Here is a 72,089-nt window from a genome sequence, read left to right as displayed (position 1 = left end):
GAAGCCAGAGTTTTGAATCAATATTGATTCAGGTATCTTCAGTTATTAAGTGACTGTAAATTATTGGCGTCATTTGAAAGGACTCCAGAATATATAGATAGGCATTTCTCAGGACCTCATTTAACTCCAAGAATCCAGAAAAAGAAAATAGGTATCCCGTAGTTTACTTCAAATTTATTCTCTTTGTAGTCTTCTAAAGTTGACACTTGCCTTATTTTTTGTGTGTTATAAACAGGCAAGCTTGAGAGTGGTGTTCATATCATTGAAGCAGAACACAGTACTCTTTCTATTTCCGGACACAGGGGATTGACAATCTCCTTTAGTCTCTTTATCTCTTAGGAAAGGAAATGGATCTACAATGCCATTAAACTTGGGTAGAATACTCATATTATATTACAGGATATAATTGCAGATTATAATATATGTAACTGTAAGATTAGTTAATCTTGAAAATTAAACCAATATGCCTGAGTTCAGAAGACATTACTTGGTAAGATGCCTCTTTCCACTGTTACACTTAAAAGAACAAATTTATTTTGTCTTTCCTAATTGAACTCTTTAAACACATTCCTTTTAATGAGACATGGAAAAATATTTTCTCCCATTTAATTCCAAAGGCTTTCAAGCCTTTTTTAGAAATTTGGTACTCTAGACTGTATCATTTCAGCTTAAATAAGTTTGAAGGAGTATTTCATGAATGCTCTATAAATTAGTGTTTTACTTGCTCTAAAGGATGAGCCTTCTGTATAATGATGGTGCAAAATGATACAGTCATTAGAAAGACAGTTGCAGTGGAAGGCTGTGAAAGGAAAAGGAAAAGAGAATTCACTAAAAGGCAAGATAGCTTTAGAACGAGATGAATATTTGAAATTTTTACTAAAAAAATGAATATCTTGAATGACATGCTTCTGAATACTGGTAATGCAAAGTGGTCAGCTTCAATAAAAAACTATTCGTTGATATTCTGCTGTATTCCAGGAACATACAAAAAAAAACAAAACATTAAATTATTATAAAACTGAATAGCCCGCCAGTATTGCAAAACTGGGCAAGCTCCAAAGCTAATTGTCTTTCCATCATATCCCACAACAGTGAATAGTTTAGGCATAGACATGGGGTTTCTACATGTGCCTTTGGAGAAGGCAAGTAATTAAAAGAATCAGAGATCGTTTTTATTTTTCAGCTTTTAGAAAGTTCTAGTGCTTATAGCTTCAAAACCTTCTGCAGCTGGTCCTATTCCTGCAAATGTGTGTTTCTGCTGAGAATTTGGCTCTCCTCCAAGGACATGCATAGATAAAACCAAAGGCCTGCGTAAAGTCTTAGCTTTAAGTCAGTTCAAAGGCCTGAGGGGACATCCAATTTGTGCTGTATTTATGTTTAGTTAAAATGACCTGGTTTGAAGTACCCTGCAGCTTCCTAGCAGGATGAACTTTGCAAGGATTAACAAGTCAAAAAAATAAAAACAGAAAAGCTTTTCTTCCTTTTTCGGCTTTGTTTAATGTATTATCAGCAGACAAATAACAGAGGTCTGCTATAAAATCATTTGTGGGGTTTCTTTTTATCTAAGTGAAGGAGAAACACTTGTAACTAAAAGTGAAGATTTGCTGAATTTATGAGTCTCTTTACATCTGAAAGCCTAAAGAAATTTTTTGATAGGAAAGAAACTGGAGTTACTCGAAGTCTGGTGGCGCTCATGTAATCAAAGTATTAGTATTAGCGTATCAGTTGAGATGAAAAAACTAAATCAAGTTTCTATGAGAATAGGAGGTTGAATGCATATTTATTATGAGCTTGAACTCAAATACCAGACTGTCGGGATGTAATTCCAGTTACTACCCTACTATTTGTAAGACCTTAACCCAGTTATTAAACCATTCTAATCCTGAATGTTATATTCTGCACACAAGGATTCTAATAGGACCATTTTAATTAGATAACTTTCATTGATTTCATAGATGCGAAGTTCCTCTTGCATACAAAACACTCAGCAAAGGTTACCTATTACTGTTACAAATAAGAACTAATGCTTAGAGGACAGTAGAAGAGATATTAACCCCATTCTTAAGGATGAAGGAGCTAAGACTCCAACTTTGGGAAAAACGAGAGAGAAATTTAAAAAGATTTAGCTTACTCTAAACCTCTGCTCTTTCTAAGATCCCTTAATACCTCATTTAAGACATAAATGAGGGTAGGCTTACTACTTTTTCACGAACACGTTTCTATGGTCACGAATATGCTTCACAATACCATTTGTCACCAACAGGCTGGTGAGCAAAACTTAATCATCACTTATTTACAATTAAATTAAATTAAGTATTCAGTATTATTGCTATAGTTTGAATGTGTCCCCCAAAGCACACGTTTTGGAAGATTGATTCCCAATATGGCAGTGTTAGGAGGTGGGACTTAAATAGAAGTGTTTGAGTCATGGCGGCACTGCCCTTATGAGTGGATTAATGTAGTTATTGCAGGAGTGGATTCATTACCGCGGGAGTTGGTTCCTTATCAAAGGCTGAGTTTAGCTCACTGCTGCTCTCTCTCGCCCTCTTTTTGCCCTCTCAATACGGACTGATGAACAAGAAGCCCCTTCCCAATGCCGATCCCTCAGTTTTGGACGTCCAGCCTCCAGAATTGTAAGCCAATCATTTTCTTCCATTTTAAGCTACCCAGACTCAGATATTCTTTTATAGCAGCACAAAAATGGACTAAGACAACTATGCTATTTTACACAGGAGAGCTATTATCATTGAATGCCTTTTAATGCATTGAAAAGCAAAAGATTTGGGTTTTGTTAACAGATATTTCTTTGCATCCTTTGGTGCATTCTTTGCACCTACTAGCCTTGAAAGTATTTTTTCAGCATAGTTCATAAATCGACAATATCAATTTTTCTTGGATATTCAATAGAGATTAAGTTTAATGTGCACAAATCTTTTTAAAAATCTATTAATATTTTACTTTTTTCCATAAAATATATTTCTATTAAAAAGGCAATACATTTGGAAAATAGAGATTAAATGAGAACAAAAATGCACTAATTCCGTAAAATAAAATAAATTAATATTTTGGTGTATTTCCTTACACTTATTTCTAGAAATAAGTGATTGTTTCTTTATGTGATCATGTTCAATTGGGTATTTTATTTATACAAGGAGGGTGTTGCTGACATTATTCCAAACAATATTATTCACACATATCTTTTCCCTTGTGTTTCATAAATGTTTACACCTCAAGGAAGCAGCATGGTGCTCGTAAAGATTTAACTGAAAGGAACTACATAAGTAGTAATTTGGTTCACTCCTTTGACTATTTAGGAGGCTTACTGGAGTAGTTTTCATATTGAATGACAGCACTTCTTTTCATTCCATAATCATTTAGATTCCTTCTATTAGAAGAGCAGTCTTTGCTATGGAGGACATAAAAACAGTTTTAATGGTTTATGCCTTCAAATCTTTTTTTTTGGGGGGGGGGGGAAGAAAGATCTATTGCTCTATTAAGTGCATTAGATATTTAAATAATTTTTCTAATTATTATTGGTTGAACTAAATGAGGCAATGAGCTCACAAGGCTACATACACAGTTGAACCTTTATTCTAGTAGTAAATCCTAGTAGAACAATCTTTCATTAGTGAACAATATCATTCACGAATTGGTGTACATTAAATCAATTATTGGGTTCAAGGGGACCCAGTTTGTTAATTACAAGATGGGTTAGAATTCTGGCTCTGTCTCTCTGTGACAATGGGCAGTTTATGCCTGAGTTTATTTTATAAGGTAGAGAGATATTGTGGAAACATGAAAGCTACTAATGCAAAGAAATAAAATTATGTTATGTTTCAGTAATTTTCTAAAATAGTATAAGCTATAAACATGGACTCTGTGTATTTATTTGTTTTGTATTTGGGGAATATTCTTTAGGTAAAGATGGTTTGGAAGGGGATTGGCTATATCACATAGCACTTTCATACTGATTGGATTCAATTGTTCACACATGTGAGTCACTTTGGCATATCATCCTAAATATTACCCGTGCCTACAAGTTGTAGAAATGTAATAATTTATTTTTTGAACACATACATTAAGTAATGTGGCTACTTAGGAGTGATTACCTTTTTGGTGACAAATATCAATGAAGAGAGTAAGAAAGAAAATAAAAATAAAATTATCTCCATTTTCTAGGACAGGAGTCAATACACTTTTTATGTAAAGGAGCAGATAATATATGTTATCTGCTTTGCAGGCCATATAAGCTCTGTTGGAACTATTCAACTCCACCACTGTGCAAAGACATTAAAAGATGATGCACTGATGAATGGGTGTGACTGTGATTCAATAAACTATATTTCCAAAATTATTCAGCGGGGAAGATGGATTTGGCTGTAGCTTTCTGACCCCACTCTTGAGAATATAATTATTTTTTTCTGATGATAAATAAACTTAACATGTACAAAATCCAAGTAAGGTATTCATTTGTAGCCTCAAAAACTCCAGCCTTATTTGTCATACTGACTTAGAGACAAAAAATATTGTCCAACCCTAAAATCACTAATATTTCTCAAAAGCTTTTGTATAGAATATATGAACACTTTCTAATACATCTTTTGAAGAGCTTTCCAATTACTCTGGTTAAAGTTAATACTACATTTCACCTGCAAAACATGTGAAACTAACCTCCAATTGGCTTATTCATAACTGAACTGTCCTCTTTACCATCTACTCTGCAGTGTAGTCAGAGTGTTCTTTTCAAAACTCTATCAGTTGGCTGGCATAGTGGATCACGCCTGTGATCCCAGTAGTTTGGGAGGTGGATCATTTGAGGTCAGGAGTTCAAGACCAGCTTGACCCCATTCAAGACAGGGTGAAACTCAGTCTCTACTAAAAATACAAATAATTAGCCAGGTGTGGCGGTGTGCGCCTAAAATCTCAGCCACTCTGGAGGCTGATGCAGGAGAATCGCTTGAACCCCGGAGACAGAGGTTACAGGGAGCTGAGATTGCAGCACTGCACTCCAGCCTGGGCCACAAAGTGAGACTCTGTCTCAAAAAACAAAAACAAAAACAAAAACAAAAAATCCCCATCAATCAGGTGCTCATAATATTTCAATGCCCTGCAATGACTCTTGGCATGAAAACAATACTCTTAATCTAGCCTGAGAAGCTCTCCATGGTCTGCGTTTAACAACCTCTATAGCTTGATTTTGGTCCTCATTTTCTCCTTTACTCTATATAGAGTAAAATTATCTAGATTTCCTGTGCCCGCACCACTCCTTTGCAGACCCTACTCCATCTGCTGGATATGCTTTCCACTCCCCTCTCAGTAGACTCCATTCTTTCCTATAGTCAGTCACCTTAGTGTGGTTGAGTTAGCATTTCCTGACCCCTTTGGTAAGGTTATCACTCCACATGTACCTTTCCCCTACAGTGTTTGCAAAAGGACAATGTGGACTTTATTTCAGAGATAACTTGATTTGGTTCTTTCTTTACAACCTTACTGAAAGTGCCATGAACATATAAGGGATGTTTGTTTTTGTTCACTGCTGCATTCCCAGAGCCTAGTAGAGGATCTGACAAATTGAACGTGTTCAGGCAATAGTTGTTGAAAAAAATGAATAAATGAAATAACAGATCTTACCTCCTAAAATAAATTCTTAATTAAGAAATTCATAATTAAAGGATGTGGGGAAAAGAAGGAGGAGAAAGAGAAATTTGAGACGTTTATCTTAAATATTATTTTAACTACTGATACAGGTATTGCTCTCCTTTCATTATCTTTTTCTAAATAATAAAGTAGAATACTTTGTTCTTTGTTGCTTTTCTATTTGTACACATATGAATTTTTAATATTCTACTCACAATTTTACTATTTATTAATAATGGATAACTCAGTTGATGTTTGGATGTTCTATTTCTAATCATACAGGTTCTACACCTGTAATATATGGCACAAGTATTAGCTTACTTTTATATGAATAGATTTTAGCATGCCCTCGCTTATAGTTTTCAGTGCTTTATAAATTAATCTTTGGAAGAGCTCTGCTCAGTCCTCAGCAACCATAAACCAGAAACTAATCAGTAAGGATGTGTTAGTTTGAGTTTGATGTCTGCCACATAGCATGTGCCAGCAACTATTTTGGAACAACAACAATAGCACCAATTTTGGCAAGACTTGAAAAGCCAATGAGGAGAAATATCATAAGATCAAAAGGGAACAAAGAAAGAACAACACTTTTATAGATATCATTTGGTTCATGAAGATGAAACAGATTAGTTCCTCAAGGCACTAAAATGTCTAACTGATTAGGTTAATTCCCTTGGTTTTTCTTGTTTCCCTTCTATGTTAACAGTTTATTCTTTATCACATGACATGATATAGATTCTATAAGCTCCAGATAGTTCAAAGTAGGAACCCCTGGTTCTGCATGTCTTTATTTGCTCACAAATTCTAATACCTATTCCTTGTCCACAGCAAGACTACTAGCTATGAGAATATATTCAAAATGGAAGAAATAGAATGCAGATATTAACATGTTTTTGAAAGAATGGTTGAATTCAGTTATGATTTGGAGGATAATTTCCTTTGGAGCATTAAAACAGGAGAACACTCTGATTTTGTGAAGAAATTCTACCAACAAGGAAATTAATATTCAAACTCATAAAGAATGTCTAATTTAATTAAATATTGACTCATAAGGTAAAAGAATGAGTTATATTCACTATTGATAAGAGATTAGGGATTTCTTTCCAGAAAGTAAGACATTTAGAAACCAAACAATAGAACAAAGTGAAAGTGACATAAAACCTTTTATGGATTGAATTTCTCAGAAAAGAAAAAACATAAATATCAGTTTGATTTCAACTTTATCCTTTTCATCATAGTGTTACCAGAAAGGGGTCCTGATCCAGACCCCAAGAGCGGGTTCTTGAATCTCACACAAGAAAAAATTCAGGACGAGTCCTCAGTGCAAAGCAAAAGCAAGTTTATTAAGAAAGTAAAGTAGGGAAGGAACAGCTACTCCATAGACGGAGTAGGACATTACTGAAAGTAAGAGAAGCAAGGCATCCACCCTAGGTCCAATACTTGTTTATACATAGGATGAAAAAAGATCATGAGGTGATATGTTCTGCCACAGGGCTTGTGGTAAGGTATTAATTTTTATAGTTACTCTATTTTGCAAGGATCAATATTATTATCTTTAAAGCAAAATTAGGAATATTCTGTTCTCAAGATGTTGGGATATTAGAACACTCCTAAGTTGGGTCTGCTTAGCAAACATTATCAATCTGTTTCCTTAACCCTAAACATCTAGAGGCTAGGAATACCTACTTTCTGGGAATGCAACCCAGCTAGTCCCAGTCTCATTTTCCTAGCCTTCACTTAAGAATGGAGTTGCTCTGGTTCAAACACCTCTGACGTATTTCTCTCCTCCCTGTACAAGAGGGCCATTAATCCTAAGCATTGCAGAGGGAAGAAGATCTATCTTCTATAGCTTCTTAAGGCTGAATAGGGGCAATGATATTCCTAACAATTGGGTCTCTTACGTTCAAGGTAGAGAGGATCACAGTCAGAAAGTGTCGGTATGGTGAGGGTTGTTCATAACTTCTAGTTCCAACAAAAGGTGATATCTGGAAGATTAATGAGTGTCCAATTTAAGACAGCATTGAGTAAGCTTATCTTGCATTCCTATACAAAGAGTACAATCACAGTGAAAGTAAAGTGAGTAAAATCATTCCAAGTAAACTAAACAGGAAGGCTTTCTAAGAACTGGGCGGTCGTTGGAAACAAGCTGACATAGGGTTGCTAGCTGATTCCAATATGTGTTCAGAATTAGAATATTGATCTAGATTTTTACATTACTCATTTATCTTGTTTCTTCTGAGCTGCAGTCAGAGATCACTGGTTGGTTCACTGGAACAAACAAGGTTATTAAATTGCTTATTCTGGTGAACCAACCAGTGATTAGCCTAAATTTCAGAAACAAACATGAAAACAACCAACGAGACTAGAATCCAATAGTAAGTGTACCATAGATTTTGAAACATAATTTCTCTCTCCAGCCTCCCATTTTTACTAAAAACAAAGCATGGTAAGACCAATTTGCTTTATTATAATTGGCCTGATTATTTGTATAAAGTGCAGCAAGAATAATTATTTTTCACATAAACTTTTTTTTAAAAATTTGCTTTGATGAAACTCTGTTCCATAGAAGGAATCTCAAATAAGACTTTTTTAAAGCCACACTCTGCCATAGGTTTGTACCTTCAAATACATGTGAGTTGAGTAAACTCATCTCCTCTTGAGGTCCCAAGATAACTTGGTGCTCCTGGACCTGTCATAAAGTGACATTGTTTATTTACCACAGGTCAGGAACCCTGTACAGGAATTCAGTACAGGGACTGGGTAGACAAGATATGAGTCTAGTTTTCCCAAGAGGTTTTAATTGGCTTTGTTAAGTTTGATTCCTTAAAGGAAAGCATACCATTCCCCTCAAAGCTTTGGCAAAATAAGCAATTTCCCCAACCGTATCTTGTGCAAAAGAAAACAGACTTTTTATTGCTCTTATGCAAATAACTATGCCATAAATTGAGAATATTCACAAATAGTTGCCAAATTCTGGAGAAATCAGGTAGAGAGAAACAAATAGGCTACAAATTTTGTTCACAGGAGTATACTTTACTCAATTGTTACAAGCTGTAAATAACTAAAAAGTTTCCTCAATTCAGAAAAACAGAACAAAGGATCAGTAGTGTTTTAAGAAAAAAGTCAAAAAGATTACTTAAGTCTTCTATTAGTTCAGTCCATGTAATTAACTCCTGTTCTTCTTGATAGTCATGAACATTTCAGGTCTTTGTGAGAGTCCTGAAAGATTTTTTTCTGTATTCTAATGTCACAATCTCCAAAGTTATCAGAAATTTGCATTTAAGAACATCTGTCAAAGCCCTGCAGCTTATTGTAAACCACCTTTTGAAGAGGACCAACACAAGATAATTATTTGTGGATGGCAAGAAGTTGTAAGACAGCCACAATTAAAGCCACAATTGATTAAGGAAATTTGGTTGCTTCCATGTCATACAAAATTTCACCTAACACTTATAATTATTAATAACATATGCTAAGCCATATTAGAATTACAGAAGTCTTTATAATTTTGGAACAAATACCAATAACATATTTATACAAACACAGCCCAAATAAAGCCAATTTTATATTTGACAATGTTTTCTGTATTACTTTTATAGCAAATAAGCTGAATTTCACGTTTACATTAGTGTACTGTTGATGTTAAACCCAATTCTTAATACAACCCATAAGATAAATCTATTCAGCTTTAATCAGTATGACCATAAAGTAATATTCTAATAAACCTTTTATAACTCTTTACAAATTTTTGTTAAAGAGCAAATCAGTGCTCTAAGAAAAACCTGTTGTGCTTTTATTCCAATGCTCAATTTACAGAAAAACTGAATACCCCTTTAACATTAGCCAATATGTTCACACACAGAATTTCTTTTATGAGATTAATTTTTCACGAACCTTCCACAATTTTTTAAAATCTTCAGCTTTATTCTATCTAACTTAACACAATCTGTCAACCCTTTAATTTAGGCAAGAAATCTACATTCTCACGACATTTTATAATCTTTTATCAAAAACATATTTCACTTTCCTTACACACCTTGCATGTAAAACTGTTTCTTCAGTAGTCTCAAAAAAAGTTACACTATTAACGCTTAGTGACTTTTATGTTTGGTGAAAACCTTGGTAAGTAATCAATTTTAATTATGTACTAGGTGTGGAGCTTAGGACACCAGATAAGGTCTGACATTTTACAGCACACCTAGGGGGTATAGCTAACACCACATGTCCCCAGGCCTTATCTAGAATCTAATGCTCCAAAATAAGTTGAACAACTTTTTTTTTAATCAAAAAAACATTTTATGAGCTTAAGGTATTTAACAGTCTTAACATCTGACCTGCCTAATTTAGACCAAATGTCTTTATTTTCAATAATCTTTAAAGCTGTTTTTATTTCCCAAAGATTATAAAACTTATGTGAACTAAAAGACATTGCAATTTTTATTTTTCTTTTAAAATATTTGATTTAAGCTCTTAGTATTTTTAAACCAATTAATTAAAGCTCTTTCATATATAAACATCACACACATAACACATATACATCAAAAGACAGGTAGACGATAAAGGACTATTTCCTAAGCCAGGAATTGAACCCTGACCCCAGGCTACCATTGTGAAAAGAGAAAGCATGGCCACATGGTTACAAGGTCAAGCTCCCAAGGACATGACTGACCAGTTTGCGAGGTCATCTTGAACAGCAGGCTTATAGGAGTCCTTGGCCTGCATTCTATCCTAAGGTACCCTTTATTATGACAGAACAATACAGAAAGACAAAGTGCACCAGCTTCACCACAGCTTAAGATTAGCTTCATGAATCCTTTTTTCCCATGAATCAAAACTTTACAGATAAAAACAGTGATTTTTAGCATTCATTCAGAGAGAGAGAGAGAGGCCAGAAGTTTGACTGGTAAGAAATTCTTACCCTTTTGCCAGCATGACAAGGTTCTGGATTCCCTTTCCCTGAGCAGCCCTAGTGACCTGGCTCACTGCACCAGAGTCCTGGTGCCAAGGCTCCTTTGTGCTGCGGCCAAGCCACAACACAAAGGAAAATTATCTGTTTCCATTCTGTCCAGAGCAAACTACATATGACAAAACATAGACATTAACCACTCTGTTTAGCATCCAATATCAAATAGGCAAGGCTCAATCTTGCCCCCAGTTGGGCCCAATCATCGTTAATGCAACCTCTGACCATGAGTTTCAACATGTGGTCTCTGAGCAAGATGGTCACCCTCAGTAACAGAAAAGACAGAAAAGAGAAAGAGAGAGAAAAAAAAACATTGCGTGTGGCAGGGTCAGGAGGGCAAAGTGCTCAGGGAGGCCAGAGAAAGACTCTCCCATTGCAGCAAAACTAAAAATTCAGGCGGCCACTTGTCAGTAGCAAAGGGAACTTTTGCAGCAGTTCCATTAGCTCTTGAATTTTCATTTTTGGGAAGGAAAGAGCTCCCCATGTCTCCTGATCCTGTACATGCCTAATTCTGTCACCTATACCCATCAGCAAAGACTGCAAGGCAGAATAATCCAAAGAGAATAGCAGTTAGCATCCCATAGTGCCAAATCCATTCTTAGACAAGAGGGACTTTACTGAGAGGGGCCTCTAACCTCCTAAATCTTAGGAAGTACTCTAACCTTCCTAAGTTGGGTCAAAGTTTGAACTCAAGTTCGGTTAAACATCCTTGCCTTTTATTAAGAGAGGTCTTTAACCTTCTCTGTCTTAGGGGAGACTCTAACTCCCCTAAATTGGGCCTCTAACCTAATCCAACTTTTATTTGGGTATCTCAATATTTACCCAAAGTCCCCAAAGTCTGCCAATCTATTCAGTCTTTTTTTTTTTTTTTTTTTCAGTATCATCCTTTTGTGGTCACCAGAAAGATGTTACAGGAAAGGAGTCCTGATCCAGACTGCAAGAGTGGGTTCTTGGAACTCATGCAAGAAAGAATTCAGGGCAAGTTGACAGTGCCAAGCAAAAGCAAATTTATTAAGACAGTGAAGTGGTGAAAGAACAGCTACTCCATAGACAGAGTAGGTCATTCCCAAAAGTAAGAGCAGGAACATGTCCACCCTAAGTGCAATGCTTGTTTACATATAGGATAAAAATTTTAAAAAAAGATCATGGGGAAATACGCTCTGCTATAAGGGTTTGTGGTAAAGGATTAAATTTCTTAATTACTGTATTTTGCAGGGATCAATATTATCTTTATTTTTTATTTATTTTTACTTATTTAATTATTTATTTATTGTGAGATGGAGTCTCGCTATGTCACCCAGGCTGGAGTGCAGTGGCATGATCTCGGCTCAGTGCAAGCTCTGCCTCCTGGGTTCACACCATTCTCCTGCCTTAGCCTCCCAAGTCACTGGGACTACAGGTGCCTACCACTATGCCCGGCTAATTTTTTTGTATTTCTTAGTAGAGACAGGGTTTCACCATGTTAGCCAGAATGGTCTCCATCTCCTGACCTTGTGATTCACCCATCTCGTCCTCCCAAAGTTCTGGGATTACAGGCGTGAGCCACCGTGCCCAGCCTCAATATTATTATCTTTAAAGCAAAATTAGGAATGCTTTTGTTCTGAAGATATAGGGATATCAGGACACTCCTAAGTCTGAGTATATTTAGTAAATGTTATCAATCTGTTCCCTTAATTGTAAACATCTAGAGGACAGTGAAGCAGTCTAGAGTCACTGGAGGAGTTTCGTTGTTTGAGGTATTACCTGGAGTTCTTTGTCTCACGACTAAGAAAATTGAGGAGCATAGACACCAAGAGTGAGGTTGGAGCCAAGTTCAATAAGCTAAAGAGGAAAGCTCTCCACAGTGGAGAAGGGGCCTGAAAGAGTTGCCATTTCACAGTTGAAGGCAAAGGCTTTTATAAACAAACTATAGGGGCAGAGGGTTTCATTTAGATGAGGCACGAAAAGCCAGTTAGTGGTGAATGTCTTATTTACATAAGGATGAATTCTTGTTAGCTCCATTCCATCCCTCTAGGGCGCATGTAGGTCCTTAGCCTGAGTTATTCCATGTTGTTTTATTTCCCTTACTGTGTATGTGTCAGGAGATGGAATTTTCCACTGCAGGTGTGTCTAGTTCTGTGTAATTTTTCTTATCTATATGGCTGCAGGTCCATCTTAGGCAAGCCCCTCTGTACAAGTTCCCTTATCTGAGTATGCCCAAAAAGGAAAGGAACATGCTCACTGAAGCCCACCATGTATAGGTGGATTTCACTGGTTGCACAAGAGACAAAGGCATTGGACCTTGCTTCCTTATCTGCGCTTGCAGCTTGATTGCTTCCAGGCTGCTCTTTTGTTGGAAAGACTTCTACCACGGACTTGTCCTAACTATCTGCCTAACTGGTTCCTTCTTCTCTCTTCTCTCACTAGGAACACCTATCTTTCTGAGAATCCAGCCCAGCAAGTCCCTGACTCATTTTTCCTAGCCCTCAGTCAAGATGAAGTCATGCTGGTTTGAGTGCATCTGAAAATAGGACTGCATTTTTTATTCATAAGCTATACAATTATCTGGGAGGCAATTTAAAAAATGAGTGAGCTAATTCAACTTTGTTCAGTTTACTAAACTTCACCTAAAACTCCAGAGGTACCCGTCAATTTTCTTATTTTACATACTGAGTTTTAAAGTCACATTTAAAAGAAGTAATCATCTGATCATCCTTTAAAATAATAACCTTAGAGTTTTTCTAACTGTCAAAACACAGGAAAAATCCAGACTCAGTAGAAATGGATTTGATTTTGTTTTCCATTTTTGTACTAAATATCTTCTGTTTTCATCATTTCTAGTAAGGGTTGTACATTATAAAAAAGGAAGCCAGATGTGGTGGCTCATGCTTATAATCCAAGTGCTTTGGGGGGCTGAGGGAAAAGGATTGTTTGAGGCCAGGAGTTCAAGACAAGCCTGGCCAACATAGCAATACTTCATCTTCACTAAAAATAAAATAATTAACCAAGTGTGGTGGCACATCCCTGTAGTCCCAGCTATTCAGGAGGCTGAGGCAGAAGGATCACTTGATCCCAGGAATTCAAGGCTCCAGTGAGCTATGATTGCTCCACTGCACTCCAGCCTGGGTGATCAAGTGAGATCCTGTCTGAAAAAAAAATTAATTAATTAATTAAAATTATAAAAAGTATGTCCTTGGAAATTACTCCAAAGTTTAATGGTGATAATGTTATTTGAAAAGGAAAACATAAAAGTGGAACAGACAAAATCAGATCAGAAGCAGAACCAGAACGTAAATCCCTGGGAACAATAAAAACAAAGTTATTTTCCAATATAATTCATTACACCTTCACTGAAGCCTTGGTTTCTCTTACACTGTCCAGCCTTGGTTTTCCCTTGTCTCTCTAGCTGCTCTTTGTTGTAACTGCCCAAGAGGTCTTTCCTGCCCACTGCATAAAGAAAGACCATGGCATTGTAGTAGAGAAAGAGTTTAATAGACAGGAGGCCAGCCATGCCATGTGGGAGATGGAGTTTGTACTCAAATCATCTCCTTCAAAGCTCTTCGGTTAGAGGCTTTTCAAAGGCAGTTTTTTGGCAGTAGAGGTGGCCAGTTAACAGGTGCCTGCTGCCGATTGTTTGGGGTGGAGATGAAATCACAGGGGGGTTGAAACTATCCTCTTGCTGGCTGAATTGCTTCTGGGTGGGGCCACAGGAGTGGGGTTGTCGGTTCAAGTGGAATCATCAGGTCCAGGTGGAGCCATGTATGTCAGACATGCAAAGAAACCTGAAAAGCTATCTTAAGAGGCCAGTCTCCAATACTGGTGTTATTTTGTAGGAGGAATTGGGGAAGTTGCACATCTTATAACCTCCGGAATAATGTCCGAATCTTAGCAGGACTCACACTCCTCTCCTCTCAGCCCGGAAGCTTCCTGTTAGCTTTACAAAAGCTGCTGAGATTTGGGAAAAGCTGTTATCATTTAAACTGTAGCCTAAATATCTTTTAAAGTTAGCTTGGTCCAATAGCCCAGGAGTAATTTAGGGAAAGGCAAGTTGGGGGTTGGGTTAGGTTAGCTGATTGTTAAAATTTTCTCACAGATATAACTTTTGCAAAGGTAGTTTCATTGTGAAGTTGCTCAGCTGGTTTCAATGATTCAATGTTGGAAATCCTCAGAGTCTGGCTTTAGTCTAGTCTACCTGTATCCACCGCCCCACCCCCACACGGCATTTGCTAATTTATCTCCCCACTTCTATCATCCCCCACTGTTTCTCCATTCTTTTTAAACTCAAATCTGATTAGGTTCTTGCTTTAGTCAAAAGCCTTAAATGACTTACATTCCTCTTAGGAAAAAAAAAAAAAAAAAATTAACATCATTTAAATGGTTGAAAGGGCTCTTCATTATGTGGTCCATGCTCCGCTGTCTAGCATCATTTTTATGCCATTCTTTTGCTTTAGGAACAAAAGGTAATCTACTTGCCTTATTTTGATTTGACAAACACACATCCTCCTGCTTCAGGGACTTTACGCATGCCTCGCTATGCCAGAGAAGCTCCCACACTAAGAATTTTCAGCTGGGCGTGGTGGCTCACGCCTGTACTCCCAGCACTTTGGGAGGCTGAGGCAGGCGGATCACAAGGTCAGGAGTTTGAGACCAGCCTGACCAACATGGTAAAACCGCCTCTATTTAAAAAAATGCAAAAATTACTTGGGGATGGTGGCGAGCACCTCTAATCCCAGCTACTCTGGTGGCTGAGGCAGGAGAATCACTTGAACCCAGGAGGCGGGGGTTGCAGTGAGCTGAGATTGCACCACTGCACTCCAGTCTGGGCAATAAAGCAAAACTCCGTCTCAAAACAAAAAACAAAAAAGAATTCTACTTATCTGCCTGTCACAGTGTCTCATGCCTGTAATCCCAGCTTTGGGAGGCCGAGGCAGGTGGATCACTTGAGGTCCGGAGTTCGAGACCAGCCTGACCAATATGGTGAAACCCCATCTCTACTAAAAATACAAAAATTAGTTGGGCATGGTGGCACACACCTGTAATTTCAGCTACTTGGGAGGCTGATGCAGGAGAATCACTTGAACCCAGGAGGCAGAGGTTGTGGTGAGCCAAGATCACGCCGTTGTACTCCTGTCTGGGCAATAAGAGCAAAACTCTGTCTCAAAAAAATATAAAGAAAGAAAGAATTTTCTACTTATCTTTCAGATCTCAGATGATGTTGCACTTCCTCAGGGAAGACTTACCCAACCCCTGAAGTATTAAAGACATCCCCCCCACTTATTTTTCTTTCATAATACTTCACACACTTGGCAATTATGCTCTAATTTGCATAAGTATTTTGATTAAGTCTTTATCTCTTCTTTGAGTCATCATAGTATCTCCTAGCTACAGTTGAAGGCTTGTACAAAGTTGCTGTTTGATGAATATTGACTGAATGAATGGATGAAATGACAAGTTTTATATTACTAAGCCTCAGAACACTTGTTTGGAAAAAGATATTCCAATTATATCATTTTACCAAAAGAAATCTGAAGCTGGCAGAAATGAAAAAGCATGCTTATGCTCACCAAGATGAACTTGAACCTGAAATCAAAGCTCATGCTATAACCACTACTGTATAGTGGCTAAAGTCAAAGGGTCTGGTGCTAAACAGAACTGGCTTTCATATGGTTAGGACATTTACTTGCTCTGCAATGCAGGCAAGTCAATTTCTTTACAAATCGGTTTCCTCATCGATAATATAGAGTTCATAATAATAGCAATAACATAACATAATTGTGGCAATTAAGTGACATAACAAATATAAGGCACAGTGAAGGACAGATGCAGGCTCAATAATAGCAGTCCATATTACCTTACCCAAGCACTTCTGACTCAGTTTTGAATAGAGTGTCATCATTCATGTATCTTAATTTCTTTTGTATACATCATTTATCCAGGCATGGTGGCACATGCCTGTAATCCAGGCTACTTGGGAGGCTGAGGCAGGAGAATCACTGGAACTCAGGAGGCGGAGGTTGCGGTAAGTCGAGATTGCACCACTGCACTCCAGCCTGGGTGACAAGAGCGAAACCCTGTCTCAAAAAATAAATAAATAACAATAGCAAAAGTCATATTGCACTCCTTTTGAAATTACCAAATTCAGTGTCATCAAACTCGGTCAGCTAGATTGATAGTATATGGCCAACAACTAGTAAAGATGATCAGTTCAATACCAAATTCAGTGTAAGTTTTAAAATACTCATTTATTTGTTGAGTCATTTGTGCCTTCCTAGAGTAAGAATAAGAGCTTTAGACTCTAATTCTAAGCTGTGCAGTTAAATTATGTATCCCTTTCTAAGTGCTCAGACATTAACTGGAATCAGTTTCTCTCCCAGGTCTCATGAAAGTGTCAGATCTGTTTGAACCAGAGTAACTCCATCTTGAGTAGGGGCTGGGTAAAATGAGGCTGAGACCTGGTGGGCTGCATTCCCAGGAGGTTAAGACATTCTAAGTTACAGGATGAGATAGGAGGTCACCACAAGGTACAGGTCATAAAGACCTTGCTGATAAAACAGGTTGCAGAAGAAGAAGCTGGCCAAAAGCCATCAAAACAAAGATGGTGACAAGAATGACCTCTGGTCATCCTCACTGCTACACTCCCACCAGCACCATGACAGTTTACAAATGCCATGGAAATGTTAGGAAGTTACCCTATATGATCTACAATGGGAGGCATGAATAATCTACCCCTTGTTTAGTGTGTAATCAAGAAATAACCATAAAAATGGGCAACCAGAAGCCCATGGGGCTGCTCTGCCGATGGGGTAGCCATTCTTTTATTACTTTACTTTTCTAATAAACTTGCCTTCACTTTATTCTATGGACCTGCCTTGAATTCTTTCTTGGGAAATATCCAAGAACCTTCTTTTAGGGTCTGGATGAGGACACCTTTCCAGTAACGAAAGTCCCAGACTAAATCTTGGGATTATCTTCAAGTTGTACGTGACAGTTATCTCAAGTACATACCTGATAATCCTCAAGTTAGTAAAATTAGAGTTTGCCTAATTCACTTGGAACTGCCAGCACGTGATGTTACAATCCTTCCTAGGTCTTTGGTTTGGTTTAACTAAAGATCTTCTTTACCAGCATTGCCTAAATTGTCGCAGATTTATTGCTAAGGTGCATCACATAAATGTAAGCAAGTACATAGAATAAAACTCAGCATTTCTGGCCAAAGTGTTATATAAAAAGCAAAGGTATCTTATTAATGCAAGATTTCAGTAAAATACACATTTTCCTCTTTAAAAGTAAATTTAAAAGTGGAATTGAAGATTATTTTCTGATGCAAGTCAGGGTTTAGTTAGGAATTTTAAATCACTTTTCCATGGTATATAATAAAACTGGGAAATAAAACACAACTGGTTTGAATAAAATGTTTGCCTTTCCTTGCATTCTTTAATACATTACTTAATTTATGGGAGAATTTTCATAAATGTATAAAACATGTTCTTCAAGATGCAAAATTACTAGAGTGCCTATTTCTCTTCCCATAATTTATTATTCACTTATATTAACTTTATTCAAACAGAGCAGGCCCTGTTTCCCCACCTCCCTACCGGCTCTATTGCTAACAGCAATTTCGTTATAGATGTTTGGAATTTCATTTAATATTTGTAAAAACAAACTTGACTAGAGCATGAGTTATTTTAAATTCCACGAAAGTATGTTTCCATTTTTCTTTTATTCTTATTTATCATCATTCTTCAACTTCCACCTCCAACCCCCACATATAGATGAAAATTCTACCATGCTGCCCCAGCTGTAAAGGAGTCACCTGCAATCCTGAGTGAGGCATTCTTTGTGACAACTTCTTCCAAATATCTATTCCTGTAGCTATACAATCTACAGGTGGGATTTCTCTAGGAATGAATAAAAGCACCAGGTATGTGCCTATTCATTCAGAGGTAAACTGTGGAGACCAGCTTTGTTTCCAATTATCTTTGAGAATATATATGTTTGATTTCTCACAAATTGGAAGAGAGAACTTTATTTCATGTTTCAAACTCATTGGTGAGTTTGGAAATATGTTTAAACAGGTTGATTTTTTATCTCCTAATTTTACAATTAAGGCATAACACTTTCTCAGCTCTTTATAGAATAGATTTACTCCATAATAGAAACCCAAAAAATTAATTTTGGCAACAAATAAAAATAGATAGGTAGCTAACTGGACATTAAAATCAGTAATATAATGCTTGATGATAAAATGGAAAGCAAAGGGTGATAGTAGGCATTTAAATTTAATTGACCTGAATCAGGTCATTCTAATTTTTGGAGTAAATGTATGTTTTTGTGGCTACTATGTTCTAAGATATTTTTTGAAGAAGCAGAATAAAAGTTATTATATAAAAGGAAAGAAAAATGCAGTCTTCTGATTTTCAACTACGTGCTTCATCAAATTTACATTTGTGTATTTTATGTTAGAAAGGAAACAAGAAAAGACTGTGAAATTGCCTGAGATTTTCAGAGGAAAACTGGCAAAGAAGAATGATTAGGGAAGAACAATTGGGACAATTAAAAGCTACGAATTACATCATAAGGAATATCTCAAGATAGTGCACTTATTTCTTACAAAATAGAGGGTAGAGGCAGGACTTCTCAAGGGAAATGACATGGAGGGTACTTGTGACTCAATTTGAGTGTTTCAGAAATGCAAAGGAATGGGATGCCTCGTTAAGTAACAAGCTTCCCGCCCCAGGTACTTGTTAGTCAAAGATTAATGATGATTAGAAAAACTGATGTTTCATAGACATTTGATTCTTTAGGTAAAAACTTAACTATTTGACATCTCAGCTCTTCTCTAAATTTAAGATCATACTTTTTCTAAACAATTTCTCTTTGAAGAGGTGTTTTCTGAAACTGCTATTTTGGTTAGGTTATTTCTTCTTTACAGGAAGCGTATCATAGCTGTTACAAGCTAAGAAATATGTGTTTTTATTTTTAGCTTTTGTTTATACTCCAGGCTATGTAATATTACATGAGGAATGAATTGAAATGAGAAAAAAATCTCTGATGCATCTATTCACACAGAATTTCATTATAAAGAAACAACAAATTTTGACATTTTTTTCTTCCTAGAAATGATTGTAAATAGTGATTCAAGGTAAAAAAAAAAAAATGCATATATCAATAATAATGTCAGAAAAAAATAATATGGGAAAACCCATTAACATCAATGGGTTGCATTTTAAAATGAAATCACATTATAAAATATACAGGTGATAAAAATTTTAATGTATTATTCTATGGCATCTAGGAGGTTGTCTTATAATAATATGTAATGTAAAAATAAAGCAGCCTTAAATACTCTTCATTTTAAATATTTTAAGAACAGCTTTGCTTCAGTTTGAAATTCTTATTTTTAGTGTTATTAACTGGCAATTCTTTCCTTAAAAGTAAAAATAAAAACTACAAAAAGTTTGCAATTTTGTAAAATTGTTCATTGAATTAGTAGAAAATAAAAGATTAACATCTGTCTTTCTCTCACTAATACCGTAACTGGGTATACCATCTAGAAATGCATTTTAGAGCTTTTTTTCCCTTCTTAATCTGAGAACGTAGCCTTGAAAAGTACCTGAAAACCCTTTATTTCCTCCTTTTTCCATCATACAACCCACTTACACCATGCACATTTATGTAACTGTATGCTTGTTAAACTTACACCATGCACACTTAACTATGTGCTTACTTAGAAGTTCCAGGGGCTAATCGTGAGACAGACCAGGCGGGGAGACCCAGCTGCAAAATTCCAGAGATTACCTCAAAGTGGTTAGTCAACAATCTGGTCATGGTTGAGATAATGCCAGCCTGCACTCCAGGTGGAGCACAACTCAAGAAAGCCACCAGAACAGAACACACAGACCTTATATTCAGGACTATTTCCGCATGCCCCCCATTCCAAGTTCCCTTTGTAAGCCCCTTGTCCCAGTCTAAAGTTTGAAATGGTTTCTTTAAGGTACTAGCCTTGACCATTTCCTCACTGCTAGCTCTGGAATAAAGTCAATTTCCTTTCACTAAATCTCATCCCTGTTATTGACTTTGCAAGCAGCAAGCAGTTGAGCCTATGTTTATTTACAATACTAGTAATAATAGTAATAATAATAATAATAACATTGATAGTTAACAATTGATACGATGCTTATTACTGATTTATCGAGATGGGGGAATTGCAATTGAGAAAGAGTAATTCATGTAGAACAGGCTGTGTGGGAGACCGGAGTTTTATTACTACTCAAATCAGTATCTCCAAGCATTTGAGGATCAGAGTTTTTAAGGATAATTTGGTTGGTAGGGGGAAGGCCAGTGAATTGGGAGTTTTGATTGGTCAGGTCAGAGATGAAATTACAGGGAGTCAAAGTTGTCCTCTTGCACTAAAAACTTGGTGGGGTCCACAAAGTCAGATGAGCCAGTTTATCAATCTGGGTGGCACCAGCTTATGCATCAAGGGCAGGGTCTGCAAAACATTTCAGGAACTCATCTTATGTTTTAAAACAGTGATGGTATCCCCAGGAGCAATTTGGGGAGGTATAGAATTTTGCAGCCTCCAGTTGCATGACTCCTAAACCATAATTTCTAATCTTGTGACTAATTTGTTAGTCCTGCAAAGGCAATCTAGACCCTAGGCAGGAATGGGCTTTGTTTTGGGAAAGGGGTGTTAACGTCTTTGTTTTAAAAGTTAAACCACAAACTAAGTTCCTTCCAAAATTACTTCAGCCTACTCCCAGGAATGAACAAGAGCAGCTTGGAGGTTAGAAACAAGATGGAGTCAGGTCAGATCTCTTTCACTGTAATAATTGCCTCAGTTACAATATTCGCAAAGGCAATTTTAAAGGCAACATTTTTCTGAGCACTTTACATAATTAGCACATTTATTATTTCTGAAAAGCTCAAGATAAATATTGTCCCATTTACAGGTGAAAAAACGGAGGCACAGAGAGAGAAAATGAAACACTGAAGGTCCTTTTGGTAGGGAGGCAGTGGCCTTAAGACTAGAATCTCGGGCAGTCTGGTCACAGAATCTGAATTTTGAACTACTGCACTGAGCAGAAAAGCTGCTCAGTGATCTTGAAACTGCCTTTGCAAAATTAAGACTGAGACAGTGAAAGAGATCTAACCTACTGACTCCATCTTCTTTCTAACCTTTAAGCTGTCCTTGTTCCTTCCTGGGCATAGGCTAAACTAACTTTGGGAGGAACTTACTTTATAGTTTAAAACAAAGCTGATAACAGCCCTTTCCCAAAACAAACCTCCTTCTTGCCTGGAGGGCAGACTGCCTTTGTAGGACTAACAAATTAGCCACAAGGTTAGAAATGATGGTTTAGGAGTCATGCATCTGGAGGCTACAGGAATCTGGCCCTCTCTAAACTGCTGCTAAGATCAGTGCTTGAGATATTTTGCAGATCCTGCACTTGATGGATCAGCTGACACTACCCAGATGGATAAACTAGCTCATCTGATCTTGTGGTCCCACTCAGGATCTGACTCAACACAAGAGGACAGCTTCAACTTCCCATGATTTCATCTCCTATCTAACCAATCAGCACTGTTGGCTTACTGGCATCCTCCTACCCACCAAGTTGTCCCTAAAAACTCTGATCCCCGAATGCTCAGGGAGACTGATTTGAGTAATAATAAAACTCTAGTGTCCTGCACAGCCGGCTCTGAGTGATTTACTCTTTCTCTATTGCAATTCCCGTGTCTTGATAAATCAGCTTTGCTAGGCAGTGGGCAAGGTGAACCCATTGGGAGGTCACAGTCTCACTTAGCTCAGGGTTTTTAAGGTGTACTCTGATGTCTCCTTCAGGTCTGGAAGTCCTGAGGCATAGCACAATATATGGACAGAGAAGCAAATTGAGAAAAGCAGAGAGCAATTTAATGGAAGGTTATGTAGAGGGCAAAGAAGACTTTGCAAAGTCAGCAAGAGCAGGAGCGGGAGCTGTAGCTTTTACAGACAATGTTCCAATTCCTCTTTACGGTAGATAAAATAATAAAACAGAAAGAGGGGGGACCCCTTTGGTTAGTTATCCTGAACAAACAGGGAATCCAAGAAAATGATACATCTCTTATAATAGAGAAAGATAACAAAAACGAAAGACATAGAAATAGTAATGTTGGGCATGGCTCCAGGAGAATCAGTAAACTAGATAAACACTGTAAACCAAAAATAAAATTGTAATCCCCCAACTGACTGAAGGGACTCTTTTCTCTTGCCAAAGGGGATCCCCCAAAAAACTGAAAAACTAGTTCAGGCTGTAGCGGGAAATGGGAGTTGGACAAGCCTCATTAAACTCCCTCCCTTTGGGGTTTTGGCACAACTGACCCGGATTAACATTAAAATAGAGAACATAAAACTGACAAAACAGACTCTATAGCAATAAAATACCAAATTCCAACCTGACTCTGGTATGTTATCACATGACCCTGAAGGAAATCAAGGCATTTTACCCCAAAATGTATTTAATTGAGAGATTTTAAAATGGGCCTGACAAGATGTCTCTTATTGGGGAAATCTGCATTCTGTGGAGAATCTCCTTCCCTGTTTAAGTCTTTTCTGGATTCAGACCTTAAAAATCTGACACCTTTTAAGGTCTGAAAAGAGACATTTCCTGTCTACTCTCTCTGAAGCCTGCTACTTAGAGGCTTCATCTACATAACAAGAACCTTGGCTTCCACAACTCCCCTTAACTCAAGCATTTCTTTCTGGTGTCTTCAACTTTAGGCAAAGCTTAACTCTTTCAAGACAATCAGAACATCTTTGAATCCACCTAACACCTGTAAGTACTCCCTCTACCATCTCTCTTCTTCAAGATGTCCCACCTTTCCAAGTCAAACCAATGAATACCTTATATGTTTTATGCCTTTACCTACAGCTTCTGTCTCCCTAAAATATATAAAACCAAGTTTTAACCTGGCCACCTTGGGCACATGTCCTCAGGACCTCTTGGGCCATGAGTACTAATATTTGGCTCAGAATACACCTCTTTAAATATTTTACAGAGTTGGCTTTTTTATTTCAACACCTTTGCTTTTGTGTTTTAATTTGGTTTTAGCTATTTGGATTTTGTACATGTGTGCCTAAACTGTTTTAGTTAATTTAAACACTGCTTACCAACAGATATATTTTTAATAACTTCAAGTAAACACATTGAACCTGGAATAGCCACTGAGGATTTTAGGTAAGCATTTAGCATATGCTCTCTTAGCACACGACTAGGGAGAGACTCACATAAAATGAGAAACATGCACATAAATTCAAACTGTGCTTCAGTAGAGAGTATTTGTAAACTCGGCTTTTAATACCATTGCCAGAATGATTAATTCTATAAAGACTGCAATACACTAGGGTATTTCTAATCTATACCTTTTCTCTCTCCCTCTTCCTCTATTACATTTGCAGAAATGTGGTTTTATGTAGAGATTGCAAGAGTTTTTGTTTGTTCTATTTATTTGATATTTTTTCCTATTTTAACTGAAGACTTACATTTATAGTATTTGCTCAGAGGGTATTCATTTGAATTATCACTGAAAATGTTGCCAGCAGAGACAGGAAAACATTGGAGAATGATTCAGTACCTCATGACCTTTTGTCTAACAAGAATTTGCTTCTGCGTGACTCTTAGGTTTGTTGCTCAAAGAGATCAGCATCATGTTCAATTATTCATGTTTTCTAATTAAGCCCTGCTGATGGTGCCTAAATGGAAACTTTATTTTGGAGAGAATGTGTTCTTAATGTTTTTCAATATAACAATAATTTGTCAGACTGTGACATAAGTCTCTTTAGGATCCTTAGGAACCTGTTTGTTTGGTGTAGAACTCAGATATAGCTATTAGCCACCATGTTGAAGGTCCTTAACTTGTTTATTTCATGTCTTCTTTAAAGGTGATGACATCTGATATTTTGCTAATGTCTGTATTGGAAATACTGAAAAATTCCAAAGACTATTCTGTTGCTCTGCAGTTATTTAGTACTTGTAGCATGGAACACTAAAATGACCTTAATTTCAAATCTGAATAAAGTAATTTTGAATATCTCATATATATATATATATATATACTTGCCTATTCTTTTTGGTTTCTGTGTGGGTGAAAAGTGTTTCATACATAAAAACTGGTCAGCTTTCATTACTTTTGGCAATATTCACCCTCTAATCAAAGGAATGTTTGATTTTAAATTTGACTATTTCCCCATTATGTCTTTCCATTAAACTCCCCTAAGGTAAATCTTCCAAAAGCTTAATCAATGTATGATTCCTCAAAACCCTGAAATTTAGATTATTTTAGCCACATGCTCTCAAATCAAAATGACTATATGCATTTTTTAATAATTCCATTCTTATCTTTGCTTAATTTTATGATCTTAGTACATTTCCTTTTTCACATGTTTAATAGGTAAAAAATATAAAGTGAATATATTAAATTATACAGATCTCTTTACGGTACTTTCACTTTTTTGCAAATGATCTACTGGTAAGATAGAAATGAATATTCTAGTTAGTCTGAACAATAAAACAGTGACAATAGAATAAAGTTCTGACTCATCTATTTTGACTAATAATATTAATCAGATTACATAGAGAAATTGTCACTCTATTATTTCATGAGAAGACACCCCAGGTTTGCTACCTTCAAAAAGTAAATTCTCTTTTATAGACTATTTCTGATATTGGTGAAGAATATTTTCTCTTATTTTCTCCTATAGAATTTACAGAGATTAAAGATATAATTTGAATAAAAAGATATCTCAAGTAAAATAAAACTTGTATCTTTATTTGATATATAAATACTTATTAAAATTACTATAAACTCAAATTTATATTGTTATTAGTAGGTATAACATTGGGCCTTGAATTATAATAGCAAAAAGGTATTTAGGAACTACTTGAATTTTATCAAAGCTTGGAACTAAAATTTAAGACAGTTTAAATATTTTTGATACACCCTTTTTCTAGACAATTTAATATTTTATTAAAAAACCTTTATCATTTCACTTATTGTGATAGAAATACAGTGTGAAAAGAACAATTTCAAGCTTTTGACAAATTTTTATACCTGACCTTAACCAGTTTAACATGTGTTTGTAAATAATTATTATATACCATATATTAAGAAAGGATTTCAGATAATGTTATGTATGCAATCAAATAAGTAAATACTAGAATAAAATAAAATATGGGAGCATATAGCATTCTAATGGAAAATTTAGTTTTAAAGAAAAGACAAGATAGATCTTCTGACAGCATATTTATCTCATACTCCATAGCATAGCGACAATGATCATTTAATTAAGTTCTTTAAATTAGTCCTTGGATAGCACATCATACCAATTAAGTAAGAACTGACTCCCTAAATGCTGTGTTGATAAAAAAAAACTTATTTGGAGCAGAACTATTTTTATTTTTATCTTTACTTTTATTTTTTGCAGATGAAAATTTATTACTATGGTGTTTTCACCATTAAAATTTATGATCTTGGTCTTTCCTTCTTGTCTTTGTGTAGGGCCAAAACAGAGACATTGGCTACTTTGACAACCTTAAAGCAGACTCCAGGAATATCACCAAGAGCATGACTTTTTAGACCAAATCCAGAACCAGAACTTCACCGTTTTTCTCAATAAAGTTCAAGCAACCATCATTGGGTACAAAGGCTCTGATTTTCTTGCCATTCTTGATGCGCTGGACCCTGACACACTTCCTAATGGCAGAATTTGGCTGTTTGGCTTCAACTCCCACTGTTTCCAGCCCAATTCCTTCTGCGGGAGAAGCACCTCCAAAAGAGTTGGCCTTCAGGGCTGTGCCTAAATGGACTTTCTTGGTATTTATCATGCCACTTCTGGTCTCTTCGGTGACTACAGAGCTTCCTAGCAGTATGAAGTACATGGCACTTGCCCGCCCTGCCAGTGCCAGGGGCCTCAGCAAAAGAGAGACTTTTAAACTTTTTAGGAATTATTTATTCATTAAGAGCACATTGTGTTTTGGATGATTCTGAAGTGGATAAAACACTTTACCATAGAAATACTTTAATGCTAATAGAATTCTCATCCACCCTTGAATTTGAGTTTTATTTTACTTTATATTGCCAACCTATTTATGAACAATATTAACAGTTATTTACATAGGGCTACATGATGACAATTGTTCACCCATTTTAGGATGTCTATGGGTAATTAAATATCCAGAATTTAATTTGAACATGGATTCTGTTTATAATATTTGTTTACATTGTTGCAGGTGGAGAGATTTATAAAACAATTTTCTGAGTTCTCTTACCTTGTCACATAGATTTTGCTAAGACTTTGCAATTTTTGTGGAATGCATTGCTATTGCATTTTCTGTAAAAAAGTACTTTGAATAGTTTTTGGGATGTTATTGTAAGGAAAAAGGCCAGAATTTTTACCTTTCGTAATCTTCAAACTAGCATTAAAATAGACTGTTTCTACAAAAATATAATATAGAGAAAAAATGAAATCTCTTTATTTATATTTTCCTTAAACCAAGTAACTCTGGAAAATATGTACTATTATCTCCACTGTTCAGTTGAAGAACCAGAAGAAATAGAAATAGTCTGAGTCACACAGGTAGAAGGTAAAAAGCTTGGATCTTCCTAGTCCAAATTCATTGTATCCTAGCCAACTCTCAAATCTATATGACATTCCCATTCCTACACTGAAAGAACTTTCCCAGGAGGAAAAGTTCTAGAGTCTTAAAGACATGGAAGAAATATGTACTACTCATGAATGCAACCTTGTTTTTCTCCATCTATATGTTCTTTGAAATATGTAACTCATTGGTGAGTTTGGTTAGATTTGAAGCACTCCAGTGTCCATCAGTAAAGTTTCCTCCTTTTCAAAACTTGTTCCCCTACTGGTTTTTAAATACTATTTATTGATTTTATTTCTACTACTCTGTGCCATCAAGTCTGTCTTATAGGCTGGGTGTGGTAGCTTACGCCTGTAATCCCAGCACTTTGGGAGGCCAAGGCAGGTGGATCACTTGAGGTCAGGAGTTCAAGACCAGCCTGGCCAACATGGTGAAACCCCACCTTTATTAAAAATACAAAAATCAGCCAGGCACGGTGGCATGTGCCTGTAGTCCCAGCTACTTGGAAGGCTGAAGCAGTTCAGTCTCTTGAACCTGGGAGGCGGAGGTTGTAGTGAACCAAGATTATACCACTGCACTCCAGCCTGGGTGACAAAGCGAGACTCTGCCAAAAAACAAAAAACAAAACAAACAAACAAAAAATACATAGACCTTGCTTACTAAAGTGCCTTTCCATTACACAGTTATTTCTCAGGGTGCCCTTCTTGAAATTCCTATTTAATTAGATATATTCTGCTTGGGTTATCTCGCTAACTACAATGAAAGATTCAAAATACCTATTGGGCCGGGCGCGGTGGCTCAAGCCTGTAATCCCAGCACTTTGGGAGGCCGAGACGGGCGGATCACGAGGTCAGGAGATCGAGATCATCCTGGCTAACATGGTGAAACCCCGTCTCTACTAAAAATACAAAAAACTAGCCGGGCGACCTGGCGGGTGCCTGTAGTCCCAGCTACTCGGGAGGCTGAGGCAGGAGAATGGCGGGAACCCGGGAGGCGGAGCTTGCAGTGAGCTGAGATCCGGCCACTACACTCCAGCCTGGGCGGCAGAGCGAGACTCCGTCTCAAAAAAAAAAAAAAAAAAAAAAAAAAATACCTATTGCTAACTCAGACTTTTTCTTCTGACCTCCAGACTAACATTCTAATTCATCTTTCATGTAAAAAATACCATGTCAAAAATCAAAAGTAATCATATCCCTCATATTTCCCTAGGCTGTTGTGTTTGCTACATAATAAACATTCAACCATGTGCTCAGCGCCAAGTCATAAATCTTAAAATATTTTTCACTTCGTCCTCCTCTATTTATTAATTACAGGTAATTAATTATTCTATTAAGTAATCATTATACAGTTTTCTTAATGTGTTCTAAGACATTCAGAGAACAATTGTTTTCTGCACTGAGGATACAGCGGTAACACTTCATGCATTCCTGGATATTTTGCTCTAGGTTATGAGAGAGATATTAAACAAATAATCAAAAAACAAACAAAATAAAACAAAAACCAAAACCATGAAAGTCCAGCTATGTTGAGAGCTTACAAAGAGAGGTATTTAATTCCAGGAACACATTTAATGGAACGTTTAGCTTAATCAGGGAAATCAGGAAAGGCTTTTCAGAGGAAGGAAAACTTGAGGAGATCTGAAGTATGAGCAATGAGTTAACTGGTTTATAAGGTAGAAAAGGGAGAGTTCCAGGTGGGGAACTGCAAGTGGAAAGCCTGTCAGGCCAGATAAAGCAAGTGAGAGCAGTTCAGAAGACAGAGTTGCTGGAAGAAAATTAGACTGGGGAAGCATGATGACAGATGAGATGCAGAATGAAGTGGAACACACGTAGCCTCATAGAACTTCTAATGATTCTATGAGAAATGGTGAACTATTTGAGTCTTTTTTTTTAATAATCTACCTACATATTTGTAAAAATTCTCATAATGATTCCTTATATTTAGTTAACAAATCCTATCTCCATTACCTTTTTTTTTTTTTTTTGAGACCGAGTCTCACTCTGTCTCTCAGGCTGGGGTGCAGTAACTCAAATGCTCACTGCAACCTCTGACTCCCAGGTTCAAGTGATTCTCACGCCTCAGTATCCCAAGTAGCTGGGACTACAGGCACCTCCCAGCATGCCCAGCTAATTTTTGTATTTTTAGCAGAGACAGGGTTTCAACTTTTTGGACAGGCTGGCCTTGAACATCTGACCTAAGGTGATCCGCCCCACTTGGCCTCCTAAATAAAGTTCTGGGATTACAGGCATGAGCCACTGCACCTGACTGATATCTTTTTCTTTGCTTAAAATGTTCCTCAATCATGTTGCACTGGGGCTAACTCCTACCCAATACCACTGAGTTGCCAACTGCACTGAGGCTCCTTCCCTTATCTTCCAGTCTGGCTTAAGTAGAAGTCTTAGCTTCCTTTTGGGTATACATTTACATTAATGTCATTATACTATACTATTTACTTTTAAAAGTCTTAAGTCAACTCCTTGAGGGCAGCAACTATATTTTCCTTGCATCCTTCTTTATCAGCACAGTGCTGAGGATGTATAGGTTATAAAACAGATGTCTGTTAAATAAACAAATGCAACGAACCAAATCAGAACTAACAGCAGATGAAGTAGGGCAAAGTTTTATTCTTCAATAAGCTTGCAGTGTAGTGAGAGTGGATGACAAATGGCTATAGCAAATGGAAAATCTTCTGAGGAAAGTATGCAAGTTTGCATATGGCTGGATGTATTGGCAAAAGATTCCAGGAGTAGGTATTATTTTAGATGGGCTTCTAATTACCATCATCAGTATTTCTACAGCACAAAGATGGATTTTCCAAGTTGAACTGGGAAGTTCAAGGCCATATATACCCAGGAAACAAAGTCCTTATCAGTTCATATGGGCACAGGTAGGACTTTTACTAGGCTCAGAATTATGTGTGTTAGTGTATGAGTAAGCATGAGGCTTTGAGGGATTTGAGCATGAGACTTTCATGAATATTAATGTTTCAAAAAGATCCATTAGACAGATTGATGTGAGGATTAACTTTAGATGAATTTGGAGATAATGAGACCATTAAGAATTCTTACAACAATATTTTAGGTCAGAGGATGACAAATGTTTTCTGTGAGAGGCCAGATAGTAAACATTTTGGGCTTTGTGGGCCATATTGTCTTTATTACAACTACTCAACTGTATTGTTGAAGAGTAAAAGCACCATAGATGATATGCAAATGGACAAGCACGGCTGTGTACCAATAAAAAATTATTTATGAGACAGGTGGCAGGCCTGATTTTACTTGGCCATAATTTGTTAGGTGAAAGTTAATAAAAGTCTAAACTGGACTGATAGCAGTGAAAATGGAAAATAAGGGATATCTGTAAGAAAATCATAGAAGTGGAATATATAGCACTGATTTCTTATTATGTGAGTGGCAAAAAAAAAAAAAAGAAAGCAAAAGCAGTTAAAAATGACACCAAGATTTGAGACCCAGTGACTGGGAGGCTGATGGTGCCATCAAGAGTAATAGGCATGTTAAGAAAGATGCTGTTTTGAGAGTGAAGATGATTATGTATGTAATAGAGAAGCCAGTTAACAGAATAAAGTGTGAAGTACTAGGAGCAGTTCATTAAGCTATACATAATATCGAAAACACCACAGCCTGTACCACATGGCGATGAGTTTTTATACATTTTTTCCAACTTTTCGATGTTTACATTGTAAATAATGAAGAGGTATATGGGTTTTTGTTAATATTTTAGCATGCTCAATATGGTTTTATTAGCATTCTATAAAGAATGCATTGCTCTTTCACCCATCCATCTGTGATATAAAATAAACTGGGCTATTATAAAAAGCATTTATTTCAGAAAATAGTAACCTATTTCTTGCTATAAATAAATCTTCAATATATGGTGCTTGAAAAATGGGACTGTATTCTTTTTGCTTTATTCTGAATTCAAGAGGATTTAATTTTGATTTTAAGCAGTCAAACTGAAATAAGATTAACTATAAACAATTTTTCTCCATTTCTTTTTCTGGACAGGCAAACTTTACTATGCATTTCAATTAGAAACATACTTGTCAGGTGGTAAGGAGAAAGGAATAGGTGAGTCAGCAATGGAATAGGACAGGATTCCTTACCAAGTCTGCTTCCTGAAAAAAAGCAATGATTTGGACATGAATTATTGAAAGCGACACTGAAACTAGTCAGCAACATTGAAATAGTGTTCAGTACACCTGAAACCCGTGTAGGGGAATTATTTTAACTTCTACTTCTTAAATATCTGTAAAATTTCCTTGTTAAAACAGGAGCTAGAAATAATTTCTTTAAAATTCTACTTCATTAGGAGGCGCTTGTAAACATTGCTATTATTATTCTCCAATGCATGGAAAGTTTTGACCATAGCTAAAAATTGTTCTTCCAGCTATAACATCAAATACCTAGGACTCAGCTGCTTATGCCTTTTTATAAGTTTTCTATCTCTCATTTTTTTTCATTACCATTCAATCTCATTATGTGTAACCTTTCCCAAAGATCTATTCAGACTTCGGAAACAATTCACAAATCCTATTTCAAGTAGATCGTTGATCTGAAATGTTTTATTCCTATTGTGAGTCAAACTGAATGACTTCTTCGGGAAGACCTTTTATATCTTAAACACTCTAAGGGAAATATTTTCTCTACGGAATTTTAAGAGAAGAAGTACGAAACAGTTGTTTGCTGTGCATTTGAAAAATATACTGCTGGCCATGTGTAGTGATATTTAAAACACATTTAAATTATGCCTACTTCTTCTCTGCCTTATTATATGGAATAAAATTAATCATTTATCAAAGTTGGAGTGATGGCAGATAATACCTTGTTCTATTATTCCATAAACAGATCTGAATATATTTGATATATCATAGAAACTATACCAAAGACATATTTGAAATTGAAGAAGACAATGGAAATTAAGGCCTGTGTGTGTTGAGGAAGAGGGAGCTCACGTAAATACTTTTAAGTGTCTTCCCTGTTGTACTAAATTTTAATGACATCTTTGGGTAATTGAACTTTAAGTGAAAAAGAAATCAGATGATACGATGTGGTATTTAATATTTTCTTCCAAACAATTAATTACATAAACCACTCAAAAAGAGTTTAAGTATAAACAAATCATACAAATATTTTTATAGCAATGATCATCAAATTGGGGTATGAGTACTCTTGGTGGGGAGGGTCAGGAAGACTTCTCACATGGTAAATGGGCACAGATAACTGTAAGGATAACAATTGTTAGATTTTGAACCTCATTATGTATCCTTTTGTATGGGTGAGGCCGTCATGCAGGGTCTCTTTTCCTGTGTTCCTTTCATAATTACCCTCTGACTTTTACAGCAATAATTTTCATTTGATGACCTTTATTTGTTCATCGTTCTGTCTAATAATGCACTGTTTCTAAGGATGAAAGCAGCAAAGTATTAGTCATAAAACTCCCGACAAAGCCCTATATCATATCTATCCAAGCCTGTATATATCATCTATCCAGCCATTATCTAACTATTTATGTATCTTAGAATTAGAATTCAGAATTGAAATTATCCTCATTGGACGAATATTGACATATATTTACTTGAATTGGAAATTAATTCAGGCTTTTTCATTTTGTGTTTGTTTTTTGAGACAGGTTCATGTTCTGTCACCCAGGTTGGAGTTCAGTGGAGCAATCATGGCTCACTAAAACCTTGACCTCCAGGACTCAAACAATCTTCCCGCCTCAGATTCCCAAGAAATTGGGACCACAGGTGCGCAGTCACACTTTTTCTGACAGGAAGAATGCTACTATGGTTTTCTATGACAGCAAGTCTAGCTTTGAGTATTGGTTATATGTCAGACATTTTCTTTTTATAATGATTGAATTATCCAAAACATCAGTCCCAAGGCTACAAAGCATATGATACTAAAGAATAATTTTATCAGAAATTACATTAATGATATTTTAATTTTCTCAAACCTTTCTGAAAGCATCTGAATAAAAATAGTACTTCTACATGAAAGAGAAATAGGCATGAATAACAGTTATTTCATATATCTGAGTAAAGCTTCATTTGGAATAGTTAACAGAAGTTGAGAAAATAATAGATTCTAAGGAAATACATTTCAAGCCAGGTGATTTCCAATCATTGTAGTCACTGAAAATGAATTAGAAGCTAATGATACGCCAGCTAATATTTTTCATAAAGAAGTATTATTTAATTGGTGTTCTTAACCAGCATTTAGTAGCAATCAACCTATATGGTCTTACACCAATGTATATTTTGGAGAGGATGAGGGCTTTGAAAAAACATATTAAGGGAAAATCTGAAAAATGACTTAATTCAATTACTATAATCATCCTAGATAATTCAACTATAATAGATATAAAACAATATTTTATTAATAGATTTCACTTAGTTTTAGGTTCACGGAAAAATGGAGAGGAAGACACAGAGATTTCTCACATTTCTCTTATCCCCATGCTTTACACAAGCATAGCCTCCCCATTATCAACACCCCTATGTTTATATTATCACTTTATCATTTTCCCTCTGTTTGGTACTAATACGACTTAAGGAATAGTCATATTCACTGTCCCTATAGTATTTCCCCAATTCCCCTTCTCCTGTTGTACAAACGACTACATTATTACACCAGCAAGGTATTTGCCTCCAATAGACATTTCTCCAAGTTACTACCAGTGAAATATTTAGCAAATGGGTCACCATTTTTGCACAAAACTACTCGTGTCCCACAGTTTACTCATGATTGGATTCTTCTTGCCAGCCAGGATGCAAGTGAACCAGTTCTAAAATCTATCTTTTTTACTTATTTTCTTGAACCACTCTCAATACCAACTTTGTTCATGGCATCTTAGAAGAAGATCTCAAGATATGATTAGACATAAATGAGAATTACTGTGGTAAATTCCTGTAAAGGTTAAGGAGAAAGGACTCATGAGTGATGAAAAAAGCCTTTAAAACATAATGCACACATGTCACCTATGAAAGAAGAGAAGGGAAAAAGGAGGATGAGCTCAGAAGAGTTTGTGTTGTGGAACTGCTTTGACAGAGTTGATTGGGAGAGCTTAGGAATGGTCTGTCATTAAAGGAGTGCCATATTGGGCTGAAATGTTCTATCTGTAGTACTCCCTGATACACTCAGTCATTGTCTTGCAGCAGCCTTGAGGAAATGAAGCCTCAGATTGAGCCCCATGGAGAATCTGAAGGTGTGCCAGTAGGGCGTTGTGAGTTTTCCTGAAATGGTAGGCATTCTTGAAGGGAGATCTGTGTGATACACACCCATGGACAGACAATGGAATTTAAAAAATTCCCACACAACCCAATCACTTCAGTATATATTATGTTCTTTTTATAAGCTATAAATAGGGAATTAGTTCAAAAAGACAAAGCAAGAAGGAAGTGTGGCATTAAAAATTGGCTGGAAAATTTGACAGGAGAGAAGAAAATAAAAAGGAGAGAAACAAAAAGATAAACTTACAGAAATTTAAACTGGAAGAAATAATACGCATAGTCTAAAATATTTAATATTTGAAAAAGAAACCTGAAAAATGGAAAAATTAAGATTGCAGTGCTGACATTTACCTATTTATTTATTATACTATTCATATACAAAAGGAAATGATATGAAATACAACATTATTTTACAGAGTTTGAAATAGATGATATAAAACACTCTAGGTTTGTAGTTCTAAGTAGTCATTTCAAATCCTTGTTTGTATGTCTTTTTTATGCTCTATGTATCAAGAATTATGTCAGAAAAACAAACACTTGGACAGTTCTTAATAGCAGAAGAATACAACTAGCTTTGAAGATTAATGACATGTAAAGAACGTATTGAATAGAAATAAATAAAAGGTTGAAGCTCCTTTATATAAATTTTTTTGGAAACAAGTCTCCTATCTGTATAAAAGTATTAAGTCTAAAGAAATTTTTCCACAATAAACTAGAATATGGCACAACCATTGGCTGGCTGTGCATGACCTTCTCTCATAAATGACAGCGTATGTTCCATTGACCTATCCTCCCATGAATAAAAATTGTAAACACTGGAAAAAATTAACAAACAACACTTTGAATGCACTGGGGAGCAATGAAGGACAGGCAGAAACTGGAGTGGGCTCCTTATTGCAAACTCCTGGCATACGTTATATCCTCAATTGTAATTTTAGAGGATTTCCTATTTTATCTGAATTGGTAGCAGTAATAATGGCAGTGAGATCTCTGATAATTATGACTAGATAGATGGTAATTATGACAAAATCTCTATGACAGATTTTATCTCTGAGAGAGAGTTTGTTGAAACCCAGTCTATGAATATCATCTTGGTTCACCATAGCTGAGAGGGCAAAACCTTCAGCACTCACTGTAAATTTCTGAAGCTTGAACAGCTTTTTAATGAGATCTTTTCCCATCTCCCATCACAGATAATGACACTTTCCTCTCAGTTCAGCACAGTGATGAGATGAAATTCCAACAGCAATAGTAACTGCAGTGGTGACATAAAGAGTTAAAGACAGGAAATGCTATTGCAAGGCAGCATCTTGGAGGGCTGGATAGGCCTGAACTATGTAATCCTGATGGAGGACCAGCAAACATGATCCACAAACTGGCTAGTTCTGTGGACAATGGAATTGCATCCTGGCTTCTTAAAATAGTTAGGGAAAATTTATTGTAATGTGTTAGACTTCCCAAAATTCTGCAGTGGAACATTCAGAATATTACAAGTTGGAGACAAAGGTTAACATGGCCTGCTTACTCACAAGCTTGTAATGCCTATAATATAAGGCTCAATTACAGTATATTATTTGCTGAGGCTCTTAAAATTTCTGATTAATTTTTTGTAAACTCTAAGTGGAATTCCCAAATGTCAAAATCGTGAACATTAACATTCACATACAGCCTCTAAATTGAGTTATATTGGTCAACAATAGAAGAAAAATATTTTAAAAGCAATGTTATTATATTTCATGCTGGATAGTTCTTAAGAATGTTGAGGAAGTATTTTTGAAAATCTACATTGCAAATTTAATCTGGAGATAAGAGATTAGCTAATGATATCATTGGAGTGAAACTTGAAAGTCTCATTTTTGAATGTCAGAACAAGGATGGCATAAGAAAACCCTAAAGGCAGGACCTGGAGAACACTGGTAGGTATAGCAAGGTTATTAGGTTGGTGGTCATGGTCAGGAATATATTCAAATGCCAGTTGATAAAGAAGTATTAAATCTCACTTTGGGAGGCCTAGGAAGGTGGATCACTTGAGGCCAAAAGTTTAAGACGTGGCAAAACCCAGTGTTTACTAAAAATACAAAAATTAGCTGGGCATGGTGGCACATGCCTGTAATCCCAGCTGCTTGAGAGGCTGAGGCACAAGAATTGCTTGACCCTGAGAGGTGGGGGTTGCAGTGAGCCAAGATCGCACCACTGAACTCCACCCTGGGTGACAACGAGACTCTGTGTCCAAAAAAAAAAAAAAAAAAAAAAAAAAAAAAATCCAGACAGTGTGAATTATGAGGACAAAGTCTACAGAGCAGAGGGCTGATTCTAAAATGAAGCTCAACTTCCTAAATGGTAATTTAATAAAAAAAGAAATTTAAAAAATTCAGAGCTGGAAGTAAATGAGGACATAAAGAGAAAACACTAAAATACACCAAAAAAGGTCATGCAAAAAAAAAAAAAAGAGTATTATCAACATTGGAGAGAATTGAAGATATGAATACAATGGGATCCAGGTAAAATTCTAAAGATGAAATAGAATTTCAGGTCTCTTGGAAACCACATACAGCAGCTAAGGGAAGATTTTTCTATGTTTGTTTCATAGAGTTTCTATATCTTGGAGAAAATGTAACTTTCTGTTTCTTGATGATGTGATGTGTGATTTCTGAGAGTATGATACTATCAATTGCATAAATGCTTGATTATGCTAGCTTTATTAGCTGTGATTCTTTGAATTCTAAACACCAAATACAGACATTAAAATAAAATCATAAACATAGATTCAAGATCAAAACTCTGTCATTTCTAAAATTATATGCCTCTTGTTTTCTTCCTTCTCAATGCAATCTTCTATTATTTAATAGAATAGATCTAGTTTCCATATCTGATAATTATTTTAAGAACTATTAATTATATTTCTAGTAACTAGTATATTTAAAATTTAAAATATTAATGTAGAAAAAATAGAAATGATGAATACAAATTGAATACAACTGTGGGAAAATAAGAATGACTTAAAAATTACCAAAAGTATCATTGCAATTAACGTATTTTTTTTTTTAAACATAAAAATGAACTGATCATATGAGCAGGATATTATCTTAAAACACTGTTCCACTTTCAGTTTTGGTAGATGATGGAAAAATCTGAAGATTATGTTTTCATGAGAATAATGTTTCAGTTCATTTGAAAGTACTTGCATTTTTTTTAATGGAGAAACCAGATTGTTATGAAAGAAGAAAGAAGACTAGCACACTCATTCAAAGAGATGATACATTTCCAGCCACAGTTGTTCACTGATACTTTATTATTTTGTTGAGGGATTTGTCCCCTCTTCTACCCCACTCCCATTCTCAGAATGCCATTCCATTCCTCAGTCAGCAAGAGCACTGCAATATACTTAAATTTAAACCCAAATGGTTTTTATTGTTTGTTTGTGTGTCAAAAGCAAACATGTTTTCCTAAGTTATCTAGCAATTCAATTGTTTTTCTTTAAATTTCTGGATACTATCAAACTTTGAATGCATACAAATCTATACTTATACTATAGAATTAAAAAAAATAATCCATCTAGTGTCATGTAATGGCTGAAGTTTTAACCAAGAGTTGTAAAATTTTTAAAAATAAAACGCTGCCTGCCAGACAGTTTCACATTTGGGAACTTGGCTTTGCTTCACATACCCTGGCACGTAAAATAGTTTCCACATTCTCAGAAACCTAATGGTAATTCCACATTGCTGTTTCCCTCTGGGGGTTCACAGCATTTGTATCAGATTACAACCTCTCTAGAAGCTCATGTTCATTTAAAAATCTTTCCCCACCTTGAGCTTTGTTTGTATTTCTCATTCCATATTATTTTTCATGAGTTCAGTAGTTTTCAGGGAAAATAATTTTTTATACTAGTACTTAATTTTAACAATCAATGATATGAAATTCTGCAGGTGAAGTTGGTGGCTGAGGATTACAAAGACTCTCAAAATGAAGGAACTAATGTAGAACATTAGATCTTAGTTGAGAAACTCTCCATCCCACAACATCATAATCTAATATTAGTCTTGTTTTTATAAGAATATTTCTATGTATGAAAATACATAAATGAAAGGAAAAGAATTCTGACACTCAAATTATTTATAGAATAAAGACTGAATTATTTTTCTTATATGTGAAGTAAGGATATTGCATTAGGCCGTTCTTGTGTTGCTATAAAGAAATATCTGAGACCAGGTAATTTATAAGAAAAGTGGTTTAATTGGTTCACAGTTCTGCAGGCTGTACAGGAAGCATGGTGCCAACATCTGCTTTTGGGCAGGCCTCAGGGAGATTTTACTCATGGCAGAAGGCAAAGCAGGAGCAGACACCTCACACAGCAAAAACATGAGCGAGAGAGAGAGTGTGGGGAGGAGATGCCACACACTTTTAAATGACCAGATCTCATGTGAATTCAGAGTGGGAGCTCGCTTATCACAAAGGGGATGGTTCAAGCCATTTATGAGGGATTCATCCCATAATCTAAACACCTCTCACCAGGTCCTACCTCTAACAATGGGGATTTCATTTTAACATGGGATGGGGACAAAAATCCAAACTATGCAATTCCACTCCTGGTCCCACCAGATCTCATGTTCTTGCCACATTGAAAAATACAATCATGCCTTCCCAATAATCCTCCAAAATCTTTACTTATTCCAACATAAATTCAAAAGTCTAAAGTTCAAAGTCTCATCAGAGACAAGGCAAGTCCCTCACACCTATGAGCCTGTAAAATAAAATAAAATAAACAAACAAACAAAAAAAACCAAGTTAGTTACTTCTAATATACAACAGGGATATATTCATTGGGTAAACATTCCCATTCCAAAAGGGAGATATCATCCAAAAGAAAGGAACTACAGACCCCATGCAAGGTTGAAACCCAGTAGGGAAGTCATTAAATCTTAAAGTTCCAAAGCAATCTCTTTTAACTACATGTTCCACATCCAGGACACACTGGTATGAGGGGTAGAGTCCTAGTGCCTTGGGCAACTCTGCCCCTGTGTCTTTGCAGGGTAAAGCTCCCATGTCTGCTCTGAGATTGTTGAATGCCTGCAGCTTTTCCAGGCACAGGGTGCAACCTGCTAATGGCTCTACCATTCTTGGGTCCGTAGGGATGGTGGCCTGCTTCCCACAGATCCACTAGGCAGTTCCTCACTGGGAATTCTGTGTGGGGCCACCAACCCCATACTTTCCCTCCAAACCTAGAAGAGGTTCTCTATGGGGGCCACCCCTGGGATAGACTTCTGCCTGCATACCCAGACTTTCTCATAGATTCTCTGAAATCTAGATGGAGGTTGCCAAGTCTTCACTCTTGCATTCTATTTGCCTGTAGGCTTAACACAATTTGGAAGCTGCCAAAGCTTATGGCTTGTCCTCTTTGGAGTGGCAGCCTGTGTTGCACGTGGGGGCCCTTTGAGCCATGGCTGGAGCTGGAATGGAGGGGTTGCAGGGAGCAGTGCCTCAAGACAGCACAGAGCAGTGAAGCTGTGGGCCTGGCTTACAAAACCATTCTGTCCTCCTAGGCCCCAGAGCCTGTGATAGGAAGGATTGCCTCTTAGGTCTCTAAAATGCCTCTGAGGTTTTTTCCCCAGTGTCTTGGATGTTAGCACTTGGTTCCCTTAGACATTTAAGTGGCTCATGGTTCTACAGGCTGTATAGGAAGCATAGTGCTGGCATCTGCTTCTGGGGAGGCCTCAGGAAGATTTTACTCACAACAGAATGCAAAGCAGGAGCAGACACTTCACATGACAAAAACAGGAGCAAGCGAGAATTGGGTCTGTCTGGCTCAAGTTGGGTATCACCAGAGGCATGGCTCAAGCCATTCATGAAGGATCTGCCAGCATGATCCATACACCTCCCACCAGGCCTCACCTCCAACATTGGGGATTACATTTCAACATGAGATATGGATGGAGACAAATATCCAAACTATATCAGATTTTAAGATTTAAAAAGAATGGCCATGTGCAATGGCTCACACCTGTAATCCCAGTGTTTCAGGGGGCTGAGGCAGGAGGATCACTTGAGCCCAGGAGTTTCAGACCAGTCTGGGCAACATAGCGAGATCTTGTCTCTGCCAAAAACAAAAACACTGCTCTAGCCTGGTGGTGAGTGTATGTGTTCCTGTCTACATGGAAGGCTAAGGTGGAAGGATTGCTTTGGCCCAGGAGTTCAAGGTTACTATGACCTGTGATCATTCCATTGCATTCCAGTCTGGGTGACAGAGTGGGACCCTGTCTCTGAAAATCATAATAACAATAATTGTTATGATTTAAATTTGGCTGAAATATGTGAGGATGAGTAATTTGGCCTAAATTATCTGCTTATATTGCTAAGTCATTGGAAAACTGCAGTACAAAACTTCTGATTTTCTGTACAGTCTAATCATAGCCAGTAATTGTATCTAATCAAATTTTATGTATAGCAACCACAACTCGGTTAAGTGGAAATATATTTTTAATACATGCTTTTTGATAATGGTTAAGTGGTGAAAAAGTAACTGAATTAAATTTATTTATATTTCAACAAATACAGCTTTGTCTAGGTAAAATCGGTGAGCATAATTACAGTATTTCTCAATAAAGTCTTTTAGATTTGAAAATATATTTTCACATAGGATAAATACATTGAATCCTTTTATTTTCTTCTGGAAATTTACTATATGTAAAACAGAAGGGGGGAAGGGAATTAAAGGAAAATGTCCATTCTTCTGATGGCCTTTAAGTATCAAAGTAAACAGAAAATAACCTATTCCAACTACTGTTACCATTGCTAAAATAGTCCTTTATAAATTTAAGAAAAAATATTAGTAGCAAAAATATGATGCAAATGATCATAGAAATTGGACAAAACTTTTTTTTCCTCTAAGCTTAACTCTTGCAGACAATTTATATGACAGTAGACTGCACTGGCTTATCTATGCAGTCTTTTATTTATTTGTTTATATATACCTTGTCACTCTACTCCTCTATCAGGAAAGGTTGTTGCCAATGTGTATAATATTTTTATAGCCTGTCTAAAAGTATCAAAATGGTTAATAAAACTGCACAGTACTATTGGTGGCAGTGACTTCAAAAAAATAAAAAGAGAGGCCTGGTATGGTGGCTCACACCTGTAATCCCAGGACTTTGGAAAGCTGAGGTGGGAGGATCACTTGAGGTCGAGTTCGAGACCAGCCTAGACAACATGATGAAATCCTGTCCCTTCTAAAAATACAAACATTAGCCGGGTGTCCTGGCAGATGCCTGTAGTCCCAGCTACTCGGTAGGCTAAGGCAGGAAAATTGCTTGAACCTTGGAGATGGAGGTTACAATGAAACGAGATCATACCACTGTACTCCAGCCTAAGTGATACAGCAATATTTCATCTCAAAAAAAAAAAAATTAAAAAAGCATTACATGAATGTTTTTAAACTAGACTTGTGATTCTCTTGATCCTCTGAATTTTACAGACAAATGTAATCCTCATATAGATGACAGAAGAATCTTCTTGAGGCTTTGACCAGCCCATAGATCCATAAGTTGAACCCATGCCCAGAGAATTTCCCATCTTCTTTTAAGTACCCTAAACATATAAATTAATGAAAAAGTAGGGATTGTTAGTTTGAGAGAAGCCCTAATAAGAGAGATGGAGACCAAAATACACAACAGAAAAATGCAAAAAGGAAATTGGAGAAAAGAGACACCTTAGTAATTAAAAATTCAAGTAATTTATTATTAATTTACTAATAATTGTATGTATGTATTCAGAAATTTTTAGAAAATATGCATTTGAAATATTAGAAGATAAAATCTAGAAAGTGTCTTGAAATGTTAGAAAACAGAATTGATGAGAAATAGTGAGACAGGTAAAGAAAATTAGAGGATCAATATGACATCACCTAAAAATATTTCCAAAAATAAAAAAAATAGAGAAAAGGAGAGGTATAAAATATCAAAGAAATCATTCAAGGGATTTTCCCAGCACAGTAGAGCATATTTCCTAGGTGAAAAGAAACTAATTGGTTTCTGGAACCCTTGTACTAAAGCACATCACATTGAAATTCTAGAAAACTGAAGTTTGGCAAAAAGAGGATCCTAAAGGTTTTGAGAGAGGGAGAAGATATAGATATAGGTTACATAAAAAGGATCAGGACTCATAATTGCATCGGAGATTTCAGTAGTGGTACAGGCAACCGTTGAAAAAACAAAAACAAAAACAAAACAAAAGCACTTTCAAAGTCCTGGGTGGGGCTTGCTCCCAAAATAAAGCTGTATATTTTATCACCCATCAGTCAAATACGAAGGTAGAAAAACATTTTCTTCACACATGCATAATCTCAAAAATTATCTCCACTCCTCTTTTTTCAGTAAGTTGCTAGCTGATGTAATCCACCAGTGATGTATAAGTTTTGCATCAACTGAACTGGATCAGAGATGCCCAGATAAATGGTTGAACATTATTTCTGAGGAAGTCCGTAAGGATGTTTTCAGATAAAATTAGCATTTGGATCATTAGACTCAGTAACGCAGATAGTCTTTTTCAATGTGAGTAGGCATCATTCAATCCATTGAGACATGAAGAGAGTAAAACATGGAAGAAAGGAGGATTTACCCCTTTGTCTGTACCACTCCTTTAGCTGGCATGTAATTATTCACTTGCCCTGGGACCAGGATATACATCATTTTGTTTCCTTGATTTTCAAGCCTTTAGACCCAGACTGACTTACACGACTGGCCTTTCTGGGTCATCAGTGTCTATGTGGTGGATCATGGGACTTCTCAGCTTCCATAACCATATGAATCATTTCTTTAGAATAAATCTCTTTATCATACAAAAATTTAGCTGGGTGTGGTGGCGGGCACCTGTAGTCCCAGCTACGAGGGAGGTTGAGGCAGGAGAATGGGGGGAACCTGGGAGGCAGAGCTTGCAGTGGGCCCAGATCGTGCCACTGCACTCCAGCCTGGGTGACAGAGCGAGATTCCATCTCAAAAAAAAAAAAAAAAAAAAAAAAAAAAAGGAATAATTCTCTTTATTTATATCTTATAGATTGTTTCTCTGCAGAATCCTGAGTAATATACCAGTAAAATGAAGTAAACCAAGAAAAAGGAAAAGAAACCTATGTGACCTAGAAGGAAGATTCAATGTGCAAAGAGAAGTGAATCTCCAGAAGGAGAGGGGAAAGGTCCTCCCAGTAGGACAGCTGAATCACAAGCCTCAAGAGCACTGAGCCCAAGCTGGTGACTTTTCTTGCTCACGAGGAAATATGTCTCTGAGATATTAAGTCAGTAAAGCATTTGATGCGCTTGAATGTGCTGAGGATATTGATATTAACAGCAGGAATTTTGGAGTAAATTAATGGTATGTTCCCAAATAGTTAAGTAAATAAGAGAAGAAAATTGGTTTAAATACAAAAGTTCTGGCTAGGTGTGGTGGCTCAGGCCTGTAATCCAGGCACTTTGGGAGGCCAAGGCTGAGGTCAGGAGTTTGAGACTAGCCTGACCAACACGATCAAATCCTGCCTCTACTAAAAATACAGAATTAGCTGGATGTGGTGATGCACACTTGTAATCCCTACTTGGGAGGTTGAGGCAGGAGAATCACTTGAACCAAGGAAGCGGAGGTTGCAGTAAGCCAGGATTGTGCCATTGCACTCCAGCCTGGGCAACAAGAGTGAAAAGAAAAAAGAAAAGGAAAAAAAAAAAAAAAAAAAAGGAAAGAAAACTAAACTTCTGCCAGAAGTTAAATTCTATGTAGACTCAAACCAAGACTAAACTGTGACTAGCCTTCACCACTGTACAGTCATAATGAAAACCTGAATACTAATAAAACAATAAAATGATATTTTGAGAATGAGGTGACAAGAGTGAAATATGGGAAAATATGGTTTAAAACATGGGAAACAAAAGAGAACTTAGTCTTCAATTTTCATGGTAGGAAGCCAATAGATACTGTCTTTAAAAATTCAAGAAGCAGCAACGTAAGCATATATTTTATAGATGTGAAGAAAAATGCCTAACAAAAGAGCTAAGAGAATGGGACAAGGGCATGTGACTGCTGTTTCTCTTACTAGGCTTTATACATCCTTTTGATTGTTGAAACTGTGTGAAAGTAAAATTAAAGAAAATGAATGGCTATGCTTCAACACTTCAATATTGATATCGCTAAACAATATTATGTTATCGATAAGGTGTTGCCCTTACAGAAACATTCTGATTTTTTAAAGAATAGTTGAACTTCGCAGGAAGTTTTCTGTCAGCTACCTTTTTTTTTTTTTTTTTTTTTTTTTTTTTTGAGAGGGCATCTCGCTCTGCCGCCCAGGCTGGAGTGCAGTGGCACAATCTTGGCTCACTGCAACCTCCGCCTCCCGAGTTCAAGCGATTCTTCTGCCTCAGCCTCCTGAGTAGCTGGGACCACAGGTGTGCGTGACCACGCCCGGCTAATTTTTGAATGTTCAGTAGAGACAAGCTTTCACTATGTTGTCCAAGCTGGTCTCGAACTCCTGAACTCAGGTGATCCACCCGCCTTGGCCTCCCAAAGGGCTGGGATTACAGACGTGAGCCACCGCACCCGGTCTCCTAGACACATTTTTGGGAAGCTGTTGGAAATGGTATTTAGTTCTTGATTTGGTTTTCAGCTTGGTCATTAGTAGTGTATAGAAATGCAACCGATTTTTGTTCATTGATTTTGTATCCTGGAAGAACTAGTACCAGTAATACTGAAGCTGTTCAAAAACAAACAAACAAACAAACAAACAAACAAACAAAAAACCCAAGGAAAAGGGAATCCTCACTTATTACTTCTAAAAAGAAAATTTCATTTCTTGCAATGGAAGAACAAACAAAACAGAGCAGCTAACTGAAGTCTGCAGAGCTTTGCAGACCTTTAAATGCTCAGCCCTTAAAGAAGATCTGCTATGCGAGATGAGGGTATTAGAAGGAATTTGGGATCCTGAAATATGAGATGAAAATATCTCTATTTTATCTCAAGGATGCCGTCCCTGCATGACTCTCCTGAGCCCTCATAGCTTACATGTGTGCTAAAGATGTTGAAAAAGATTTTTCCTCTCAGAAAGGCAGATAGAGGAGCACCTCTTCTGATAATTGGCCAGTAACTAAGTGACAGAGATGGGAGAAGATTTTATACCCAAAGAGCTCCCATGTACACGAGTCAGCAAACTACCCCCAAGATTGAAATTTTATCAATAGAATCCAATATAAGTAGGATAAGAAATAATTCATTCACTTTGGGGCACTTTCTTGGAACACAGAATATAAACTCTGGCAAGACACTGGGAGGTGGAATATACTCACTATTAAGGCTGTCAGAAGCCTAAAAACAGCAACAGCCAGAGCTGAGTGATATGAAAATGATTGAGTTTCCCTGGCTTAGTGGAACCACGAATAAAGTGGCTGTGCAAGGTGGACATTTTGTAATGGATAGATTATATGAAGATCAGCTGGGCATTAGGGCCCGGAGGATATATGAGAAATGAGCTGTTAAAAGGAGCACTGACGCCACTGTGAATTTTATTTCTTCTCCAGACAGAGACTAAGACTTGGAGGGGTAACTGCTAATAGAACCGAGTTCCTTAGTGTCCATTGAGATGATTGGACTCTGAAATAATAGAAGCCAGATGGCATCACTTAACCAGAAAATAGGGCATGAAACTACATTTACCTAAAGCAATACTTAAGGGGTGAACAAAAGCACTGCCTCACAAGGAACTGTGGAAATGAATCACAGAATATGGTGTTCTGAAGAACAAAATAGAATGGCAGCCAAAGAGTGTGTCATTTAACATCTACAGTCAGTAAAAGACAACCATGGGAGGAATTAGATACTAAAAGTGTCCTATGAAAATTCTGTGATTTTTTTTTCTCAAGTCCCAGTCCTAAGTTAAGTTTTAAACTTGAAATCTATTTGACTGAACTGGTCACTAGGCTCCTAATATGAATAAACCTGTGACCTTGCAAGGAATATATATGGTAATGGTTTATCCAAACCATTACCCAGAGGAACTATGGTCATTTATGCAGGCATTTTGAGGAATTATTGAACACCAGGATTGAGTTGGCACTTGTAACTGAAGAGTCAAAGTGTCACCACGGTCCCACTTTTAGAAAGGAGGTCTATGGGAGCCAGGTAGTAAATGAAGTCCTGGTTGAAGTTCAGCTCCCACTTGGTTTCTTTGGTCCATTACTCTCTTAGTGGTCATTTCCTCAGTCCCTGAGTGTAATATTGGAATGGACATAACTGGCAGTTGGGATAAATTTCACACTGAGTACTTGGTCTTTGGGAGAGGCCTTTCTGGAAAGCCAAGTAGAAAACTTACAAAATGACTTCAAAGTAGAACAGCAAAGGTAGTATTACATACTGGGGAGGCAGGGACATGGCAGATATTCTCCCTGTAAAAACCTAAAAGAAGGAAGGATGTGGTTTCTTATTTTGTAATTAATTTAATTCACTAGTTTGATTCCTAAAAAAAGGTGAAAGGATTGTAGAAAAATGCTTAAGACCACTGCAAACTCAACCAGTGGTAGCTCTAACCACATTGCTATAAGAGATGTGAAATTGTTGCTAGAGTAATTAACAAGGCCTTAGGTATGTGGAATGCAGCTATTTTGATTAGGCAAGAAGACGATGAACAGTTTCCATTTACCTCAGATGGATTACAATACTCATTGATACTCATTGACAGTTCTGCATTAGTACCATACTAATTTTCCTACCCTCTTCCTTAATATATTATGAAGATATTTGTACTACCTGAATATTCCACAGGATATCACACTGATCCATTAAAACAATAACATCACCCTGATTGGACAGTACGAGCAAGAAGTAGCTAAATCTACACTATTAGAGCTTTGGCGTCTCATGCATATGCTCCAGAAGATGAAAAAGAAACACTCTGAAGATTCAGTGACCTGACACTTCAGTCAACTTTTTAAGGTTCATGACCTGTCAGTTCCCACCCATAATAAATAAAGTACAGCTCTTGGTAGACCTCATTGAGTTCTTGAGGCAACATATCCCAGATTTAGCAATACTGCTCCAGGCCAATATACTGGGTGACAAAGAAGGCTGCAGATTTGTTGAGATCTCTGAAGCGGGTCTAGGCTGAGGGGCAAACTATTCTGCCACAGTGATTCATCAAGCCCTATAGTGTCAGCGATTGCAAACTATATGGTATGATATATGTGTGTCGCCTCTGTGAGAAAATTACAACAAAGTCCCCTGGAATTCTGGAAAAAAGCCAACCCATCCTCAGAAGAGATTTGTGTATCATTTTAGAGGTAGCTCTTGGCATGTTCCAGGGCTTCCATAGACATGAAACATTTGATGATAGGCCACCAAGTGAGTAGGCATCAAAGAACTGTCCCTATGATCTGAATTATGTCAGCTGTTCCAAGTCACAAAGTTAAATGGGATGAAAAAGCAGTTCATCCAAAAATGGAAATTGTACATCTGAGATTCAGCAGAGAACAGTAAGCATGGATAAGCTGAGGGGCAGGCAGCCCAGACTCCCAGGTTACCCACTACAGTAGCACCAGAACCTCTTCCACGGTTGTCACCTATGGGGGGTGATACTAGTAGCTAGCAGAGAAGGAAAATGCCCAACTTCTACTTTATGATTAGGACATACTGACATGAAAGAAGCAGCTAAGAATGTACTGTAGCTACATTACAGTCACATTCAGGGGTGGTTTTAAAAGGTAGTGAGAAAAATAATTTCTTATTGAGTAGAATTATGAGGAGTATGCCTAACTATTAGTTAGTTCTCATGCCGCTAGTAAAGACTTACGTGAGACTAGGTAATTAAAAAAAAAGAAAAAAAAAAAAAAAAAGAAAAAAACAGAGGTTTAATGGACTCACAGTTCCACATGGCTGGGAAGGCCTTACCATCATGGTGGAAGACAAAATAGTAGAAAGTCATGTCTTATGTCTTACGTGGCAGGGCGGCAGGCAAGAGAGCGTGCACAGGGGAGCTCCCCTTTATAAAACCATCATATACTATTCACTATTATTTATCAGATATTTATTCACTATCATGAGAAAGACCTGCCTTCATGAATCAATTACCTACCACTGGGTCCCTCCCACAACATGTGGGAATTATGGGAATTACAGGGAATTATCATTCAAGATGAGATTTGGGTGGGGACACAGTCAAATTATATCACTAACCATTCATTTTGTTTAAGTGGTCAATGTGGGAATATATACAGACTTCTGTCAGTGACTAATGGCTTGATTATCTGGTCGTGGGCCTGGAAAGAAAATTATCAGAGATCAGATATCTCAATATTATATTTTATAAAGATTCAGTATGCAAAATTACATAGTTTTCAACTTGCAAAGAAAGTGACACCTAGTAAGCTGATCACATTTTGTATTTTTTCTATGTCAAAAAAATTTCCATTCAGGCACTGTGGCTCATGCTTGCAATCCCAGTACTTTGGGAGGCTGAGACCTTCGGATCAGGAGGTCAGGAGTTCAAGGCCAGCCTAGCAAAGATGGTAAAACCCTGTCGCTACTAAAAATACAAAAATTTGGTGGGCGTGATGGCTGACGCCTGTAATCCCAGCTACTCAGGAGGCTGAAGCAAGGAATTACTTGAAACTGGGAGGCAGAGGCTGCAGTGAGCGGAGATCGTGCCACTGCACTCCAGTCTGGGTGACAGAGCAAGACTCCATCTCAAAAAAAAAAAAAAAAAAAAAAAAATTCCTTTGAACAATTTAAAAGTTTTCAATTTAACTTCAATCTTTAACTATATTTGATTTTTTAAGTTACATTTTGTAACTTTGTGCATGTGTGTGATATATGTGTAGGAGGAATAAAAAATAAAAAAAAAACTATTTTTTCTTCTTGTGTTAGAAAAAGAAAATAGTCAGAAACCACCACGCTTGAATAAGTGTGGAAAAGAAAAATGCCAGTGTGATACCATAAAAGTTGCCACTAAATTATTTAATTATCACATTTCTTTATGGAGCTGAATATCTTCTTATAAGCATCCACCACAGAGTGACATCTCAGTGATCTAAAAGATTAGGCGTACCTCAATATGCTTAATATCATGATTTCTTTAAGCATCTATTGGTTTCACTGCCTTACTTTAATTTTCTTAGTAACTTGATTTTTTATTAGTCAGGAACATTATTATCAGACTTCCAAAGCTGACATATCTGTAATATTTTATGCAATTACTATGTTTTCTGTATAACAGAAAGAGGAAATCACATATTTTTCAAAGCATTTTTACCTGTATGGTGCATATTTCCATACAGACTGATTATACTTCATTGTGACAGACTAAGAAAAGGAGATATTTTCTCAAATGATAGTTATTTGCTGTTAGATGCCTAGTATAAAGGATATAAAGTTATCTAAAGTGGGTTGGGCACGGTGGCTCATGCCTGTAATCCCAGCACTTTGGGAAGCCGAGGCAGGCGGATCACAAGGTCAGGAATCGAGACCATCCTGGCTAACACGCTGAAATCCCATCTGTACTAAAAATAGAAAAAAAGAAAAAAATTAGCTGGGCATGGTGGCAGGTGCCTGTAGTCTCAGGTACTCCAGAGGCTGAGGCAGGAGAATGGCGTGAACCCGGGAGGCGGAGGTCGCAGTGAGCTGAGATCGTGCCACTGTATTCCAGCCTGGGCGACAGAGCGAGACTGCCTCAAAAAAAAGTCATTCCAAGTGAAATATTTGAGCTTTCTTGTATACCTTAGATGCAGAAATTCCTGTAAGTATTGATGTCTTATTAGTAATGCCCTTTGTCTAATGAAACTATTATATATGAAATTTCATAAAGTAGTTTTGTGCCTATATAGGATTTTATTTTTATACTGGAGATACTTGATCTTGTTCTCCGACTTTAAAGAGAGAGACCGAACCATTGCAATAAACTAACTCGTTCTCTAATAGTTATTCTCCCTTCCAAACTTTCAAACCTACAACTTCTTAAACTTTTCAAGGTACATGTGTAGGGTGACATCTTAATAAAAGCTAAGAATGGGTAAAATGTTTAGTCTGAAAAATATTGCAAGAACCCATATGAAATATCCGCAGCTCACATTTTCTTCAGCCTCATTTATTATTATGTGCTGAGTATTTTGTGCAACAGATAAATGTGAGTACTGAGTTCCCTGCTTTTCCAATGCCCCAAAGCCCAGCCAGTGTCTTTGACCTCTATGTTTCTTCTTCAGTACCTACTACAGTATGTAGGACATAAGGGGAGCATAAATGTCGGTGTTCAAACTAGAGATTTATCTTTTCAACTACAAAAAACAATGATCATTTCTACAAAAGTATACGCAATCTATTGTAACATAGAAAACCTCTAAGCCAATTCACACTCTGCCAGAGAGTCAGCCTTCTGATTAAACAATACTTTGATAGGAAATAGAAAGCCCCAGTTCTTCAGAAGAGGAAGACATGTTATTTTGAATACACCTGTTACAGAACAATAATTAAGTGCAACTAAAATAGAATTAACCATCATATTTAGATATCTTATGGACAGAATTGCCTTTTGTGGCCTTCCTGGAAAAATAGAGAACACTACACAATCCAACTTAAATAGAAAAAATCATTTGAGTTCCAAATGGCTGAATTAAAAGAAAATTTTAGAATACAACCTTCATATAGGATGGAGATTGTCTATGTTTTCAATAACACCTACACTCAGAGGGATTATATTTTAATTGAGATAGTACTGTGTAATATTTTTGCCATGGGCAAGATGACAGAGCCAGCTGAAAAGCCTGTCTAAACACTAATTGAGAAGCAGAGAGAACTTGGGTTCTTTGTAGTAGATCACAACTCTTCATGAATCTTATTAGTTTGATTTTTGAAAATGACTCATCTCATTTCCACTCTGGCCATGTCATATCGTATAATTCTTTACAAAGATAAAGAATGATCCCAATAGATTGAATGTTGAGTCCAGTAGATTAATGTTACAAATGTATGTGTGTTTTGTGTGTATGTGTATATAGTGTATATATATGTAGGTGTATAGTTATATAAACACATCACATGTATATATTTTTTCTCTCTTTCTCTTGCACATACACATGCATATATATATATATTGCTTTCAACTATTTTGTTAGCTGGTCAATACTCATTGGAGTATACCTTTGGTATTCAATAATACATGCAAAAGTACTTAACGGGTTTTTAAATATACATCTTATTTGGCAACATGTATTAAACAAACAGTGGATTTGGAGAAAGATAAATCTTTGCATCACTAGTCTGGGGCAATTTCAGCTCTGTGACATTCCCTCTCACCCAGCTGCCTATTAAATTTATTTCTTGCTATCAGCAGGATATGGTTAATGAGTGTTAACCAAAGAATACTTTAAAAAATAAGAAAGCTCAAGTAAGCCACAGAATTTGTAAAGACTCAGTATGAAACTTAGCACATGAATATGTTCATTATTCTTCTCAATCATCTCTTTTACTTTTTTGAGAGAATTTCCTGAGACTTTAAAAATGTGGTCTTTGACACTGTAAGAACTAAAATGTCTTATTTAAGATATTTTCCAGCCTTTCATCAATAAAGTCTCAAAAGGCCTGCAAAATTATAGTAATATTGGTTACCTTAACAAGTTTTCAGTATATTTTGGTTACTTAAGTAAATCAGAATTTCTTCATCCTTGACTTGAAATTATCATTTCAAACTTGTAGTAAATCTCTTGATTTGGGTTCTTCCTATAGAGAGGAGGAATAAAGATCACAGAATTATACACATAATATGACTTTGCTACAAATAATATACATATAAAAGGAAATGCAAAGAGATTGAATGACTTTGTTAGCAAATATTAAAATGATAAGTCAAGTTTTGTCGGAGAGGGTATCTGAGTCAATCTTGTTAATGAGAAATAATGAAAAGCCTAGAGCTGAAATTTGCAGATCTAGCCCTTTGTACAGTCAAAACATTTTAAGTGAATACAATGTTAAAACCGCATATATTATGTATATCAGAACATTTATTAACCAAAACAGTCCCATAGTGTTAAGTTTCTCAAACTAAGAGCATCTTTTTCTTATAACAATCAACATAAATTTTTAGATTGAGAATAATTTTCTAGAGCAGTGCTTTTAAAAATCGGTGGGAAAGGGCTCCTCCCTCCCTCTCCCAGTTCCTAACTCCTGTCTCTACTTCCTTCTCTTTTGCTCTCTTTCTCTATCTTTCTGCCTCTCTAATACTTCTAACCCATTGTAGATTTTACTTTTGTAAAATATCATGTATTTGCTACCAATCCCCTGACTTCTATTGAATTCCTTTATTTGGCCGGAAAGGCCCTCATCTTCCTTTTTCCCAAAAGCATTCTCTGTAATTTCATCCTTCCAATGAATATTATAAAGAACTATGAAAAGTATGAGGTTTTACACTATTTGTAAGCTAACAAGTTAGCCTAGCACAATTTCATTGATCAGGGGGAAGAGATGAGACTCCTGGGTCAGAGACAAAGGACTTTACTTCTCCTGGCACAGTAAGCAGCAGAGCAGCATATTTGCATGTTTCCCTTGTCCAAAGTCCCACAGAGACATATAAATGAACCCATGTGGCTGCGTTACAGAGAGGAACCCTAACCTTAGGGAACTCAGAATTTTTACAAAGGAGAATAGGCAAGCCTATCCTTTTGTCAAAGGAAGTCATTATCTTATACTAGACAATAAGCATGCCTGCTCTTTGCTCTAGAGGAAAACACTACCTTTAATTTCCAGGGTTTTTGGCTATACAAACACTCTTTACATGACAGTTTTGAACAAAGGCGGTCAGTACTCTGTCTCCAAAAATGTAAAGAAATATGAGACCCATGGAGAACTGGCTGTCAGCAAGTGGGTTTTGTCCCAGATCTTTTCATGTAACACCTATGTGATGGGGGTTCTTGACATCCTGTCTTACGCCTCAACCTTAACATGCTTTATGTACTTTAAATTCCAAGTGAATGAGTTTTACCTATTGTTAATATCCTTTCCACTGTCAGTAACACATTCACTTATAAAATCTAGTATACCTGGAACATTCTTAGGCAATGGTCAACTCTGTTTGTTTAACTGTCCTGCAGAGAACGTGAAAGTGGTGTTTGTGCATTTGCATTGTGGGATATTTTTGTAAGTTAATTTTGTTTTGTTTTGTTTTGTTAAAGAATTGACATATTCACCCTATTTCCTTAAGATTAATATGATATCTTTATATGTCCTGATACAATCAACATGTCTTTTTTACTCATATATTTTGGTTTAATTTATTATCTTTTCTATAAACATGTTTGGCTCTTTCTGTGGCAAGACAGTCCTAGTGATGATAATTTTGTGGAGGTGTGTATTTAATTGCACAATGTTTACTTTTCCTATTGCTTTAGCTTGTTACACAGCCCTTTATATTTGACTACAGTTTATTATTAATGTGCTTTTATTAGTTTCCAAGCAGCAGGGATAAAGTGATAATGGCAGCTTAATTTCTTTTGTACCTTAGCTTGTAGAGCACTGGTATATTACGATGGTAAATAAGCATTGTTTGATTATTTGATTATGTTGCAGTACTTTGTAATATTCAGACAAAGCAGAGAAACCTGAAATAAAAAAACATTTTTTACTGAGGTGATGCAATCTTGTTTCTTTAAAAGAAAGTGCTCTTGTATTTGTCTCATCCACCAAAGGGCTACATATCCTAAGCCATTTAAGGCTCTGTGGGGCATAAACTATACACTTGAGATGTTTTAACCTTGAATTAGAATTGAGATTCCATAGATCACAGAAATTTACAAATAAACAACTCATGATCAAAGTGATTATAAAAGAGCAAGTTTGGAAATGAGGCTACAGTTAGAGAAGACAGAAAGTAATAAAATATTTTCTTCTGAAAATGGAGGGACATCATTACATTTATTCTGTTAAAATAATTTATATTTCTTTTAGAAATGTATTATCTATATAAAGTATGAAAGTAGTACGTGCTTATATAAGCTAACAAATCAGTCAAAAGTGTAAGGCAAATATATTTAATCTTTTTCCACCTTACTGAATTAACCAATAATAACAGCATTGACATGTATTTTTCCATACCTTTATGAATTATCATATGAATATACATAAAATACGCACACATATGTGAAGGTTTATGGTTACCTTTTTATGAAAAAAGCTGTTAAGCTATTATACACACTTATATATTTATAATTTATATAATGATTTGTTTAGTATAAAATGATAATGGCTCTTTCAGTAAATGACTATACATCTACTTCATTAATTTAAATATCTTCTAATATTTCAATAGTATTTATTTGGTATAATTATTAAATAACACCCTTATTATTTTATTTTCTGCTATAAGCAAATATAATAAAATCCTCGCACATAAAATCTCTTGTATTAAAAATTCCTGTACATAAGCTCTTATAGACTGAATATTTTATTACCTTAAGGCCATTTTACAGTAAAGGATTTCCAAGTTAAAGATTATGGTATCATAAATTTTAGCAACTATTGTGATTTTTTTAATGCCAATTCCCAGAATATTTCCAAAGAGCTCCCAAATTTCTGCTCTATCAATATGAGAATCCTACCTATCACTAGCACCTATTCCTTTTTCAAATAATTTTTCAAATATTTATTTAATTTGCATTTCTCTGACTCTGATTACTAAGATTAAGCCTCTCCATATATGTTATTAACCATCTGGGCTCTCCTTGTGTGAAATGCTATGTACTTTGACCACTGTTATTGATTATTTATCTTTTAATTTGTTTATATTTGTTATTTGTGTAACGAGCATATTAATCCCATGTCTGCCATTTGTGCCACAAATATTTATCAAGGTAACATTTTTCTATATACTTGTTATTGATATCTTTTACCATACAACTAAACAATTTATGTGTAATGCAATATACCTTTCATTTTGCTTATGGCAGCTGAGATTTCTACATTGTTTAGGATGACCTACTGATCTACCTATTTGTAATACTTCAAAGGTTTTTTTTTTTTTTCCTTGATAAATGCTTGTAACCTTATAAATGTGAGGTAATCAAATATATGACAGAACTTATGCAGTCTGGGATTGGAGCTAAGCTGCTATGTGAGTTTGGGGAAGCTTCAGAGCTGCTTTGTAACTCACTTTTTTCTACCTATATTTCCAGAACTTTGAATTTACAATATGGCAAAGTATGTTCATATTTTAGAAGCTGAATATTATATTTTATCCTCTTTTTCCAAGAAAAGCCATAATACTATATCTGGCATTGTATCTTTCCAAGGCCTTGATTGATCTGATTAGTCACCTGTGAAATGGGACTAATGCACAAATAGTAGGTTTCTCTTTATTATTTGAGTTTTTCTTTTAAGAAATGAACACTATAAATCAATATAAAACTGAAGATATTATAATCACATTCTCGGTTCACTTTAAATTTGAGATTTAAAACTAACTTGTGGCAGGGTACAGTGGCTCATGCCTGTAATCCCAGCACTTTGGGAGGCAGAGACAGGCAGATCACTGGTGGTCAGGAGTTTCAGACCAGCCTGGCCAACATGGTGAGACCTCATCTCTACTAAAAATACAAATAAACAAACAGACAAACAAACAAACAAACAAACATTAGCCAAGCACGGTGGCAGGCACCTGTAGTCCCAGCTACTCGGGAGGCTGAGGTGAAAGAATTGCTTGAACCCAGGAGGCAGAGGTTTCAGTGAGCAAGATTGTGCCACTGCTCTCCAGCCTGGGATGTCTCAAAAACCACCACCACCACAACCACAACAATAACAGACTAACCTATATTATGACAGAATAAAGATGCAAAAAATACAAAAAGAATTCAATAAAATCTTGGGGATTCTCTATCTATATGCTGATGCCTATATTTATATTTATACCAAAAGCAGCTGCTGTGTTCCAAATATTGTACCAGGTACTTACACATTGATCCTTAGAGCAATCATAAAGCACATATAAGGGAAATCCCTTGAATTGTTCATAAAAATTCCCTAAATTGTTTGTTAATGAGTGGGGTGAAGATTCCCACCAACATTGGGGCAGGAGGACTAGATACAATCTTCCAATCTTAATCCATACATACAAGCAGATGATAGAGCAGAACTCACCAGAACTGAATAGCAGAATTGAATGTCTTAGCTGCTAATCTATAATTGAGCTCAGTTTTTATTTGTCTCTTTGTATTTCTCTTGATATAAAAGCAAAGTCTGTATAGCCAGTCTGGTTCTTTCTCTAGTATTTCAGATTTATAGTTAAGTGAAATTCAGCTTTCTATTTAGTCTCCCTAACTCCTGCTATGTTACACACATATCAGGTGTAAGCATTTAAAAGTATAAATAATGCCCTATTGTGTCTAGTTTAAAACTCCTCGATGACTTTCTATCGCATTTATAGTAAAATACAGACTATTTTCAACGCCCTACATCTTCTAGCATCTGCGTACCTCTCTGACCATGTTATACCACTCTCTTATCTGTTCAATCTTCTCCAGACACACAGGTTTTCTTTCAATTCCTCAATAATACCAAGTTTGTTCCCTTTTACTGGCCTGGGATTATCTTCCCAGCACTCTCCATCTGACCAGCTCCTCTTCATGTATCAGCCCAAACAACTGCCCTGCCCTCCTGCCACATACACTAATCCAATATGAAGTAGGCACCAGCTACTTTCCATTGCTTATATTTTATTTTATTTTATTTTATTTTATTTTATATTTATAAGAGATAGGGTCTCACTATGTTGGCCAGGTTGGTCTTGAATTCTTGGCCTCAAGCGGTCTTCCTACCTTGGCATCCCAAAGTCCTAGGATTACAGGTGTAAACCATTATACCAGGCCTGCTTCTTATTTTTAATTCCTGCTTGAAAACATATTTTTATGTATGTGTGTTTTGTCTTCCCCTACATATATGTGTATGAATTTTCAAAAGAAAGAATGTAAAACATTGCCCAGAGATTCACAATTAAGAAATGGAACTGGGGACCAGGTGCAGTGGCTGACACCTGTAATCCCAGCACTTTGGGAGGCCAAGGCAGGTGGATCATCTGAGGTCAGGAGTTCAAGACCAGCCTGGTCAACATGGTGAAATCCTGCCTCTGCTAAAAATACAAAAATCAGCCGGGCATGGTGGCCTATACCTGTAGTCCCAGCTACTCAAGAGGCTGAGGCAGGAGAATCACTTGAACCACAGGCAGAATTTGCAGTGAGCCCAGATCACGCCACTGCACTCTTGCCTGGGCAACACAGCAAGACCCCATCTCAAAAATAAATAAATAAATAAAAAGATGGAATTGGGATTTAAATACATGTAAATTAATTTAATGCTCACCCATTAACCACTATTTTGTATGTTTTGAGAAGAGTATGGTAGAGAATGTGAAATACTGCCAAGAATAGTCAAGTAGGATAGAGTTTATATGGTTTAGTAAAAAAGTTATTGAAGTTTGCAAAATTTGCTTATTTTTCTGGAGTGATGGGTCAGATACCAAATTGTATTCAACTGCGGACTGAGAAGGAAACCAGTTTTGATGAAATCTATGTAGTGACAATGTGTCTGAGAATGAAAGGAGACTTCTGAGGGAGGATAAACTTGTCTCCTAGATGTTGATGAGAAATCAAAAGAAGATTATGAGGCTAGAAGAGTGGCGAGAGAGATATTCCATACAGCCAGGTTCTTACAAGAATGAACGGAATGAAAAAGAACGAAGTAAATGTGAAGTATCAAATAACAATTTACAATAATTTGAGAGAAAGACAGACAGGTAGTTTAGTCCAGCAATTAACAGTAAGTAATTTGGAGTTAGACCTACTTTAAACTGATTATCATCAGTTGCTTTCACTGTAAAACAGAAGACTCAATAGCTACTTTAAAGAGTCATACAGATTTGAGAAAATCAGAGTGAAATACTTATTGGAGTGGTTAGTATATAGCAGGAACTCAATAAACGTTAGCTATCATATGTAATGGTTAAACAGCTAGTCAAAGATATTCTTCTGGTAGGTACCGACCAAGACTTGAACCCTGAGTACAAAACCCAGTTACTTAACCACTGTTCACTCTGCGCTCTAGGATGAAGTGCTCCTTAGATATCTCATGTGACTTTACCTCAAAAGGGAGCATGTTTCCTTTAGCTTACAAACACAGGCATGGCAACCTTTCCAATATTGCTGGTAGAATGTTTTACCTGAGATGCAGAAAGGGAAAGACAAACACCAACAAAGATATGCTAGGAATGAATCATTGAGGGTGAAATTAATAGTATGATTGAAATGAATGCTGAACTCTTATTTATCTATACTACAGGATTAATTGATGCCACCTAATCTGAGGACAACTATGTCACTCTTCAAGAAAAAATTCAATTGTAGACTGTCATATTTTTCCTGCTATAAACATACAGTTAGTGGCAAATGAGATTCAAGCTTGAAAAAGCAATACCGATTAAGTTATGAGTTAAAATCAGAATTGCAGACACAAGTAATATGTTCCACATCTGCTTTTGCTCTGTTTATTATTATATGTTCTATATATTTGTCTTTTTTTTCTCTAAGAGCATGGACTTTGGAATCACTATACATTTTGGAACTTTAAGACAAGTTTCAAAGCTTTATTTCTAATTTCATATTTCCAACTGCCTACTTTGCTCATTTTTCAAAACCCAAAGCAAATACTACATCTGTAATGGTAATTTTTATTAGTAAACTATAATAATACTTTCTCCCCTTTAAGTCTTCTAATATCTTACTTTTCTTGTGATAGTTTTCTTTTTATACTAATATATCTTTCCAGATAGATTGTGAAAATCAGAATCCACATCCAAATCATTTTTAATCAGACATAATTATTAATTCAATAACTATTATACGAGATTGTCACTGTAGAAATGTGTTGACAGAAGAAGTTATATAACACTTGGTAGATATATTTATTAATTACGTGTACCAATGAAAACTAAAGTGAAGATTTAATGGGGGGCTTTGGCAGTTATTAACAGATCAACAGGTTAATTATATTTACAAGATCACTATTAAAATGCCTTTGAATATTTCATAGTCACTTATTTAAGAGAAAAAGAAGGCATACATTTCAAACTACTGCTCATTATTTACATGGGTTTGTTTTATTTGTTGTAACGAAAACAGTTACCACTATGACACAACTGTATTATTTTGAGATACAGCATATCTATTTTTATCATCGATAACTTTTTTTCAGGGAAAATAACCTCATTTCTATTTATTTCTACAATGCCATATCTGGAATTACCATTTGTTTCCTAGAATAGCATATTTGTTTTTTATTCATAATATAAAATTCACTTATCTTTAGATTGTGATTCACTATCAATGTATGTCAAATTTATCAGTCAATTACATTGCCATTCAAAAGGGTTCAGAAAATTGTATTTTCACTTAAAAGACCTAGTAGTACACAATAGCTTTTATATTTATGATCAACGTCATACTACCCCAACTACAAATATAAAGCAAAATAAATTTGGATGTGCCATACTGTCAAGTCTACAGTCTCTAATAGTTTCTACTCAGTACCTTCATTATAGATTTTTTTGGCATGCTGACATTATTAATAAAGTGCTTTCAATTACCCTCAAGGAAGAAACTGTATGCATCAATGACATTATTGAGTATTGTAAAATGAAAAATCCTATTTAAAATGTGGTTCTAGTAAATACTAAACAACATTATCATTTAACAAATGTTGTAATGTTATGTGTACTGTTAATTTTCTACACTTTAGTATATCTAATATAATATACTGAAATTAATTTTCATTTCTAATTTAAGGGTGAAAGATAAAAAAAGATTTTTTTTTTTTACAAAAAGTCTTTACTGCATTCTAGAAACAACATATCATTTTCAGATATAACACAAAATATGTAGAAATGTGAAAAGAACTATAATTTTCTTTATGACTGCATAAAATTAGAAGTACAAAGGGAAATATATTATTAATTACACATTTTCACTGGTTAAACAGAAAATTAGATGGGTTTCTAACTGGCTTTCTTCAATACATTTTGCAGTAATTTATTATTTGAAATGGTCAAGTCTTTTTCACCATATACCTTCCTTAATCTGCCATGATTATTATATTTAAAAATTGAATCTGCTTCAGAGGCTTCTGGCTTCTCATTTTACAAGGGATCTGGTTAAGGAAAATATATCTGTTGGAACTATAGAGCATATCAGTAAAGAATAAATGTAGTATCTATTCATACACAACATAAAAAATAATTAGAGTCAATTATTACAGAAGTCTTAATTAAGGGCAAAATGCTTGCTTCAGTTTTGTAAAAATAGAGTTTCCTCTTTTTCTACTGGGAAAACCAGACAAACAAATAGGTGATATGGTACTTATTATTTGTTTTGTGTAAAGGAACAAAGGTGCTGGGCATAAAATACATTTCTGAAATTATAATTGAGCCACAGTATTGGCTCCTATCAAAAAGACCTGTGGTGTTATCCAATCATACTATTTCACAATCTGAAATTAATGCTTAAAAATTAATATTTACTTTTTTAATAAATGTCTATTTCAAAGACTGTAATACTGATAATAACACTGATTTTCTTTATCTCTATGTAATAGTTTAGATAAACCTGAGATGCACAGCTTATGATAGCATAATTATTCTCTCAAATAATGTCTTGATTTTGATAAACTATGAGATCCACAGGGTAGGAACTCTGTTCATTTTTGATTTGTAGTTATAGCTCTAACTTTCAGCATTGTGCCCAAACCAAAAAAAAAAATCTTCATAAGTGTATATTAAATAAATTTATTAATACAGTTGAAAATTATGCTTTATCATGATTTTATTAGTTAAGGATTTGAACACCTTATGCATTACATGGAACCTCAATTATTAAGACACTTGTATTAAAAAAGAGAAATGTTAAGTTCCACAACTATCTTAAATTAGATAAAAAAAGAAATGTGACTCAAAACTTCCAATGTTCAAGTCAGTATGGGCTTAGCCTCAAGAGACAAAGAAGTACTTTCCTTAGATATATAATTTAAAAAAGGTTTAGAGAGAATCTCTAATTTTCCATGGAAATAAAGTCCCCAAAATTGCAGTTGTCCAGTTATAGCGGTTTCACAGACTCTCTAGGAGGAACTCACTTTTTGTTGAGTTTTACTACAAACATTTAGACTCAATTTTAAAATGTCACCTTTGCCTCCCCAATTTAGGACACCATCAGAAAAACAAGATGTATTTATTCAGTTTTTGGATTATAAGTGTTTTCTTTCTCGGCTAAATGCCCAGCTCTTGCCTACCAGAAAAGCAAAGAAAACAAGGAATTATTAGCTAATGTTAACTGTTGAAGCCCAAGTCATTCCAAAGCTAAAAAGATCACATAATACTGTAAAAAATAATTTAACAAGGGTAAGAACCAAGTTAGAAGATCACAGGGAAAGGTAGTTTTCAAAAAGTTTTTTAAAAAGCCATTGATAATGACGCCTTCACAATGCCACTCCACTATATGCTTGGAGACCTTGGACAAGCCACTTGACACCCACAAAACCAGATCCTGCTCCTGTGAAATCTTGATAACACTTATTCTTCCTAAGTGAAGGTGCAAAGTGTGACTTTAAATAATGTCTTTTTATAAATATGTCTAAATTTACTCCTTCAAAGGAGCATTGTCCTTTAAAACGGACAGTTTGGGAGAGGGTCTATTTATTCCATTACTTAAAGATTTTGGAAAACCTCTCATATTTTTTTTTACAAAGATGTGAGTTGTGCAAAAACAAAAATCAATCTTAGAACTATTAAAGTCACAGACTATTTGGGGCCAAAAATGGCACAGTCCAGATCCATCACTTACATTATTCATGTGTCTTGGTCCAAATAAGTTCCATCTTTTTCCTCAGATGAAATCCAAATTTAAAGTGCAGCACTACTGGGTAAGTCAATAAAATATACCACAGACTAAAAAGCTTCTTCCAAAAGAACTTTTCTGAAATGCCTAAAGAGATGAGCCCACCACAGGATTGGGACTATAAACTTTACTGGAATACAGGCTTAAACAAATCAGTCCTATATATGTTTTAAATTTGCACTTCATAAATGGAGAGTGTAGAGTAAACGTTAGAGTCTCTTCCTTTTTCTTAAATTGTAAGACATGCAACACATACATAAAATTGTACCGCAAGAAATAACTTAAATTTGTGAATCTTTAGCCGCCTACTGTGAAAAACTTATAGTTTCAAGTGGGAGTCAATAAACAAATGTCTGGCTCTTCATTACACCTAGTGATGAACCAGAAGTAGAGCCATGACATGAATAGAGGATTCTAACTGAGGCCTGTGTCAGGCTCTCTGATACAGTGTTGGGCCCAACTACACATGTTTCAATCTGCTCATTGTAAGTAGTTGTTTCAGACAGAATAATCTAATGCCAATATTTTAGACCAAATACCAAAGTTTCACCAGGACAGTTAAAAGAGATAGTTGACATATGAAAATGAGCACAAAGTCATATACTGGCAGTGAAAAGACTATCTTCCGAGAATATAACATCATAGCAATAAAAAGACTATCTTCAGAGAAAATACAATAATATATTTTCTTCTTCCTGAAAAATATATTTCAATTGGAAGTCACTGTATCTTGCAAAAGTATGAAATACTGCAGGGAATATTTTTCAAGTATTACATTAATTTGAGGAAATTGTTGATTTGTATTTTCTTTTTTTGGAGATGGAGTCTCGCTTCGTCGCTCAGGCTGGAACCTCCGTCTCCCAGGTTCAAGCAATTCTTCTGCCTCAGTCTCCCTAGGAGCTGGGACTATAGGCGCCCGCCACCACGCCCAGTTAATTTTTTTGTATTTTTGGGAGAGACGGGGTTTAACCGTGTCACCCAGGATGTTCTCCATCTCTGACCTTGTGATCCGCCCAGCTTGGATTCCCAAAGTGCTGGGATTACAGGCTTGAGCCACCGCACCCAGCCTGTATTTTATTTCCAATTGCCAAAAACATAGGCAGAGCTATTTTTTTCTTGTGCATTTTCCAGATTTTGAAATGATTACCTTAAAATAAACTCTAAATAAAATCAGATAAATAAGCTCAATATATGTCAAATTAGATCTTAAACACATTTGATATTTCAGCTTATCTACTGAATATCATATATCATACTCAAAAGCTAATATTAATATAGAATACCTAGAAACCATAGGTGCAATTAACTTATCTATAGTATATAACTTTTTAATCTCATTACTGGAAATTCTCTTTTTCTGCCACTGGATCTTAGAGGCATATAAAATCAAATGCTAGGCTCTTAATACTATTACATACATAAATATATGAATCACATATTTACGATTTATCAACAAATAGTAATTGAACACCTGCTGTTCGTAAGACTCCATATAGGATACAAAGAAATAGTTTATGTCCTTGAGGAATAGTTGTTTTGTTTTTTAAAAAAGACATGTACATGAAATACATGAAGTATTTTCTGGTAACACAGTTCTCCAAAGCTATGTGAAAATTTAAGTTTTGAAGAATCAACAGAGTAATTACAAGGTTATCAAGCAAATGAGAGAAGAATGCTAAAAAATTTAAATTTCTGAAAATATTTTTTGTTCTAAACATTAACTATTATGAAATTACTTTCTAAGGATGGATTCCAATCAGAAATACCAGTTTTAAGCTATCGCCTGTAAATGTAGCACACAGTATTGATTAATTGAGTAAAGAAAGGTTATGGAAGAAAAAAATGGACAGTAACAAACCATTCACATTTGTTTCTTGATAACATAGGCAAAGAGTTATTTTATAGCTAGATCCCAACTACTGCTACAAAATAATAATTTCAGAATTGTCATGGCATTGAAATGATTTTGATAAACAATACAGCCCTGAAACATATTAAAAAATAAGATTTATATCATTTTATTCAGTGTTTATAACAAAGCAGGCAAATGTTTTTATTTCTGTTTATAGTCCCAGTTATTTTAAGTACTTGGCTTATTTGTTCTCTTCCTTATTGAATATAGAAATATAAAAATCTGATGAGAATGAATGCTCCTGTGAAATGCTGGTTGAGAATAAAGTGGATATGATAGACCAGGCTATTTTCACTAAACTATTTTATATTTTTACTGAAAATATCAGTTGTCTTCTGTGGCCAAAGAATTAAAAGTTAGGCTTAATATTAAAGTTTGAGTTGTTCAAAACTGAACCCCAAATTGATACGGCATACGTGGGTGGGGAGAGTCAGTTAATTGCTATGAGAATTCTGAGAAAATCTGATCAATTGGAACAAAGTTCTGTTTGTGATTATTTGGACTTAGATATTGAGAAAAAAAGAACATGCATATGTTTGTTTCATAACATTTACACAATAGGATCAAAAAAAAAGAGCTTTTTTTTTTTTTTTTTTTTTTTTTTGTACTGGGAGACACATACTATGAAAGTATTTTAGTTTCCAGTGTTGATAAAATTAATCTCATTAAGAGAATAATGCCACTGAGCCAATAAGAATCCAGTCCCTGTCTCTAACAAATAGACCTAAATGTATGTTAGTCGTAGAGAGTAAAGAACTTACTTCTGGTATAACAACTTGAGGTATACTTCTGGTCGGCGGATGGAGGAAAGCATCACAAGCCATCTGCGAGCACAGATCTCCCAGCATGACTTTCATCATCTGTACTGCTTCTGGATGTTTGTATGATGAACTAAGATCAGCTAGATTAGTGATTTTCAACTGGGGGTGATTTTGGCCTTCCCCCAGGGGACATTAGAAATGCCTGGATATATTTTTGGTTGTCACAACCTCAGAGTGTGGGGGTACATTCTACTGGCATCTAGTGAGGAGAGGACGGAGATGCTGTTAAACATCCTGCAGCATAGAAAATAGTCCCTCATAACAAAGAATTATCTGGCCCCAAATGTCAATAGTGCCAAGGCTGAGTAATTCTGAGTAAAGCCATTGTTTTCTCTCTGTTGAGAAACAGCTGAATTTAGGGTCCCAGCTACTGATAAAACTATGGTCTAAGAAATGCCTCATGTGGCCAGTATCAGCCCACCCTTACCTAGCCATAAGAATTTTCTGTTCTGTATCACGGGAGGAGAAATCGAGTTGTGATACACAAGTGAATGCCAATGATTCTTTGTCAAACTAATTTATTCTCAATGTAAAGGACCTGTTGGTAAGGGTACTCAGTTAATTAGCTCATGGGAGTGGGTTAGAAACGATGAGTTTAACTGTTCTCTGCCTGTAATTCACATGTTGACTCAGGGTTCATTCGGATTCAGCAGAGAGAAGGTAAGATCCTCAGAAATGGAGAAAGCAGATGGTACTTCTAGGAGATTTGGGAAGAGGAGAGGGGAACAATTCATTTTAAAAATGATCTAGAGCAATTCATTTTTTTTTCTTTGGGGTGTCAAGTTACTTATCTGTAAAATATTCTGCTAAAATACAGGGCCCTTCTATTTATTATTTTATGTATCAGATGATTATTCCTTCCCAGGTTCTGCCAGAGACATAAGAAATGTGGAAAAGTCATTCAAACAAACGTGCTTAATGAAAAAGAAAGATGTAGCTATCATATTATCCCTTTCTATCAGTGACATACTACCGTTCTCTTAGACACCGTGCGTAGAAGAATGCTTGGCAGGGAGCAGGTGCTCAGTAAGTATTTGCTGGATAAATAAATGTTTCATTATCCAAAATGTGGACTTTCTTTTAATGCAATACCTGTCATTCATTTTATGAAATTCCGCTTAAGCCCTGACTTTTCTTTCTTCAACATTTTTCTGACACTCATTTCTTTGTCTTCTGAATATGACTTTCTGGGAGGTGCCATCATTCTTGCCATGGTCTCCTGGTTGTTTTATTTTTATTTATTTATTTATTTATTTATTTATTTATTTATTTATTTATTTATTTAAGATAGATGCATATTGCTATGTCTGCCAAGCTAGTCTTGAACTCCTGACCTCCAGCGATCCTCCTATCTTGGCCTCCCAAAGTGCTGGGATTATAGGTGTGACCCGTCGAGCTTGACCTTCTTTTATGTATATATACACATATATATCTACACACATACACACACACATACATATATATACACACACACACATATATATTTATTTATTTTATTTTATTTATTTTTTTGAGATGGAGTCTCTCTCTGTCGCCCAGGCTGGAGTGCAGTGCCCAGATCTCCGCTCACTGCAAGCTCCCCCTCCCAGGATCATGCCATTCTCCTGCCTCAGCCTCCCGAGTAGCTGGGACTACAAGTGCCCACCACCATGCCTGGTTAATTTTGTATTTTTGGTAGAGACGAGGTTTCACCATGTTAGCCAGGATGGTCTCGATCTCCTGACCTCATGATTCGCCCACTTCGGCCTCCCAAAGTGCTGGAATTACAGGCATGAGCCACCGTGACCAGCCTATATTTTTAATATTACTATCCTTTGACTACTTTGTTGCCAAATTACTCCTTTTAATGCTTTCTGCATACTTTCTAATACTTTTAGCACATTTAATTGTTCCCTGTTGTATAAAATGAAACTCTTACCTTTATACCTTAAAAAAATTTAACACTTTTTACTAACTAGCTTGGAATTTTACAGTTTATTTAAAGTACTATCTGTTAAAAATTACTTTTGGTAAGGTAGGTCAGAAGGCTAGTATGCCATTGAATAGCATTTTCATTAATGAGAAATAAAAAGATTTTAATCCATGTTTGACATTAACTAGTTGTGTGACTTTAGACACACCTCTTACATAATATTGGAGCTGTGTCTCAGTTACATAATGCTTTATGTTGCTATGATTTTGAAAAGAGGAAAAATATTATCTGACATTTGAATTCTTGCAAAAGATACGTTTTACTTGATACAATAATGAAAAAAAATTATGAAGAAGCTTAAATTTGGAGACCCAGGGCCCTGTGTTGCCTTAGTTACTAATAATTCTTATAGAACATTATGTTACATAAAGTACTTAGAGGATGAAAATAAATCATTTACCACATCATTGAATGGAAATTATTGTTTCATAAAGAAAAAGTTTAAAAATAAATGCTTTTTTCTCACTCATATTGACTTTAATCAGGCCAGCTGCCTCTTAGCAGTCAAACAACCCACTTCTCTTTTATCACTATCATTGTGTTTGAATTATCGTGGCCCTGAGATGAACCGCTGCAGGAAAATGGCTTGAAAGAAATACATACATATACATTGGCATCATTCTTCAGTCTCTTCTTTTTGGTATTTTGGTAGCACAGCTTTTAAGCCAAGTTGGCTCCTGTTCAAAACTAAAAAAAAAAAAAAAAAAAAAAAAAAAGCAACAGTTAAACAGCTGGTACCAATTATAGTAACTTCAGAGGGACTATATGCTCAATTGTCCAAGTAGCAAACTGGATTGCTGATACAATGGACTTGTTGTTCTTGACTTGACCACACCACTTACATTTACTTTGCCCATTGCCTCCTATTTAAGGTAATCTCCAGAATTAGGCACCCATACACTTGCAACAAACAAATGTTATTATTTTACTGCATTTGAATAAGCTCACAAAAAGCACTCCTTAAGTGTGTATACACACGAGTGGATCTTATTATCTTGGAAAAAGAAACAATTAAGAAAATTGGATGTAAAAATTTAAGTAAATATGTATCTGACAAGCAATATATTTTTACACTATCATAGGGATATGGAACTTTAGAAAGAGAAATACACTTGGATAATGACAAAATAAAATGCGTATCACAGACTATTTTTTCCAGCATCAAAAAATATTAAAAATTTAGTTTCTCTCAACTTTATTTATAGAAAGAATGAGAAAATTAAGTGGATTGCAAATGACTGATTCATGTAAACATTTGTCTTCAGAAGAACATATAATTTTCATATTATTATATTTATACTTTATGTTTTATAAAGATGCCTCATTTTTTAAGGAGGTTAGACTGCAGCCCTCTAACTGTTTGAGATGCTTATTCTCTAGAATCAGGAAGTAAATGTCGGCAATAATATTAAATATAATTTGGTTAGGAAAAAATCCAGTTTATAATTTTATTCCCTAAGAAGTGCAAGTTATAAATTGGCAAGATATACTGGTTTTAATATGTTCTACTCTGAAATAGAAACTCTCTTAAGTTTACTGTAGAAAAAATATCCTTTGCTCTCCGTCAAGACAAGCATCTCACAAATCACAAAGAGGATTTTGTAACCAGGCAACCAAGGTCAGTGAGACTGTGACCAAGGTTTGGAGAACCAGCTGAACACACACACCAGGCGGAGAGAGGATTCGAGCTGCATGGAAGAAAATAAATGTGGTATTTGGAAGCACTCATTTTAAAAACCTATCATTCCATAACACTATGCAGATGTACACTATGAAAAGCAGCTGCTTCAAGCCCACATTTTGAAGAATAAAATTATATTTTATTCAAAATATTTCCTATTATAACTGTACCCATATTAGTAAGGAAACTGGAAAATGAGCAACAAAACAAAACCTTTAGAGATTCTTCTAACATGGGTGATTTCACTTGGATAGTAGATGAATTCTTGACTTTCCTTGGCCAAGATAAATGATGATAAAGGGTAAATTTGCTAACCCCTATGGTCAGGAATGGTAAAAATAGATGAAATCCTTTCATGAGTTCTCCTAAACTGTTTCCAAGTAACTGAAATTGGCATTTGTATTTTTTATATTGACACATAGCATAGCATATTGATCAATACTACAGAATTATGCTACCTATCAGAATTATAGAAGGCAACAAATATGACAAAAATCAAATACTGTTATTGATTTTAGTTGACTGTAGAGCTGTTTGTTTCAGAAGCTCAAACATGTTAGTTTCAATAGCTCAAAAATTGTCACAGTCCTGTAGACACAAGTAATTGTGTTAGAAAATTGCATTGAATATTGCAGTCATTTACACTGTTAATAGTTGGAGTGTCTCATAGAGTAAACAGTATTGTGAACAGCTTGAAAGCTGGTATGTGACTTTTGAAGCTCATCTAAGTCTCAGATGAATGGATTTGGTAGGTAATTTGGATACATTTGGTTATTACACTGTTCGCTTACTTTCTACCAATGTTTTCCATAAGATATGTTCATATCTGTGTCAAGAGACTGCCAATTGCCTAAGGTGTGCACTAACATGCTCAGAGAAGCTATTGTGTTATCTTGGTTCAATCAACTTGACATTTAGTTTTACGATAACATATTTAAATTATTCCAGCCTAAACCTAATGATGAAATTCCAGTTGCAATTTTATCAGTATACACATTTTCTAGGAAATATATTACCTGGCTGAAGAAATGAAAGGAATGTAGAATGTATTTATGAAACCAGAATGTCAGATTTTCACATATTATAAAAATACAGCATGAGCAAATACAAACATTTTTTAAAATCATGCATTCACCTTGTCTAACTCTTTCCTTTCCACTTCGATTTTTTACTGATTATACAACTAACTAAGCTTCAGTGAGGTCATAATTAAATGTAATGTTTTTGGTTTAAAGGGAAATCTGTAATCACAGTAATGTGTGTTCATGGAACCTGAGTGTTATCATATGAACATGGACACCTGACCCAAAACCACAGGCAGTAGTTCACATGATGTTGAGAAAAAGTTTGTATCCCTAACGTTTATAGGTGAAATCATAAGCTGTTTGGTTCAGCTAGTATTTTCCGAACTTATAACCTTTCCTGCTTAGTGAACTGGAAGAAGGGAATATGACATTATATTGCAGGAACTCTATACACGGTTAAGAATTTAAGCCCCTGTGGACTGAACAGTAGGGAAGTAAGATTCAGTAATTCACCCTCTGAACCGATAACTGACTATATCAGAAGACTGTCATGTGCCACATTAAAGTTCACTTAAACACTATATTAAGAGCCAGATTGATTGTAATGCATGAGAAAGTCATTGTGAGCAAGCTAGATATGGATGAAAACTATCTAGATGTACCTGTTGCACAGATTTTGCTTTATGACTGGCAGTAGAGACTCCATTTTAAAGGTCTACTTCTGTATTTCTAACATTAAATCTCCAAAGGTGTCATATTGTCCACACCTTCTAAGAGGTAAATAAAAAGTATTTCTTAATGTTTTCATAGAAGCCAAATTTAAGTGGAACAAAGAATGTAGCAGAATTTAAAAAGAAATGAACCATAAGCCAAAACATATCAAGAGCATTACTAAATGAATAAGGGTTTTTCCTAATATATGCACTGTGTATAACCACACATCCTTTAGTAAAAAAGTCAAATTTAAAAATATTTGATTCAGAAGTCATCCTGCGGCTTGGTGAACAAATATGATTGAATGCCATTTTAGATAGGAATAATTACTTGGAAAAATTATCATTTAGTAACATAATATTTTAGTTTTAATGAATATGTAAATATAGCCTTTTTAAATATGTCTATAAATATCTACTGGCCCTTTTATCCTGCCATAAAAATGAACGTGCTTCAAAACAGATTAGCCATAAGGTTTTCATGTATTTCTAAAATTCACAATAAATGACATCTGTGAACCAGATGGAATTAATGAAAATGTCCCTTTACTTCCTGTGTTGCTCAAGAGAAAAATAATACTGGTTATTTTGACCTCAAAACAACTAGAGTTTTATTGTCTGCAGATTGCATCATTTTTCACATTTGCTCCTAGAACAAAATGATTTCCACATTAACAGTTATTTCAGTTATTTTGTTTCTTGTTTTTTAAAAATTGATGCTTTAAGAAACAATACCTATTGAAAATTAAAAAACTTTCACATTAACCAGATAATAAGTGCTCTAGGCTCCTAGTACAAATCTGTCTCTCTTAGCACTAAACTCTGGCAGACAAGGAACATGAAGATATAGCAAGTATTAGTTCAAGTTTTAAATTATGTATTGACATACTTCTTTAATAGTTAAATGTGAAGCTTTAAAAGTTATTTCTTAAAATATCTAAAATTGGATATTCTATACTAGAAAAATAAAAAGGCAAAATCAACAATTTCCAAGTCAGTTCACTTGCAAAAATAACTTTTAGCATAAATAATTTGTCTAACACACTTAGCACTTCATTTAATCTGTCTAGTTTTAGGCATAAGCAATGCAGTGGATGTAAGAATGCACTTACTTGGAGATATTGCCAAAGAAAACAATCATGAAGAACAGAAAGACAACTCCAATTCTGAAGGACAAGTTTATTAAGAAATACATCACATTTACAAATGTAGAAAACTGAGACAAATGCATGAGGAAAAGTATTTTTATGAGATCTGGATCTTTGGATACACTTGTATTTTACACTGAAATGTAAAATGTTGAATGTTTGCAAACCAACATCGTCTTCCAGACTACTAAGGCAGGGACCATGCTTCATTCATTTCTGTGTCATGAGAATTTGGCAGACTATTTGAAACTAATACCAAAAACAATGCAAATTTGATTTTTAAAAAATAAATGAATGAATGAAGCTTTTTAATCAGTTCCATCAATAACCACCTGTCAACATTATTTATATTCTATTAAAAATTAATTAGAGTCAATTTTAAATAATGGAAATGAAAAATTCTTTGTTAAAAATGTATGTAGTTGATGTTTT

General features: G+C 35.7%; 1 pseudogene; it reads right to left on the bottom strand.

The window, feature by feature from the left end:
- Positions 1-26,077: 26,077 nt before the first annotated feature.
- On the bottom strand, positions 26,078-65,121 carry LOC104658957 (annotated as a pseudogene).
- Positions 65,122-72,089: the final 6,968 nt, after the last annotated feature.

Source organism: Rhinopithecus roxellana, chromosome 2 (assembly GCF_007565055.1).
Source record: "Rhinopithecus roxellana isolate Shanxi Qingling chromosome 2, ASM756505v1, whole genome shotgun sequence".
NCBI lineage: Eukaryota > Metazoa > Chordata > Mammalia > Primates > Cercopithecidae > Rhinopithecus > Rhinopithecus roxellana.
The sequence above is the reverse complement of the archived record's forward strand: the minus strand, read 5'-3'. Positions and strand labels throughout refer to the sequence as shown.